Below are 72,089 nucleotides of genomic sequence, written 5' to 3' on the forward strand. Positions count from 1 at the left end.
AATATAACATAAAAGGAAAAAGAAAAAAAGTGTGAGGTGATATCGTGCCTAAAAGTAATCCCTAATTTTATAAAATTGTCTCTAAATGACTTAAAATAAATGAAGATAGAAACATTATTTTACCAAATGTCACTTTGAGATATAATGGATATAATGTTAAACTAAACAAGTTTATCGATAAATGTAAACAAATGAAAAATGAGTATGTATAGTATCATGTTGTTTCTTCCTAGACCTCCTGTAAGTTTGAAATGATGGCCTATGAATAGAGGCACATTTAGTAAAAGGGAGTTTGTTTTCAGCCATTTCAAAAGGTTTTTGATCAAACTTGAATATCTTTCAAGAACCTTGTTCTAGATACCAATTATAAGTTTGAAATGGTGATTTAAGCCAAGAAGGGGGGGGGTTGAATTGGTTGTTTAAAACTTTTTCAAAAGCATAAAACCCCTTTTAATTGAATCAAATAGACTGTGAAATTCAAATGCAAAAGTTGCAGAACAACACACTTTCAATCGGTCAAAAAATAAAATAGCAGACTAATTTGTTCTTGAGCTATGAAACAGTTGATGAAAATTTCAAATCAATCGGCTAAAATCCTAGGAATTTATGCAGAATGCAAAATTCACATATTTAACTCAAACAGTAAACTTTTGCATACAAGGCTTGTTCCAATCAATGTTATCAATATTTCTAACAGGTATACAACATTAGATTACACAAGAACGCATTAAAGCACAACAAAGAGTGAATTACTTGGTTTTCTTGAGTTGTTAGAGTGATTCAAAGTGAGTGAGATCAAGGAAAGAGAATTGCACAATTGTTTTTATATTGGCTCACTCAATCATAGAGCTACATCCAGTTTACCAGGACAACCTGAGCCTGGTTTCTACTATATTCAAAAGTTTTACAAATCACACACCAAGATTACACTTTTGAACAAAGAAACTCATAAGATTTTTGACTCATACAAAAATCTAGACTAACACCCTACAAGAATCACACTTACATACCTGAAATCACATCAGGAAAACAACTAGAGGGACAAGAACAACAAAGCCTGATGGTGACTCTCCCTAGCAAACCATACATGTGTTCTTCAACTAATCCCTAGCCAAAATGCATCCAAGATCAACCAAGATCTTCAATCAATATGTTGTTGTTGTGTATTGTAGAGAGAGAGTTTTCCAATGATGAATGAAAAGATTTCACACTCAAAAACTCAAAAACTTAACTCTGCTCTCGAAAACACAGCATACATAGTCTGGTTTAAGTGAAATCAGTTGGTTGAATTTTTCGTACAGTTAGTTGATTTCACTTGACTTGAGTTAAATTAGTCGATTAAAAAATAATTCAACTAATTCAATACATTCATACCCGAAGCTATATACTGCAAGCCTTTTAACTTGTTAAAACTCATTTTAACAAATTAAAAGAAACACACTAAGACTAACAAGACATCTAACCTATATCATATAGCCTACCAACATGATATAACACCTAATCATTACATTTAACACATTATTTCCATATTTAATACACTAGAAACATAATCTTCAAGTTGATCTTCATCAAACACATGTGATCTTCATACACTTGGTTTTATCAAATCTTTGCTTCAACCTTACTTATGCCCACTTGCTTATGCCCACACCTCCAACAATTACTTCAGCAACCCCAGATTTTTCTAAACCACCTAAAATATCCTTTTAATGTTAACCCGCTTACCCGTAAAAGTGAAGGAATTGGATGTCGAAATCCTAAACTTATATAACTGAATGTGAATATCATATATATATATATATATATATATATATATATATATATATATATATATATATATATATATATATATATATATATTAATATTTTAAGTGGGTCAAAATTAAAAGAATATTTTTGGTATTTTCTTTTAAATTTGGGGGAACTGACCAAATTGTTGGAGGTGCAGGAAGAAAAAAGCCTAGTATTACTATTTATAAAACAAAACACTCGTCCATTTCAAGGAATAATAAAAGTATCAAACCCAACTTAAATAACTTGTCGAATCTCTAGTGATAGTAGTTTCCATAATCAAAATCATATCTATCACTTTCTGCATAAAAAAGGTACTAGAGATAATAACTTTCTGCACCCCATCAAATTTCTTCTTCCACCAACAAAGTACTTTCCGAAACTGTTTTCCAATAGAAGGAGGGAACGTTTGCTTTCCGGAATTATTTATTATATTTCAGAAAATAAATTCCAGAAATAATGGGTGTAGGATATGATTCAGGAAGTAATTGCCCGTACTAGAAACAACAAATTATAAACAGAAATTACCCATGAAAGCATGATGAAACCTTTTTGACAACCAAATACACCACGAGCCTTTTTGACAAAAAGGAGGATGAAACCTTTTTAGGATGTAAATCTACTTCCAAAAACTTTAAATAATGTGCTTTTGGACGTAGGTTTTCATTCATATAATAATTGGTACAACATTTGTCAACCCAATTGATCTGAACATAAATTAAAAATATGATTTAGGAATCCCAAGATCTATTTGATATAAGTGTCGCATTATCCTCTATCTTGTGCAAATAATTAGGAATCCCAAGCAAATCAACTATTGAAACATTTGCGCTATTTAAAATTAACCCTTTCAACATTACTAACCTGCCAATGAAGTTACCGATTAATGAATAACATAAATAGATTATCGAATAAATGATAAATTTATAAAAAAGAAAAATATACAAATCCAGATTAAAAAAAGGTGATCACTATAAAATAAAGTCTTGTGTATTAATCATTAGTCCCACAAAGCAATGTTGTAGATACATGTACCCTTATCATATCACATGTAATAGACTAGTAGACCACAACAACAGATGCTTAGGTGGCATTCCAACCTATGGCCATAATGCTTTTTTAACTTATTGACCGATGTGGGTCCATAAAGCTTGTATTAGCATCGGATCACAGTTTAATTTAATTTTCTGTCATGTGCTTAATTATGCTATCCTAGACTCTAGTCACAAGACAAAAACAATTGACAACTGATGAATTGTTTTTCAAGGAAAATTCCCACGAAAAGTTCAACACCAATGAAAATTCATATAAAAAATTTTCTTCCTTATTTATACTTTATATTAAACTTGCGAATAGAACTTGAACTCGTTAAATTCCTAACAATCTACTAATATCATTCTCAGCTTACAAATCAATAATGATTACTACATGGGTTGCTTTTTCATTATCATGCAATCTTGTTAAATCAATAGTTAAAAAATAAGGCAATTCGAAGTTCCTTAAAGAAAAGTAATATGCTACATTCTGCTTGCCCTTTCAATAAATAAATGCACTAACATACAAAATTCAATAAAGAATCATGAAGAGAAAAAATCAAGATCCTACACAAACTTTAGTTCCAGAAGTGGCTATCTCAAACTATGAAGCTAATACCCAATGGGGGCACATCAATGGTGATAGAAAGCAATTGAATTGCTTGATAACAGCTCCAGCCAGGTCTGTACATTTAGTTTGAGGAGTGAAAAATATATGCCACTTCCATCATTCATGAAAAAAAACACATGCTACCATCCCTCTGCAAAAGTATGCCAAAAGAACCATCAGTTCAAATTAAGATCAATAACATAATAGATTTGGATAGTATTTGAGAATTTAATGAACATATATTGTAAATGTAAAATTTTTACATTGTCAACCAATAAGAAATAATTTTTTACATCATCTTAAATGTTAATTATTATTAAAAAGAGAAAAGTTAAATAAACAAATTTGTGGGTTCCACATCCTACTTCATGATTCTCTTTCATGATTTTGTAGTTTTCAATGATTTTTTTACTTATGGGAGGTGTGTTAGAAAGAGTGTGTTTTTAGCACTCCTCTAAAGTATACAAACTTATTATACATAATAGTTTTTGATTGAATGATAGCACAAAAAAACAATTATACTGACAGAACAAATATTTTTCATTCCTTCCAAAGACATTTTAAAAGCAGCAAAATAAACTAATTTTGTGTTTTTCTTCTTCCTCACCTATACTAGAGTCAATGCAAAATGATAATCACCTAACACTTTTCAATTTACAAGTTGACAAACTATCAAGCAAGTTTAACTTGTAATTAAATCTCTTAACATCAAAATAGCTTTTAGCATTAAAATAGATTTTAACATCTAGAAAAGCCATGCCAAACAATATGCAAGTCTTCAATTATGCTAAGCTATACAAGGATATGTGTTAGTAAGGGAACAGTTTCAATACCACTTTCAACTTGAATCTATGGACTCTCATCATCTGAACTACTGTCAATCATCCTCCTTTCAGCAATTGCTGGAAAGAGCCGCTGTCGAAGATCAGGTGGTGGACGTGCTTCGGAGGAAGACGGTTCTTGTTTTACTTGTTTTACTGTTTTTGTTAGCTTCTTCTGTGTGTCTATCAACTCCTTGCATATTTTATCCAGCATTAGTAAGAAGTCTCGTACTACTATGAACAGCCTTAAGCCTTCATTCTTCCCAGCATTCCCATGAAAGTAATCACCAGTGTTCTTCACCAAAGCCATGATCTTTTTCTCCTCTTCCAGCAGTTTCTTAACATCAGCCTCAGCATTCTGCACAAAACTTTTCACCGTCTCACAAAACCCCCTATCTTCCTCCACATTCTTCATGTTTTTGTTTATCAAGTCTCGTGTGTTTACGAGACCTTCGCCGAGTTTGACAGTGGTTCCTGTTAAGCTGTCAGCATCTATAACTGCTGCTTTCTTTACATTCTCAAGTTCACTGCTTAAGTGTGAAACCACCTGAAGGCCAATTTCATGGTAGTGATCTTCTGTTTCTTGAATATTATCCTGAAGGTCATCTGATTTAATACTAGATAAACTCTGGCTATCTTTGGACTTTCTGACAGCTTTTATGCCCTCAGAACGGATAATCTCTAGAACAACAAAGTGTAAGAGAGTAGTTTTCCCATCTGTTCCTTTTACATCGGATAGTTTCAGAAGTGTATCAAGTTTAAATGCTTGAGCACCACCACGGAAAGTTCCATCATTCATTCGGTTGCCAGTTTTCAGAACAGCTTCAAGAAGCTTCAGAAACAGCCGGCTACTTCTTAGTTCCTTACAAGCAACCTGACACAATTGCAAGAAGAATAAGATTATTTCTCCAAGGTAGCAGGAAGAAAATAAAGTAAACAAATATGAGCAGGGATTCCAAAACGAATATAGGATTTCAATTACAGAACATTCACGTGTTTTTATTGTGTATAAATGGTTTAAAATTAATTAACATAGCATAAAACTAAACTAACCAGGCAGTGTTCGATAGCATTTTTAAAACTAAACAGATCACTAACTGCAATCAAGCTCATAGAATTTACTTGTATTCCATGTATATTTCTTAACATGGATATGTATGCAAAATGAAACAGAGTAACAAAGTAATCATGCAGTGATTTTACAGATGAAATAAATACTTCACATTTAAATAATTTGGCATTACTTATGCAACAAACAACATACTCAGCCAAGTATTTACCAGTTTTCTGTGATACCATTGATGTTCTATGATTGGCACTAGCCATATTAGAGTGATATAGGTATAGCACATACTCAGGTAATTCTAAAATCTCAGTTGGAATCAGTTCAACTAAAAATTTAAATCACCATGATTCATGAGATGGAAAGAGCATAAGCAAAGCAACTACATGTATGAAGTATACCTCCAAAATGGAAAAAGACTCCATAGTAGTTCCAAGCTCCTCTTTAAATGAGCCCATGAAAAGCAGAGCTTCCATTCTTTTGAATGCAAATGGAATGTCAACCAGGGTTTTGAGGAAACTGTCAGCAGGGCTAAGTTGAGATAGATCACCATCAAAAAGTCTGAGCTTAAGTTCTTCATCTGATGTTGGTGCCATCTTTAGCAAAGTTTGAAGGAATTCTGGGGGTAGCTCATGTCCTGTTCAGCCAAAATGAATTTGCAAAGTCTTTCATACAAGTGCAGAACAGTCCAACTAAACAACTTTTCTCTCAGAATTCTATATCTATATCTATATGATACACAAATACAATATGTGTATCGTATACAATACATATCCAATATGGCAATACATTTATTTTGAAAATAACAATATACAATATGTGACATATACGCATTTAAAAAGGTATGAAAAATTCTTAAAACAAAATACATATATAATTGCAATTGTGCGAATCCAAATTAAAATAAAAATTCTTAGACACTGTCAAAACAAAATTATAAATTATTGTCATCATAAAAGTATTAGTTTTTTAAAAGATTGTATACTTCATCAATAAGTACCTATAAAGCATCCTAGAGTATTAGATGTTGGATATGTATTGGATACATGACACAGATTAGAGTATCTGTGCTTCAACAATAAATTTCATCATGATTTATGACACAAGGTTCAAAGGCACTAATCCATTTGATCAGTAAAATATAGTATCAAGCATAGGCAGGACTACCACAATCTATCTTCCCTAGTACTCAACATTATGATAATCAAATAATTGTAGAACAATATTCAAACCTATCAACAATATAACAATCTATCCCCTCCTCAACAGTAAGGACATGGTGGTAGTTTGAAAGAGTCCATAAAAATACTTCAAGTCTTCTACATTTTAGGACAACTATGGGTGCACAAATATGTATGACCTAGATAATGCGTTTCACAAGAAGAATCAATATTACTATTACAGTTATAAGCAAGTTTAGAGGAAAATTGAAGGAGCAAGAAAGCACCTTCACAAAGTGCATCACGAACTTCTTCCATTGTCACATTCAATGCTCGCAACAGAATCAATAAATTTTGCGCTTTCTTTTTGTCAATGATATGGACAAACTGAGGTGAAGGGTCTTGAGAGGAAGACTCTTTCTGTCTTTGACCATTGTTCTTATCCACAGTATTATAGCCAAAAAGCGTCTCTATCATTTCTTCATTAAACCTGTAAAATTTCTGTCATCTGAGCACATTCATGATAAATTATCTTTGATAAACAAAAGAGACTTGGTATTTATTCCTTACTGGAATGATCCTGATTTGATTTGATTCCAAACCATTGATTGATCTGGGTTTGCTTGAACCTTATCCCAGAAGAAAGGCTTTAGCTTGGCTTTGGGAGCATCAGCTTCACTTGCAACGTTAGCCTTTGATCCACTAGCCAAAGGCCGGGGCACCTTTGAGCCAAATGGAGGAGGTCGAGGAGGAGCTACACCATTCACAGGAGGTGGTGGTGGTGGCCGAGGACCAGGTTTGGCACCACCTGGTGCCGGGGGTGGTGGAGGAGGAGGACCAGGTTTGATACCGGCTGGTGCCGGGGGTGGTGGAAGAGGAGGACCAGGTATGGAAACAGCTAGTGCTGGAGGTGGTGGAGGAGGACCTGGTCTGGAACCAGCTAGTGCTGGAGGTGGTGGTAGAGGTGGGCTAGGTTTGGCACCCATTGGTGGTTGAGGTGGTGGAATACTACTAATAACAGCAACAGTAGTGGTAGATGCTGGAGGAGCAGCAGCATCCGAAGGCCTAAATGAAGGTGGCTCAGGAGGAAGAGGGTTTAATCTTCCTGGAGGAGGTTTTAGGGGAGGCATTCCAGAAGGAATGATTCCCATCCTCCCGGGAGGAGGTTTCAGTTCAAATGGTGACCCTGTGGCAGCATTATGAGCTCCTATTGATTGACTTTCTTGCACTGTGTACTTATTGTCTACTAAGCTATTATTAGATGACTGAAACCCAGGTTTCTGCACTTTCATCGAATTCCCAAAAGAGAAACTGGAAGGACCTGTAGGATAAGTCCATTTTGTCAAGACTAGTACAACATATTATAACAAGGTACAAAGGAATGGTAACATGATACATACCAACAGAGTAATCACTCATGCTCAAGCTGAGAAGAGGCCTATCATCATTTAGTCTAACATGGCCAGTCCTACGATGCCGCCTCCAGCATAAAAAGAGCAGTGATGCAGCTATAAATGTCACTACTGCAGTTATAACTACCGCAAGAACAACTGTTTTCTTATTACTGTGACTATCTTCCTGTTTGTCAGTTTCCGAAGATGGAGGAGCAGAAATATCTGAAGCTGCTGGTGGCGTCAATTTTGGAAAAAAAGATGGTGCAGAAGAAGGTTGCAGTGGTCCAGGAAGATGATGTACTGGAGAATGAGGTGATGGTACTGGACTGGGATCAGATGATGGTGCTGGACTGGGTTCAGAAGATGGTGCTGAACTGGGTTCAGGAAATGGTGTTAAACTAGGTGCAGGGCCTGGACTAGGTGGGTCTGATATGCGCTGAAGCAAAATACGACCAAAATTTCTTGTAGGAGCACTGGATCTGGAAAAAGGTGGTCCCATATAAGCGACATGCCAAATATCGGAATCATCTTCTTTTCCTGAAACAGGTAATGGGGGATTATCTTTTCTCAAACAGTGAAGAATGTCCTCCTTGAATTCAGAACAGTAAGCATTGATAAAATTTTTGGTCTCTTCTCGTGCTAAGGGTTGAATCTCTGAGCTGATTATATTGGTGCCGCCAGATAATTCCCTTGAAAGACACAAATCATGATTCCCAACATCTTTCACTAAATGAAATAAATCTTCCCTGCAATATTTCCATAAGACTTTTGCCTGCAGTCATGAAAGTTAACATCTTTTAGAGTCTATCCATTTAAACTTAGCAATCTTGAAAACAACTTTTAGAGTTCTATGTTCCCAAATCTAATAAATAAATGAAGTCCCTATAATACAGAGTCAGATGACGATTAGTAACAATTACAAAACAAAAATTTGAAACATAACTCGGAAGGAATGCTGAAGCAATCACGTGAAGGGAATAGAATTTCAGAGCAAGCTGGCTGAGATAGAAGCATAGATGCATTTATACATTCTATAATTGTTCTTGATCAAGTTTCTGTGTTTCTCATGTAAACACAGCACGCGCAAAAAGAGTATTTAGCAGATGATTTATCTCTCAAAATTAGTATTTATATACTATGGCAATCACCCAACATACTAAAACTAAAGATCTCTGGTTAAGGATGGAACAACCTCTTCTGGCTCTAGGCCCAAATATCATTCAGAACATCATAAGAAAAAAATGTGATTTAGGTCCCTTCATTTTCTGTCAAAATTTACGATAGTCCCAAAATGATGATTCCAATTATAAATAAGCAAGGACCAATATCAACAACTTAAAGTATAAGGACTAAGACCAATTTTGACCAAACCTTGAGGGAATCAAGGATTTAGGTAACCATGTTAGCTACCTCTATGAGAAGCCAAAATATATTCCATATTAACCAGAGACTACCATTTTCTTAGGAGCAAAGAATTATGCCGCAAAAGCACAAAAAGCTATAACATATCTGGGCTTAACAGCTTACAGCATTATTGGTATTGGGATTGGGATTGCCAAATGAAAGAAATGTAAAAAGAGAATCAGATAAGAATGAGAAAGTGAAACAAAGCATTCACACCAACCCTTAAACAAAAGGCAAACACCTGACTCAAGGTAAGAAACCAAAATTTCTGAGCTCAAATACCATGATCAGTTGATCACCAATTGGATTTGCGTTATTTGAACAAAAAAATCAAACTAAATACGTAAAAGAAACCTACAAAATCCGAACACAGGGAGCCTTACCGTGTGTTCATCGAACAACCCGTATGCTGGATCAAGTAACTTTCTAACAAAATCATCTTCTGTTTCCTTCTTCTCCAAAGGACTGACTGCTGCTACAAGAAGAAGAACTAAAAGAACACCTAAGCTAGCCTTTACGTTAACCATATGTTTTTGAATTCCCATTCAAGTGTTTGATATGCTTTTCATATCACCAAAGGACAAAATCCCCCTCCAATCGCTTCATCACCGACAAACACCCCCAAGAAAAAAAAAGAACCTTCTTTTCATAATCCACCTCCAAACCACTTCAATTCTTCAACAGAACCCCACTCGGTACCTTACAAAGGTGAATCCCCCAAGACCAACCAAGAGTTGCAGCAAAAAGACAAAACTTCAAGATCAAACAAAAAGAACAAAAGCTAACCCCAAAAATACTTGCCCCTCTCCAAAGCTTCAAACTTTTATCGATTCAGATCAAGTCCAGCCAAACCCCACCACATGCATCAATCAGAAAACAACTCCAAACAAAAACAAAATCATGGGTAGGTGTCGAAGCATCAAAATCACCCTCCAAGTGAAAACACAAACTGGAGCTCCAAATAAAGATTCAAGAAAAGGATATTTGCTTCTTGCAGGATCCAAGCTCAAAAAGGACGGCTTTTGGCGTTGTTGACCATGAAATGTTGCTGATTGCGACAACTTCTTATTTTTCCCGTGTGCAGAAAGTGTGTCATAAATGGTAAAAAGATGAGCAAAAGCAAAGACTTATAGTAAAAAGAAGGAATGTATTGAGAGAGTTGGTGTTAAGGAAAAGGAAGTTTCTTGGCGCCAGACAGAAGAACCCTACGCGTGAAGAACCGTCTTGGAGAAAAGATTCTGGATGGTGGATTCAGTCATTGCAAGGCAGCCACTTTCAAAATGTCTTCCACTCAGTTTTCTTATTCCAGCATTGATTAAAAAGGAAATCTATATAAAATTTCAAAATTAATATATATTAAATTTATTAAATTTATTACATTTATTACATTTGAAATTTGAAAAACAGCAACAGGAAAGAGTGGTGTGTGTCTCTGTTAATGTTGCTTTTTGTTAATTGTGAAGGGTTGACTAGAATAATTAAACTTAAATATATTAATCTACTATTTGAGAGAAAATATAAATTTATTTCATATAATATTTTGACATCTGGTTATATTTTTGTAGTTGTTTCATTTATTTTTTTATTGTTTTATGTTTCGTAGTTGTTTATTTTTATTTTTTCACACTTGGTTGTCTATTCTTTCCTTTGAGCTCTAATTATCTTTAAAAAAAAAAGTTGGATATATGTCTCAAAATACTTAATGTGAATTTCCAAAATCATTATTGTCTACTATTATTGAAAACAAATAGATAATTATAGGTTCTAAAGTAACAAGCCTAAGGGTTAAGTTGTTTTTTTTTTTAATCATTGATTTGGTCCCAAATTTTTTGAGTTGGTTCAATTTGGTCTTCGAGTTTTTGAAAGGTTCAATTTAGTATCCTTATTTTTTTAAAGTGGATCAATTTAATCCTTTCGTTATATTCTAGTTCATGTCGTTTGTATAGTAGTGAATTGTCACTATGCAATAGAAATGTGAGTGAAGTTGTTAATTGGGTTGGTTTATTTGTTAGGTGTAGTTAACATCATCATTTTAGTCTTTATGTCGATGTTTCCTTGAGCAAGTGTGTATTTAGTGTAGTATTAAGATTAGTTGTTTAATTTGTTGCACAGTAACAGCTTACCAGTATACAATTGGCATTAACTGAAATATGGAAGGTACTAAACTAAATCACTTTAAAAAATAAGGATACCAAATTAAATATTCCAAAAAATAAGGGACCAAATTGAATAAACTCAAAAAATTAGGGGACCAAATCAATAATTATACCTTTTTTTACTAGAAAAATTAGATTTTTTATTTTATTGTGATATTTATATTATTTTTTTCAAATATTCAAGCAAGTCAAAATAGTATTTGGATTTTTGTATAAAGATTGTATATTTATGAGTTTATTTAAATGTTTGTGGTAATTTTATAATACCTTCTTATATATTTTCTCTATTTTAAATATAAATAGATAATTACAGGTTGTAAAGTACATTATTTGACAAGCATTATGCTTAAGTTTTTTTTTTTTATTGAAACATTAGATTTTTCTCATTTTATCATGATATATTAATTTTGTTTTTTCAAATATTTAAGCAAGTCAAGATAGAAGTTGTGCCTTTGTATAAGGTTTGTATGTTTATGAGTTTATTTACATTTTTGTAGTAATGTTTACATAGTTGTCTATATATTTTCTCTATTTTAAATATAAATAGATAATTGCATGTTGTAAAGTACATTATTTGACAAGCGTAAGGGTTAAAGGTTTTTTTTTTTCATTGGAAAAATTACATTTTTCTCATTTTATCAATGATATATTTAAATTGATTTTCAAATATTCAATCAGGTCAAAACAATATTTGTGCCTTTGTATAAGGTTGTATGTGTTGGAAGTCCCACCAATATGATGAGGAAAATTTTAGAAAAACAAATTCAAGAACATAATTAGAGATTTGAAAATGATCAAGAAAAAGAATTTCAAAATCAAAGCTTGCATTTGTGTATCTTTGCGATGGCTCGTTTGACAATTCTTAGCATCATTTTCCTGCTTCCCATCATTTGTGAAGGTTCATGTTCTTTGAGAGATTTGTCTATTACCCAAAAGCCCACTTCTAATATGGTATCAGAGTCATTGTTTAAAAATAAAGCCTATCCTAGCGAGATTTCTTAGACATTCTTTTCCATCCGTTATCGGGCCGCTAATGGACCACCCATTAATTTCTAGTCCCACGCACGAGATGTATATACCTCGGTGTGACGGGGTGTGTTGGAAGTCCCATATCAACTAGAGATAAGACAATTTCATAGTATATAAGTGAGGTGCAAACCTCACCTTACAAGCCGGTTTTGTGGGGTTGAGTTAGACTTTAAACCCACTTTTAACAGTATGTTTATGTGTTTATATACATTTTTTGGTAATGTTTACAATAATTGCTTATATATTTTCTCTATTTTAAATATAAGTTCAATAATGTACTTACATTGGACCTGTTACATTATGGCTATTCACAAGTCACATAAGTCTATTTTTAGAAGATAATCTTATTGTAAATTTATTGTCAAATCTTTGTTTTGGCATTAACTTCTTCTAGTCATTCTTCTTCTAACTAAATATGAAACTTTTGAAGATTTTATCATATAAGATCCTTTCCAGTTTATTAATGGCCTTGTACATGTTCCAACCATTATAGAAATAATTATTTTCCCGTGAGAATTGATTGGCATCAAAATGTTTATTGTTATTATTCAATATTGAGAAAAACTATATATGGTTAATCTCCCATGTGCCTAAAATACATATAGAGTGAATGTATTTATAATAAAGAGTGATACAAGTGTTCTTATAGGACCAAGTTGTACTCCACGAGTGTTGAATTGCTTTAGTGTTCGGATGCTGGCTTTGTGTCTCCTTACTCTGATGAAACTCCGATAACGACGCAGGTGTAACTATAAAAGACACTTTGATACTTGAGTTAGTACTGGTGATGTCAGGGATTCAGAGAATATTTTAATGTGTAATCAATGCTTAGAACAATGTGCTATTTATACCATTTTTACATGTGGGTCCTACCAAGAATGGGCCTTAGGCCCAAAATACCGTATACTTTTAAGGGGAGTTCAAAGTATCCAATACTTAATAAACCATAAGAGAAGTTTGATAATTTCTCCAATACACATTATTTTTTCAACTCAATCGTAGAGATATACAAATATTTCATATCTTTTTCATTGTTTGTCTCAATATGATATCTTTTTTAGACAAATATCCTTGAACTTTAATAAGTTTCTATTCAACTTCTTGGTAGAAGTATAATAGCTCTTTCAGAATCTTCAAATATATTTGTAGTACTATAAATAATACTAACATTGATGTCTCACATTACCAAACCAAAGAAAAATTTATTACTCTTGAGAATTGTGTAAGTTGTTGCACTCCTTATCATTGGTGCTAGTGCCAACATTTATTCTTCATATAAACATAAATATCAATATGAGAAAATCGTTTTTTTAATACTCTCATAACAAATGAGGTGATCCATGCTTCCATTTGGTTTAGCAAAGAAAATAATAATATCAAGATGAATAGCATCCATATGGTCATAATCAGAATCACCATCTTCATAAGTAAAGTGTGTTTCTATGTTCTTCTCATTATTTGTAAGATGCTTTAATGTAAGACAAGTACAACTCAAATTGCCTTTACTATCATAATGATAATATATATATTTTCATCTTATTTGTCAATATTTTCACATTTTTCTTTTCCCTTTTTAACATTATTGTGCCACTTCTGGTAACAAAATGTGTCTTTGAAATTTCCTTTATAACCATGTCCATAGTCAATATCACGATCATGAAAATATAAATCAAATGTTGCTACATTCACTTATGGGAATGAAGTAGAACCAATGGAACATGTTTCATGATTTTCTATCAAAAACTCATTGTTTTGTTCAGCCATATAAAGGTATGAAATAAATTTATAATATTTATTACCGCATTCACTTTATGGAATGAAGCAAATTGGACAAATCTCATGATTTTTCATCAAAAGCTTCATTGTTTTGTTTACTCGTATAAAGACATGAAATAAATTCATAATATTTGTGAAATCTCTTTTCACAATTGTCACAAGAACAAATTACTTACTTAGATGTTTTATTTCTTTCTTTAGTGGTATTCCAAGCCCCATTGCATCTAAATGTATTTCAACATTTAAAGTCCAATATAAGTAATTCTTTCTTTTTAATAACAAGGGTGACAAATTCAAAATTTGCAAGATTTAACATATTTAGAATTAGTACATAAAATAATAATAAGAATAATAATAATAATAATAATAATAATAATAAAATAATAATAATAATAATTTGAGATGAAGATTGATAAAATAAACTATATGAAAAAAATAATAATATAAAATAAAATTATAAATAAAGAAATGATAAGAAAGAACTTGAAATAAAACACATAGAATATTATCGTAGTTGGTCGGAGCACGAAGAAATGAAAAAAGAATAAAGAGTGAAAGAAATGGGAAAAGTTTTCTTTCTGTCTTATGTCTATGAATAGTATTGAGTAATGATACATTGACACCCCAAACTTACCACTTTCATGACCACCTTACGTGGCAACAAAAATTAGATTTAAAATTTTTTATTTTTAATTGAAAAATTAAATTGGCATCAGGAAGCTTCATTCTCCGCACACGCGCGTGTAGTCACAGCCAGTTGCCACATTTCCCACACAGCAGTCCGCGCATTTCTTTTTTCGTTTTTGAAAACTCTTTCAGTGCTCCACCGCACCGCTCCACCGCTTCTCAATTTCTCCAAAGCGCCCTCAAACCCTCTGCGCGCCTTCTTCCCGCACACACACAGACCCCTCTCCTGGCCTTCTGCCCGCACACACACAGCCCCAAATAACCCTTCTCGCACCACACACACACCTCTTCTCCACCTTTTCCCACCTACCGGTCCAGAAACCCCAAAAGCCCTCCCAGCGAGAAACCCTAACTCAAATCCCTCTCCCTCTCCCGCTCCTCACACACCAGCGCAAACATTTTTCTTTTTTGAAAATGACTCTCTTGCACCGCTCCACCGCTCCATTTCCCTTCCCCGCACAACACAAACACGAAATCGGCATCCCACAACCATCGTCCCGCCCAGCCACACACCTCTGGTGGACGTGATCCCGCAACCGCCGCCGTCCATAACCCTTCTCGCAACACACACAGTTCTGCTCCACCACTTGAAATCCCTTACCGCTCCACAAATACCCTCCTGCACCCGAACCTCGTTCCGGCGTCATTGTCCTAACCCTAAAACCCCTTTGTTCGAGAAACCCTAACCCTAGAAACCGCAGCTTTCTTCTTCCTTGGTCAATCCCGGAACCCCTGTAACAGTCCGAATTTCCCAATTTGATAACCTAACCTATATTTTCACCCAATTTCAACATTCTGCATCGGTTAGGCTCACTTGCACACTCCATTGACGTTAACTATTGACCACCACTGCTCCCAGCGGTTATCCTCACCTGCCATTTTCTTATTCACTCACTCACGCACTCATGTTCATCAAGACATCAACCTGCACTCTATCTTTCCCTCACTTTCAATGAGTAGAAGAAGTCCAGCCCAATGGCAACGACTGAAGCCGCAGTCCAGCAGTGAACGTCATCATTCCATCGTACTCTCTAACCACCACAGTGAAGCACACATTTTCGAGCGATTGTCCTATCTCTCTCGCGGGCTTAGCACGTTCGAGGAGCAAGCTCCATTTTGTTGCAACTTGACGAGCGTTTTGCATTACCCTCTCTTCCACTAATCCAAGTAATTGTTCATGGCTTTTTAAATTGTGTATTTTTGTTTAATCGCGAAATATTGTTTGGTTGGGGTGTTTGTTGTTTATTAATTGCAATTCGTTATATAAACTATTTACCCCAGTAGGAGATTTTGGATACCTATGGCAGAAGAAGAAGAGGGTGTGTCAAGGAAGGTAAATGTTTGCGATTATTGGATTTATGTTGTGCATTTACATTTATATTTTTCATATTCTTTTAAGCTTTATAAGTGTCAGATGAAAAAAAAGAAGTCGACTCCGCAAGTGGGTGATCTTTTGGAGAGAAAATCCCAATTCAATTTGGCTTTGTAGAAAATCCCAAATCTTTATGGTATTGGTGTGCATTGTTGGGGTCGAACCTTTTAGTTAGAGGTGCAATTTTGTGTTGTTACGTAATTCCAAAGCCTGTCAATTATCATTTGTGAAAAATGTGTTTGGTGGGTTACAACATAATTGGTCTTGGGTTCGTGGATAAATATAAAATTGTTGCAGGCTAGTTTTTCACAAAATGAGCTTACAACTTGTTTACAAGAAGTGGGATGGGGTGTGGTTTTGGTGTGCCCAGTTAGGGTCCCACCTTTTTGTAAGTGGGACAAGTGTGTTTTTTTATATAGTTCCAAAATTTGCGAATTGTAATTTGTGCAGAAGTTGTTTGGTGGGTTACATGTTGATTGCTCTTTTGTTGCAATTTAATTTTAAAATTGTTGCAGCCTACTATTGTAGTTCCAAAATTTGCGAAATATAGTTTGTGCAAAACCTCTTTGGTGGGTAACATCTTGATTGGTCCTTGGTTGCAAGGTAAGTTTTAAATTGTTGTATGGTAGTCTTTCCCCAAATGAAGTTACACCTGGTTTAGAAGAAGTGAGATGGGGTCTGGTCTTGGTGTGCATTGTTGGGGTCCAACCATTTTGCAAGTGGTAGAATTTTATGCTGTTTTGCAAATCCAAAATGTGTGAACTTTAATTTCTGCATAATATGTGTCGTGGGTTACACCTTAATTGGTGTTAGGTTGGAAGATAAATTTTAAAATGTTGGATAGTTTGTTTTCCCCAAATGAAGTAACACCCTCTTTTAAAGAAATGGGATTGGGTCTGCTATTTTAGCAAGGGATAAAATTGTGTGTTCAGTTGCACTTCCATAATCCGTCAATTTTAGATTGTGCAAAAACTCTTGTTTGGGTTATACCTTAATTGTTCTTTGGTTGCAAGATAAGTTTAAAAAAGTTGCAGGTCACTACTTTGCTTGAGTGGCAAGAGAAGTCGTAAGGAGAAGTTGTGAACTATTCATTTACCATTTTTGCTATTGTAGTTCATTAAGTTCATTTATTGATGTTTTCTAACATGTTTTTTTAACAATTTCATTTCTTTTTTAGGTTGTGGTTCGCAACCGTTGTAAAACAGACTACATTGTTAAAGTTAATGGATTATTGAGACCAAGCCATCGCTCTCGAATTGGAGGCACTCCATTTAGGTGGTGTGTTGACATGGTGAAACCGTTGGATATCAATGGAGTTTTGTTGAAACACACACTTAGTCGGTGGGTCCCTGAACATGAAAGCATATGTATCAGGCAACATTTGGTACGGTTGTCTGTTTTAGATGTTTGTGTTTGTTTGGGTCTGAATGCTGTTGGGGTTGATGTAGAATTTAATAGTGTTGTGTGCGGGGTGATAAAGTCATTATTTGAACATGAACCAATAACAATAGATGACATTGTTAATAGGATATACTTTTATTTACAAAGTGGCGATGACAATGACATTGACAATGTAGACAATGTTTGTCGTTTGTACTTGTTGTTGTGTTTTGCTCTTTTGTATTTCCCTAGGACTTCTAGAACTGTCACAAACATGCCATTTAGATTGTTGGATAACCTTGACAACTTGAATCAATACAACTGGTCAAGGTCTGTCCATAGTTTTTTGGTTGAAGGTTTCAATCGTGCTTACCACACTTTAAGGCAAGATCAAAACACGTCAGTCATAAATGTAGCTGGGTCCGTGGCTATTTTTCAGGTATCTATTATTTAAGCCAATTTTGATTTTGTTTGCCTAGTGTTAGTGAAGTAAACGATTAATTAGTTCCTGCATATATTTTTTTCAGCTTTTGGTTTGTCGACTACTTTCTGTGGGGTCTTACGAAGGTGACGTTAGTTTCCCAAGAATTTTGAGTTGGCCATCGTTGGTGATTAGGACTCACGGAATAAAATCCGCATTTGAATCTAACAAGGTATTGTATTGCATTCGTTTTATTTTAGTTGATTAAGTTGTATTCTATGTAGCAATAAAGTTTAAAGGTTGGACATCATTATGTAGGTTGTTCTTGAATGGGAATTAACTGAAGACGAAAAAAACATTGATGTTGTTCGTAAAGCCTTAAATGTAGGTGCACATGGCATCCCAAAAAAAGGAGTAGATGACATGTCCTTTACTAAATTTAAGCAATGGTGCAAAAGGAAGCTGAAAAGAAATTATAGAGTTGTTCAACAACTAAAAGATCAGCTTAGCAATATGGAAGAAGAGTACGCTTGTGGAGGTCAAGAACCCGACCCATCTTCCTTTGAGGAACCCGAACCCTCTCCCTTTCATAAAGGTCATCGCTTTGATGTTGAGGAGCCCCAATCTCGTCCTTTTGACCACCCATCTTCGTCCCATCAACCTCAACCCTCTTTATTTGATAAAGGTCATGCCTTTGATGTTGAGGAGCCACAATCACGTGATTTTGAGGACCCATCTTCCTTTCATCAAGCTGAACCTTCTTACCATGATATAGGTGATGGCTGTGATGTTGAGGAGGCACAAGCACGTCATTTTAATAAGCACGACCAAGGTACTCCCGAATACAATTCTCATGGTATGGAAATTATTCCCTATGTGGAACCAGGAAAATGTTCTTTGGATGTTGACTTAAGTGAATTGTATCGCATTCTTGTCTCACAAGATGGGAGGTTCGTTACTATTGCAGATATAAATTTCATTATTTCATTTCAACTGTTATATAGTTAATTATAAATTTGTCCCTTTTCAGGCAAACGGTGGTTGACATAAATCACCAGATATTAACCATAGTTGAGTGTTGTGGATTTCGTCCTCGAGGAAAACTTTCGAACATGGTAAAGCCCTTTATTGTTGTAATATTATAAATTTCTTATTTTGATTAATGAAATGACATTGTTGGTTTTAAATGTTGTCAGGCCATTTTGTTTGCTTGCAACAACTTCATGTATAGACAAAGAAAATTGAATTGGGTGATCAAGAGAGTTGTGTTTGGTACTTTGTATACGGTATTATAATTTTAATTGTTTTTAAAGTTTTTATATTTCATGTATGTTGTTCATGATGGTTTATGGAAATGTTATTATGATATTTTTAATAAAGATCGTAGTTGTTGAAGATAGTAGAAAGGTCAAGGCAAAGAGACGTGAATGGGTTTTAGGGGACTACAACAATTTCCTTACACGTGGACTAGTTTCAGTACACGATATACTGTCAGCAGATTTTGTAAGTATGAATATTTGTAAATTTATTTATTAAGTACCAAATATGGATGTTGTATGACTTTTCTGTTTTGTTCTTGGAAGGTCTTTGCTCCTATAATCCATAAGCAACATTGGTGGTGTTATGCAATCAACTGTCGCACACGCCAATTTTTTGTGCTTGACTCTCTTGGGAGTAAACGACAAGGACGTAAAAGGATAGACAATGTAATCATAAGTCACTTCTTAAAATAGAGGGTTCTGTTACAAAATTTATGTATTCGTTTGTAAAATGTGTGTTCATATTTTGTGTTTGCATTTTTGATCGTAAGTCACTTCTTAAAATAGAGGGTTCTGTTACAAAATTTATGTATTCGTTTGTAAAATGTGTGTTCATATTTTGTGTTTGCATTTTTGAAGGCGCGTAACATGGGGATTTTATTTGGTTTACTTGAAAATCGTTCTGATGCTGATAAACCAAAATTTGAGGTCCTTACCCAAGATCTTCCACTACAACCAAATTTGTAAGTGCCAAATTTTTCCTTACATTTGAGTGAATATTAGTTTATTTACCTGATATTCTGACTTAACAAATGTTTACATATTTCGAGATATGATTGTGGCATGTTGGTGTTGAGATATATTGAGTTGTAGGATGGTGAAACCAAATTTGGTGACAAATACTTCCCCGCCTACACTTCTGTAAGTGACATTTTTTGGATTTCGTTATGCTGTAATGGTTTTTAGTGGTAATATTTTATAATAACTTCATTCCATGTTGCAGGATGAACTTCAAGAACTCAGACAACATTACATATGTGATTGGTTTATGGACGACGACAATATCCACCGCAATTACTGGCTTGAAGTCTTTGATGTATATAAAAGTAAATAGCTTTTGTTGACATGATTTGTAAAATCTGATACGAAGATGACAATGCTGATTGCAAAATTTGACTTTAGATTACATATGTATGATGGAGGGAAATAGTTATCCTCTGTTACTTTTGATACTTTTGGACAAAATTCTGTTGCAAAATTTGAGATGTGGGATACAAGTTCAACTTTGTTAACTTTGAGCTTAGATTTCAGGTTGCATGTCAGACTCAATTACGAGTACTTTTTACACCTTTTTATGGTGATTTGAATATATGTTGCTTTCATACTAGCTGTTTTGTAAATGGAAGTTCAGTTATAAAATTTAGCAGGTCTGTTTTCCCAGGAATGACAACAAATATGGTCAAATGTAATTTGGATGTAGATGTCCCTGTTCTGCACATGTACCGTTACCCCTTTTATGGAAGGGTGGTTAATTGGTCCATTAACTTATACGTGGGTTAGTACTTAATTGTCTTCCAATTACATAGTATTTTTAAGATTGTTGCAGGTTAATAAATGTGTGCAATTTAATTCCACAAATAATGTAATGGTAAAATGATTGTAGACAACGTTTTCCGACATGCAATGAAGTTCGTACGCATGTTGGTGTGACGCCTTTTCAATGACATCCATCATGACAAATTTATAATCACATGCATTTACTTTAAGAAAACATCCTCCAGTGGATGATGCAAATGATGCATTCAGTACATAATGACATTGTCAATCTACAAAGCACAAATATAAGATATCCTTAATTACATGATCAAGTTGTCGAATCCACCATTCCTTAATTACATGATCAACTTGTCCAATCCACCATTCCCCTGATACCACCAAAATTACAATCAGGTTACATCCAAAACAAATAACAACCCATGGCCACGTGTGAATGTTTGTTGAAGCCATTTAATTTGCAAGGGCCCATGTGCTAAAAAAAAAACACCAAACGAACTTCATTCCTGAAAAAAAATATTTCATAACTGTTGGATGAATGTGGATACATAATTATCCATTCAAACCTAAAAGAAGAACAAGAAGCGCATGCAAAATATATTTCTATATACCTAATAATTGGATCCCTGTGACACAATTTGTGTTTCATGTGTGCTATTTTCAATTGAAGTCAACAGGGAAACAAATCCACTGCATTGGACTTCTTCAACCTGACAAAATAAATTATACTTCAATTCATACACCCCACATGATGTCAATAACGAAAAAGTTGAAGGGTTAGTACGACATGACGTTGTTCACTTTGAATTACCTGCGTTGGATTACTTTGCATAATGACTTCTGATTGGTTACTACATGGCATTAAATATGTATCCAAAGGTAAAATGGCAATACTGGTTATGTGAAATAAATTAGAAATCCATCTAAATTTTGTTCTTTAATTTGTTCAGGACCCTTCAACTACAGCAAAGGCAAGCGTCCACAGAAAAGCTGTCATGGATCCTGAGTTTGGTTCCATATTGCTGTTGGAGCATCGTTGATTTTGAAAAATGTATTATCACCGCCTTATGCGTTTGTACTGAATTTGGGTTTTCATAATTTTTATGAAGTACAGATCTAAATTCTTAAAAATGATTCATCAGGTATTTTGTTTCGGTCACAACCCATGGGTGCCTCCTTACCTGAACATCACTGTTTGCAATATTGTGAAGGTTAATATTTTATATTACATTTATATTATTACTTTTTAATGATTTTTATATTTAAATTACAGGGTCATATTGAATTCATAATTGATAGGTTATTAAGAATGACATTAGTCCACCAACTGACCATGAAGTTGAAGCTTCTATGCCCGTTGTGCGAAACTACCCAGGAGAATATCTTGATGTTGACGACATTTTGAAGAAGCTGGTCCCTCCACCTAAAGTTGTTATAACTGGTTACCATGAAGACACTTCTGTTGCTGGATCATCAAGTCTCCCATGTTCTAATGCTACTATTTCTCTTGGTGCGGACTCACCACATGGAAATTATGATGCAAATCCCGATGGGGCTACAACATTTGATGTTGAATGCCCTGATGCTTAAGCTACGGATTTCAGTGACCATTTTGTCATCCCTCCATTAGTAAGTAGTATTGGTGTAGTGCTTTCATGTCTCTGCTGAACACTTACTCCACGTTTTGAAAAGACTTTTTGTTAAATGTTTGTGGTATTGCTTATCATTCCATGAGTGAATGTGTTTTGTTAATGGAGAAGGATACTATTTTAGTAATCATTGATTGACCCCATGATGTGCACACCATTAAAACACACCACATTATTTTCTATTGCAGCGAAGTATTGATTTTAATTGTCGGAAGTGTTGGGTGACCCTTACTGACATCTAACATGTTACCCAAGCACGTTTAAACTGTAATCACGCAAATAGTTTGTGGACAAATATGTTGTAACATTAGTTAATAAAATAATAATCCTAGGGCATTGGTGGACCCCACATTGTTCCCCCCTTTGAAGCCAGACAATATGTCATTTTTTCTAATGAATACATTTGTTATAAGTGAATAAAAGCATTGTTGTACCTTTTCAAAATTTAGCATGCGACTCAGTGAAATGTAAGCTGTAACCCAGGATAGAAGTTTTGGACAAATTAGTTGTATGAATTTTGAATAAAATAATAATCCCAGGGCATTGGTGGACCCCATTTTGTTCACCCCTTTGAAGACAATATGTCATTTTTTCTAGTGAATACATTTGTTATAAGTGAATAAAAGCATAGGTGGACCTTTTCGAAAATTGATCATGCGACTTAGTGAAATGTAAACTGTCACCTAGGATAGACTTTTTGGACAACTTACTTGTAGGAATTTTGAATAAAATAATAATCCCAGGGCATTGGTGGACCCCACATTGTTCCCCCCTTTGAAGCCAGACAATATGTAATTTCTTCTAGTGAATACATTTGTTATAATTGAATAAAGGCATTGGTGGACCTTTTCGAAATTTATCATGCGACTCAGTGAAATGTAAGCTGTAACCCAGGATAGACTTTTTGGACAAATTAGTTGTAGGAATTTTGAATAAAATAATAATCTCAGGGCATTGGTGGGCCCCATTTTGTTCCCCCCTTTGAAGGCAGACAACCTTTAATTTGTTCTACTCAATGCATATGTTATAAGTGAATAAAAACATTGGTGGACCCTTTTGAAATTTATCATGCGACTCAGTGAAATGTAAGCTGTAACCAAGGATAGACTTTTTGGACGAATTATTTGTAAGAATTTTGGACAAATTATTTGTAAGAATTTTGAATAAAATAATAATCCCAGGGCATTGGTGGACCCCACATTGTTCCCCCCTTTGAAGCCAAACAATATGTCAATTTTTCTACTCATTGCATATGTTATAAGTGAATAAAAGCATTGGTGGACCTTTTTGGAATTTATCATGCGACTCAGTGAAATGTAAGATGTAACCCAAGATACACTTTTTGGACAAATTATTTGTAAGAATTTTGAATAAAATAATAATCCCAGGACATTTGTGGACCCCACATTGTTTCCCCCTTTGAAACCAGACAATATGTAATTTATTTTACTCATTGCATATGTTATAAGTGAATAAAAGCATTGGTGGACCTTTTTGGAATTTATCATGTGACTCAGTGAAAAATAAGCTGTAACCCAAGATAGACTTTTTGGACAAACTATTTGTAGGAACTTTGAATAAAATAATAATCCCAGGGCATTGGTGGACCCCACATTGTTCCCCCTTTGAAGGCAGACAATATTTAATTTTTACTACTGAATACATATGTTATAAGTGAATAAAAACATTCATGGACCTTGCTGAAATTTGACATGCAACCCAATGAAATGTAAGCTGTAACCCAAGATATATTTTGTGGATAAATTTGTTCTGACATATTTCAATAAAATAATCATGCCACCTGATTACTAGGCCCCAGTTGGTTCCCCCTTTGGAGACAGACAATATTTAATTTCTTTTCATAAATGTGTACTTGATAATTGACAACAAATATTGGTGCACCTTCTTCAAAACTAACGTCAAACCCAAACTCAAGTAATATGTAACGCAGTCCATAATTGTTGGACAAATTACTTGTAAGGTGTTTTAATAAATTTATTATCCAAGGGCCTTGCTGGACTCCACATTTTTTTTATTTTGCTTCCATAAATGTAATGTAAACTAATTGACAACAAAGATTGGTGGACCATATTCAAAATGAACCACACACTCACGGCCATGTAAAGTGTAACCTATCAAACAAATTTTGGACACACACATTCTAACAGATTTAAATAGTTTCAGTGAAGCAGCATTTGTCACACACAAATGTATACTGAAATCAACACAAACAAATGAAATTGTCATTCAGTACGAACCTGTCATTACCAATAACAAAAAATATCATTTTGTAAACAATAATAATTCCAAACTATTTCTTCAACCTCCTTATCCCATAACTCGCAAACGGAGTTCGAATAGAACGACTTTTGTAACGTGTGCGGGGTTGATGCTTCATTCGCGCATACATATTGCTTTCCTCCATTTCGTCACACATGTCATTGCTTTTATGAATTTCATCATCTTCCTCAACAGACTTGCCTCCCAAATCAAAACTATGATCATGTGTTTGAGAAGCACAACCATTTGTGTCATAACATGGATCATATTCCGTAGGCGGTTTTTTCCTCCTCTCCTTCATCTTTGTTTTTAGAAGATCAATTGATTGCTTAAGTTCCTCAATAACGGCTTCTTGTTCTAAAATTTCACGCATAAGCTCTTCCTTGTCTTGTGAAGAACACCCTCTTTCACTTCTTCTTTCAACCTTGCCAAATCCACACCCATATTCATGAAAACCTTCTTGGACAACTACATGTTTAAGCTCTTCTTCTGACACGGCAACGTCATGCAAAACCTGCCCTCATGAACAACATACAACCAAACCAAAAATAAATCATTCAATAAATTGATTGACTAATAAACACAATAAAATTATAAATTATAAACAAAGATCAAACTAACCGCTTTTTTCTTCAAACTACGACTAACTACGAAATCCCCAACTTTAACATCCATCCAATGCAATATTCGTGGAAATCGGCTGCTGGGAGTTCCTCCCTTTCTCTTCCAAATCAACAAATGCTCAAAAGCCCATAACTGTAACAAAATTTTAACAGCATTAACTAATAATTCAAGATCATAATTAATAAAACAATCCATTAACGAATAATTTATTATACCTGTAACAAATAAACACAACCATCCACATGAAAGTATTTCGCATTTCCTTCGTCGCTCAACAACAATGAAGCAGTGCATAGACTCTCAACCAAGTACTCATACACAAGACTACCCCAATTATATTTTCCAACACTTCCAAAGTCATCCACAATGCTGAACAATATCGGAAAAATTCTACCCCTGCGACTAGACAATAGAAACTCACATATTCTTATCAAAACATACAATCTACAAAAATCAACTACACTTAAATCTCCATGATGTTGCATTAAGAATTCATAAACCATTTTGACATCAACGTTTTCATCATCAAAGTGTTTCCTACACTGACTCTCAACAAAACCCTCATCCAAATCAATTTTAGTTCCAACAACCCGTAACCCTAAACCTAAGCATACATCTAATAAAGAAAATCTAACAATTTCTTTATTAAGTACAAAACCTCCTCTCCTTTCAACCCACACATAAACCAACTCATTCAGAAGATTTCTACTTATCTTCAGAGACTCTTTCAACTTCGGCATCCAAGCAAAGGGTGTTTGTTCTAGACAAATAATTTGTTGTTCTGTTAAGCTCTTATTCAAAGAACCAAGAAAATGCGTCCGACATGATTGTCTAAAATAAATCTGCATCCACCAAAAAAAAAATCAAGTCATTATTTAATACATATATTGAACAACCTTGTATGCCAATTTCCAAACTCATACCTTCGTCTCAGTTGTACAACCATCGTCTTCACTACCATCAGTCATGATTCCCAATTGAGATCTTCAGTTCACAAAAATCAATATAAATCAAATCATTCATGTATTCAAGTGCAATTATCAAATATAACAAAAAAAAAACTAGTACTCAAATATTAACCAACTGTTAATTCAATCCACAAAACAATAATATGTATGTAGCCCCAACAAATTGCTCTGATCATTGCACCGATTGCACAAATGAATAACCAATTGCAAAAATAAATAGACTTCAACACAAACTAAGCGTGCCAAAAGCAAGTAGTTCAAAAGATAAACATGGTAACTAAGTAGCAGAAACCAACACTAATTGTACAACATAATTTTAACAAAACAAAACATCACAAATTGAACCACAGAAACAATAACATGGCATGAACAATGTTGACAGAATATGGACCTTGCTCCTGGATCGTGCTCAGCCCGCGAGAGACAGAGGAAGGCTCGAAAATGCGTGCTTCAGTGTGGTGGATAGAGAGTAGGGTCCAAGGATGAGGTTCAGTGGTCGACTGTGGCTTCAGGAACGTGCTCAGCCCGCGAGAGAGACAGGACAATCGCTCGAAAATGCGTGCTTCACTGTGATGGTTACAGAGTAGGGTGGAAGGATGCGTGCTTCACTGCTGGACTACGGCTTCGGCGGTTGCCATTGGGCTCGACTTCTTGTTGTGATTGAAAGTGAGGGAAACATAGAGGGGAGGTTGACGTCTTGATGAAGATGAGTGCGTTAGTGAGTGAACAAGAAAACGGCAGGTGAGGATAAGCGGTGGGAGCAACGGTGGTGAGCGTCGAAATTGGGGAAAAGTTTAGGTTAGGTTATGAAATTGGGAGTGTGGAGGGGTTCGGGGATTGAGCAACGACAACAGAAAAAGTTGTGTCCAAGTGTTGGTGGAGACGGAGCGGGAGAGGGAGAGGGATTCGGGTTAGGGTTTCTCGCTGGGAGGGGTTTTGGGGTTTCTGGACCGGTAGGTGGGAAAAGGTGGAGAAGAGGTGTGTGTGGTGCGGGAAGGGTTATTTGGGGCTGTGTGTGTGCGGGCAGAAGGCCAAGAGAGGGGTCTGTGTGTGTGCGGGAAGAAGGCGCGCAGAGGGTTTGAGGGCGCTTTGGAGAAATGGAGAAACGGTCGAGCGATCGAGCGGTGCGGTGGAGCACTGAAAGAGTTTTCAAAAACGAAAAAAGAAATGCGCGGACTGCTGTGTGGGAAATGTGGCAACTGGTTGTGACTACACGCGCGTGTGCGGAGAATGACGCTTCCTGATGCCAATTTAATTTTTCAATTAAAAATAAATAATTTTAAATCTAATCTCTGTTAGCACGTAAGATGGTCATGAAAGTGGTAAGTTTGAGGTGTCAATGTATCATTAGTCAATAGTATTACATGTAACTATATCAAATCTCAAATGAACGATGACAATAACACTCTCTGCCCTTCTTCAACTTCACGTACAGTACCATCACCTTCCTCATCAAACCCTAATCTTCATCTGCCATCAAACCCCCGGCGATCACCAGCGCCGGCCACCGTTGAAGACCTTCGCCGGGAACCATGGCAGCACCGTCCACACAGGTTCGCCAGCAACCTCGCCAACGCCAGCCGCGTCCGCGCCATCTTCGAATCGGGATTCCTCTCTCATTGCTGCCAGTCCTCGTCTCCTTTAATCGCCGATGACCTTCGATGTCTTCTCCGGCCACCATCGCGATGCCTTCACCTTCAACGCACCTCCGTCGCCGTTTTCGTCGCATTTCACTCGCCAATACCAAATGATCGTGAACTGCCACTACCATTGGGGGTTCCGATCGCCCCTTTCTCCTTCTTAAGGCGTTTCAAAACGAATCAGAGCCACAGGGCCACTTACTGCATCTGGGAATGGGCCTTGACGTCTCCTGACATTGCCGTAGCAGAGCACATAGCATCGCAAAACCTTAACAAAATCACTACTATTTGCGACTCTTCTTCTCCAAATACATTATTCTGATTTAATTCTGACTGATAAATCATCTAAATATGTTATTCTGTATTTCTGGGGACAGAGAATTGATTTTGGATTCGGATGAGGTAAGAACATGATGAAATCGTTTACGATTGAAAAGTGGAATCACGCAATAGATTCATATCAATCTGGAATCGAATTTGATTTTCTCTTCTGTGTTCCTTCTATGCTTTCTTACCATTCTATATGAATTATTTTTTTGAGTTTATGCAATTAGAGAATTCAGAAAAATGTAGTAATAAGAACCAATTGAACAGTCCAATTCGGAAAAACCATTCGAAACTAAAATTACAGAAGAAAATTATAGAAGAAGTAATTGAAAGATACTACAGAGGGAGCACAGAAAAATGTAGTAATAAGAACCAATTGAACAGTCCAATTCTTGAGTTATGCTCTCCCTTCTTGTCCTTCTTCCGATTCTTCACTCCTCACTTCTCCCTGATTCTTGACCTTCCTCCGATTCTTCAATCCTCACTTCTCCCTGATTCCTCTGATCCTTTCTCCCTGATTCCTCTGATCCTTTGAACTCCAGAAAACCCCGCTCCAATTCTTCAAAAACTCCAGACCCCAAGAACCCCTAAAACCCTTTTATAAAGTTCCCATCTGACTGAATTAATGGTTGAGTTAATTAATGCGTGTGTGAATGTTAGTTTGTTGGGGTGAATGTTCGAGGAGAAGAGATGTGTGTCCGAGTGAATCAGTGAGATGAATTTGAGTGAAGTGTGTTAGTGGGCCGTGTCCCAAGTGAGGTTAGTGAGGTGTGTGAGCTAGGTGAGTGACTTGTGAGGTAAAGAAGTGAGAGTGTGCAAATGGACTATTGTGTGAGTTTTTTATTAAAGAAAAAAAATTGTGAATATAAACAAAAGGGGTTCTATTTGAAAAAAAAAACATTTTTTAACCATAATAGGGCTTAATAAGATAGAAAAAAAAATTCTATTTTATTTATTTATTTATATTTTTTTATTCTTGATTAAGCTATCTAATTAACTTTTTTTTTCTCTTCATACACCTTATTTCACCTATTTTCACTCTTTTATTATTATTTACTATTTACTACCTTTTAATTTTTGAAAATCATTTTATTTGTCCAACGAAATTTTGACAAATTGTCTAGTTAAAGAGTCTAACATATTGAAATCCACTGGATGACTTGCTAAATCATTTATGAGCAGAGTTTTGAGAATGCTTTATGACTGCATAAATGTTTCTTGAATGTTCTAAAGTGTTCTTTGTGTAGCTTAAGTGTTCATACTTATAAATAAAAGACATAAGAATTATTCACCTAATGCTTGATCCTCCTATATATGGTGCAACTTTTGGACAATTTCTTGTGACTGAGAAGAAGTATGGTTGCAAGCATAATTAATAAAAATAAAGGAATGTTAAAGATGGAGAATAGAAGATGGCGGTGGAGACCGTCCTGTTAGGTGACACTTGTAGACAGTGGCATTTGTGGCTCTTGGCGCCTGGCAGTACGTGTCACCCGCCAGGCGGTTTGGAAGCGAATTTTGCTTGGCGACTTAGGAGCAGCGCCAAGCGATAATGCAGAGGTCAGACTTGTGTTTTGCTTGCTTTAGATGTGTGTGGTCTACAAGGCTTTTGTGATATCTTGAAGGTCGGCTTGCTGGTTTCCTTGAGTTGTGCCTTGGAATGTATCCCTTGAGTTGTGGCTCAGAATGTATCCCTTGTGTTGTGGCTCGGGATAGGGGTTAAGCACGTGGCATTCCTTGAGTTTGGCTCGGAATGACATCTCTTGAGTTGTGGCTCGGGATGGTGGCTGAACACGAGGAACTCTTGAGTTGTGGCTTGGGTTGACGAGTGTTGTCAGTGTGAGTGTGCGTGTTATGGCACGTACGAATGGGTCTAGTTAGATTGCCCCCCTTAGTATTAAGCTGACGAGTTTGGTAGTCTTGGGACGTTACAAATGTTATTTGTATTGGGAACTCCACTTGGCGTTACAGAGTGTGGTCCGTAGCATGGTTTCTCGTACGTGCTCTACCAGTTGTGGCTGGTAGGTGTGGCAACAAGACATCTCGAGGTACTCATTAGAAGACGTAGAACACGGGTAACATGGTGATGGCCATGTTGTGTGAAATCAAAGGATAGAAATTCCTTTGGTGTATTTGTATGGTTTATATGATGTATATATATATGTAAATATTTATATATGTTTATGTAGTTGTAAGCTCACCCCTATCTGCTTGTGTTTGGTGATGATCGTGTATGCGGTACACGGGAACAGATGATGTTGCAAGTGGATCTAGTGAGGCATAGAGCTGGAGCGGGGCTAGCTTGGGAAATTTTATTCAGAGTTTTATTTCTCCTTTATGAATTTAAGAAGATCGTAATCGTTTGGATTATTAGAATTTACATTGTATTATGAGTTTTTTTATAAATTTTGGATTTAAGGTATTTTATGATGAATTAAATGTTTTAAATTTTCCTAGGGAAAGTCAGTATAATAAATGATGCTTAATGCGTATTTCTATTTTATTTTATTTAAATCCGTAATATCCGATCGGAATGTTACACTGTACACTAGACGTAAATTTACGTCAATAATTTTTGACAGGAAGGTTGGCTAGAGATTTATTGTAAAAACACTAGCTCTGTTCAGTTGAGAATGAGAATACTGGAATATTTTTTGATTTTATGGATTTTTCTCATTACACACATAAGGGGGGAGCCGTATGAGATGAAAATCTCACGTACAGTTCTGGAGCGGAGATTCTTTGAACCGAATGACGACCGTAACGGATGTCAGCTCAATCTGAAGGAAATTATGCAGAAGCTTTACATAATTATTATGAGGCTATGCGACTGGAAATTGATCCCTGTGATCGAAGTTATATACTTTATAACATAGGCCTTATTCACACAAGTAATGAAGAACATACTAAAGCTTTGGAATATTATTTTCGGGCGCTCGAACGAAACCCATTTTTACCCCAAGCTTTTAATAATATGGTCGTGATCTGTCATTACGTGCGACTATCTCCAATATAGAAAGAAAAAAGAAAAGAACAAGCAAATCCACAGTTGTTAATGCACCGTTAGACGTAAATTTACGTTTGTTAATGCATAGTCAGACGTAAATTTGGCAGTTTATTCTTTAATATTTGTTTTGTTTTAGCATAAAACCAACACCTGAAATTCAGAAAAGGTCTAGAACAAGTTTTATCTCTTAACTTACGAAATTAATAATACAATTACCAAAGTCAAAGTACATATAACTAATTAATAAAAACAAGGCTTAAATACACATTTGGTCCCTATTTTTGTCAAAATTATTCAATCTGGTCCCTATTTTGGTTGTTTGTTCAATTTAGTCCTCGTTTTGGTAAAATCGCATTCAATTAAGTCCTTTTGGCAGACGGAGTTAAAATTTTTAACGACACAGTGACACGGTGTAACTGTTTGGCCTACGTGTCAGTTTTCTGAATACATGCTGGCACAGTGTATCGTTAAAAATAAATTGGGGTGAAAAGTTAAATAAAGTAAAAAGTTAAAACAATTAAAAAAATTTACAAATGGTAAGTTGAGAAACAAGGTAAACGTCGAGCACCCAAGTTTAGACAATCAAATGTGATTTTATTGCAGCGAAAAGTGATAACGAAAGGGGATTAATCATTTGAGTGAAGAGGGAACGAAGGAGATCGTGGAGAACATTCGAGAGATGGCCTAGGGTTAGTCAGAAAATTAGGGTTTTTGCGACTGGAGAGTTCATCAGTTAGGGTTCGCATTCAAGTTTGGAGCGTGATTGCGATTGAAGGTTCTTCGACATTGTGGTTGGAGAATGCGATTGGAGATTCGCATTGAAGTTTGGATCGTCAACCAGGTGCAGGTTAGTACTATTGACTCGTCTTGGAGTTGTATTTTTCGTTTATGGTGGGTTTGCGTTGGGTTTGCAGTGGGTTTTATATCTTTGTGTTTGAGTGTTTAAAAAGTTGAACTTTTTGGGTTGATTTCTGTACTGCCTCTTAATTTGTGGTTGATTTGCGGTGGATTTTACAGCTTTATGGTTTATTGTGTATTGTGTTGTTGCTTTCGATAGTGGGTAGGGTAATATTATATGTGTTCGGTGGTCCCCTTGTGTTCCCCTTTGTTAATTCATGTTTGAGGTGTGTGGTCCCCTGTTTAATTGATAGCATATAATTTTTTGTTTTTAGATGCGTGACGGGAGATTCAAGGTTGTGGTCCACCATGGTGGACATTTTGTTCAAAATGGTGGGCTTTTATATGTGGGTGGATTGATTGATCAGTGGTCATGTGACCCAGACACATGGGGGTATTTTGAGGTGTTAGACACACTTAAGTTAATGGGGTATTTAGAAGTTAAAGAATTATGGTATGTTGTAGATAGACGGTTGCAGTTGTTGTATGATGATAATGAGTCAATTAATATGGTAAATGTTGCTAAGCGTACTGGGGAAGTGCACTTGTTTGTGGTTCATATTGTGTCAGAAGCAATAGTTGTAGATGATGATATAGATGATAATTTGGAATATGCGATTGTTCAAGTTAATGCTGAGTTGGGACATGGTGGAGGTTTGAGTGAGGATGAAGGTGGAAATGGAGGTGAGGGTAAAGCTGATTTGGGAGGTGATGCTGAAGCTGATTTGGGAGCTGCAGTAAGTGAGGATGAAGGTGAAAATCTAGGTCACGATGAAGCTGATTTGGGAGCTGCAGTAAGTGAGGATGAAGGTGAAGTGGGAGGTGCAACAGGTTTGGATGAAGGTGGAAATGGAGGTGAAGCTGCAGCTGAAGTGGGAGGTGCAGCAGGTTTGGATGAAGATGGAAATGGAGGTGAGGTTGAAGTTGATTTGGGAGGTCAGGCTGAAGGTAATTTGGGTGGTGCAGCAGGTTTGGATGAGGTGGATATTGAGGCTTGTACGCCAATTTTAGGAAAAAATTTGGTAGGAAGAAATTGAAGAATTTAATGTGGCGGGCTGCTGTGAGTACATATCCCCAAGCTTGGGAAAGAGAAATGAGAAATATCAAAGAAGCCAATCTTGAGGCTTACAAATACCTCATAGCCATTCCACCAAGGTTTGTGTTTATCATCCATAATCACAATATTGTTACACATTATGGTGTTGCTAACCTTTGTGTGACACTTTCATTTTCAAATTTTGGTCCAGATCTAGGTTCACAAGTCAAGCCATCTGTGACACTCTAGTAAACAACATGAGTGAAGCCTTCAACAGTGTCATAATTGATGCAAGGACTAAACCAATAGTATCAATGCTAGAGGACATCAGAATTTATTTGATGAAGAGGTGGGCCAAAAACCGGAAGAAGGTGAAAGCTTTTAAAAGTTCAATCTGCCCAAGGATTACAACTAGGCTGCGAGAAGAATCAGCCTTAACAAAGAACTGGATTCCAAGGTATTTAAATAAGCATTTTGACACAATTATTATTTATCATTTATTGAATTTGCTAACCTGTTATGCTTTGATAGTTGGGCAGGAGAAAAGATTTTTGAAGTCAAGCACATTTCACTTATTGGAGAGAAGTACAAAGTCAACATTGACACACACCAATGCACGTGCAGGAATGCACTTGTTGCAATGAGGTTTTTAAATTTAAATGCAGAGGAGTTCATACCACACTGGTTCAGAATTTGCACTTATGAAGAAACATACCACTCCATAATCTATCCAGTGAATGGGCAGCTGCTGTGGGAGAGGACTTCCTACAATGATGTCCAACCCCCCCTCAAAAGGAGATTACCTGGTAGGCCAAAGAAAAAGAGGAGATTGGAGCAGTGGGAATTAAAGAAAAACGATACTGAGTTAAGGAAAGGTGGCCATCAAAAGAGATGTAGGGTATGTCGTGAAGTGGGACATAATAGAAGTAATTGTCCACAACTCCCTCAGCAACCACAGCCTACAGAGCAACCACCACCATCATCAAGTCAGCAGTCCACACAACCAACACAGCCTACACAACAACCACCACCATCAAGTCAGCAGTCCACACAACCAACACAGCCTACACAACAACCACCACCATCAAGTCAGCAGACCACACAACCAACACAACCTTCACAGCAGGCACATGAAGTCTCACAACAGACTGGGCAACCAAGCTGCAGGCAGAAATTGCAGATTCGAAGACCACCAACTTGAACAACTTTTGTTGTGCTTTAATTAGGCCTACTTAAGAGATAACTTTTGATGTATTTAGGCCTGTTTTGATAGTAATTTTGTAGTAATTGGTACTATGTTTGTTAACTTTGTTTGTCCAGCACACTTTTGTTGAACATCTGAATTCCATGACTTCAGCACATTTTGATTGCACTTGAATGAATATTGGCCTCCAAGATTGGAGTTGTGATTGGAATTTGGACTTGTGTGATTGGCAGGTTGTGTATGTTCAATATGGACTCAATTATATGTTGGTTTATTTTCCACTTCTATTTGGCAGGTTGTGTTATAAAACAGAGACTCTATTCAACAGTTTAAACATAAAACAGGGACCAAATTAAACATTTTAAACTAAAAAAAGGGACCAAATTGAACATTTTAAACTTAAAATAGGGACCAAATTGAACATTTTAAACTTAAAATAGGGACCAGATTGCACATTTTAAACTATCGTATGAACTTAAAATAAGGACTTAAATTGCACATTACTAGACCCTGCTTCATTACAAACAAACACAACATTCACAAGTTACAACACTGCTTTTTTACATTCATAACTTCAACACCAACAAAACATCATCATCACCAACAAATCATCATCCTTAACTACAGACATTGAATCTTAAACATTATTGGCAGCATGACTACAAAGATTACAACAACAACAATAACTAATCGTAACAAAAATTGATTCGTTTTCTTTATAGCCCTCACAGAAATCTTCAGTTCTGAAATCTTCATCCTTTGTTGGGCTATAATACCATCTCTTTCATCACAAAATTCTTCATCACACCACTTGAAGTAGTTACACCACACATTATCACTGGAAGCAACACTCTTGAACTTAGAACAACCCCAAAATTGTCTGCCATTATTCTTCAAAGTTCTTGCCACTCGAAGCACTGCAACTTCTCCACATTTGCAAATGGGGATTAAACCCATACCCTTGGAACCACGAATATGAGACCCACCGTAACTTTGTTGCCCCCAACTGTTACAGCAAGAGGAGGAAGACAAATGGTGACGAGACATACCTCTCAAACGCCAATTTCGAATCACACACTGGATGGAGTGAAACAGCTGGATTGGCCACAGCTTTTGCTTCACACTTCTCAAACCCTAATTTCTTCCCCAAATCAATTTCCCTAAATTTTAAACTTCCAACGGCCATATAAGTTTACTGTGCCAACGTCACTGACCAAAAACTGACACGTAGGCCAAACAGTTACACCGTGTCACTGTGCCGTTAAAAATTTTAACTCCGTCTGCCAAAAGGACTTAATTGAATGCGATTTTACCAAAACGAGGACTAAATTGAACAAACAACCAAAATAGGGACCAGATTGAATAATTTTGACAAAAATAGGGACCAAATGTGTATAAAAACAATTACAAAGTGAAAGTAAAAAACTCCTAAAAACATAATCTTCTTGCAATTGTTTGAGAAAATAAGATGACCACTCTTTCCTTATCTCCAACATGTCATCCTTTGTCAATGGTGAGGCATCATTGAAGTCCTAAAACAATAATTGAATGTTAGCATGTGTGAAGTTCTACAAAGCATACAAATGATGATATGTTATAAGTGTTTACAAATATACCTTTAATCCAATGCATCACATAATATCCGCATTCAAAAGAACTATTTTTCCTGTTACACTAAAATAGCAAAGAGGGAAATTATTTTCATATATAACTTGTATAGATATTAGTTATCTTATAGATATGATTCCTAACCTTGGAGTTATAAATTGAACATTGTTTGATCTCCTATTCAGTAACTGGTTTGATGTTGCCATAATTGTTATATACTAATTGGATGTTATGATACTTATAACATTACCCTTGTAGAAAATCCTTCATGTCATGACTGGGTTTCTTATGAATGGAGCAAAACCAAACAATTAGGTACTCATCAGGAATCATCACTATTAACTGCCAGTGATACAAGCATCTAAAATGTTCTTTGTATAACTTAAGTGTTCATAACTAGTTTATGAGAGATACAAGAATGATTTCGCCTAATGCTCAATAGCCCTGCCCTATATATGATGCAACTTTTGGACAATTTCTTGTGATCGAGAAGAAGTAAGGTTACAAGCATAATGAAAAAAAAATGGTTCTTAAAGATGGAGAAGAGAAGATGATAAAAAATAAGTCATTTAGGTAATGTATTCCTTAAATCTTATAGTCAAGGTATTGTTTAATGCTTGTATCTTCTAGTACCTCGCTGATAGGTCATTATTTTCCCTTTATTCCATTACCTTTTTGTGTTCATCTTGATGGTTGATTGATGCTTAATTGTCTATTTTAGTGCATTTTCATCCATTGGGTTTTATTTGCCCATTATTCTAAATTTTGATTAATTAGTCTAATTTTTGTTTCTAATTATTTTTAGGTATTTTATGAAGCAATTTTGGAGCTTGGACACTGTAACACCCCAATTTTGGGATGTCACGGATAGTTAGAAAACGAACGCATTTGACGAAAAAGAATTATCATTGAAAATATACTAATAAAAAAAACTTTTCATTTAATTTAAATTACATAATTCCAAACGTCACTTTGTCAAAAACTTCCAATAACATTTGCGGATAAAAGAAAATTACATAATTTTTAGAATCTGATTTAAAACAACTAAATATATTATAAAAACTCCCGAGTTCACCCCAACCTCTCGTCAATCTACTCCAAGCCAAGATTATCTGCAATATCATTTGCTCCCGTATAACACACACGTTATACGATCATTGCACATATAACAAACACACAAACAAACAAATAGGGTAAGCTAACCATAAACAATGATATTTATAAAAGAAATTCATAAATAAAACATGTCCAATAATACTAAACGTTGCATTCTAGTAACACCGAAACATTATGATCACAATCCATCCTTGGTTTGAACACACAAACTCCAAATCCAAGCAATCATACTAAACCAATCATAGCCTCACATTCATCTAAAATCTTCAAGCACAGTGATCATAATCAAAATTTGGTTTTCCGCGGCCTCTCACCCCACAACAACATCTAGTTTCCTAGAACAAATGGTTCGATATGTCCCGCAATCGCAGCCAGACTGTCTCCCTTATTCCTCAAGGAATTATGAGTAAAAACGTCGATGCATCGCACATCGGGCACTATACTCGCAACGAGCCAAAATAAGGTGAAAACATCTTTATCCTCCCCACTGCTTCACACAGGCGAGAGGGTACAACACTCGAACCAATCCTCTACCACTGCTTCACACAGGCGAAGATGACCCCTTTCCACTACTTCACACATGCGAAAGAGTCTTCACTGGGTTCCTAGGTACGAAAAACCTCACACAACATTTAATTCCACCAAGAGCTCTTCAAGCAAGGCAAACACTTCCAACATATAACACATGAGAATTACCGATTGCCAACAACACAGCACCAAATCATGCATACCAATAGTTCCATAACAAATACACACCACCACATCATGCTTGAAATATAAAGTTCCATCACATAAACCCGTCAACTTATCAAATAATACATTCAAGCAATGAACTCTACAAGTGGTTTCCAAATGTCGCAACTGAGATTGTGGCGGGACGGCGAAAATGATTTAAAAAGGTGCAGAGGAGTCGCCACCATAGTTTATTATGGAAAACTACAGGAAAACCTTAAAAAAGAATGGTCTTCGAAACCAAATTTGGATTCGGGAGTCGGTTACGTGTGGGGAAGGTATTAGCACCCCACAACACCCGTCTTAAGACGGTTCCTTCTTTAATTAAGTGTGCAAGATAGAATTCAATGTTTAAAATATTTGTTATTCCCCAAAAAATCAAACAAAATAAAAACACCTACAAAAATATTAAAGATTAAAACAAAATTATTTTTTTATATTTTTGGCCCGACGAGGATTGTACCTCGCTCCTACGTATTTTCATTTGGAAAATCAGGGATAACGTAGTTCTTTGTAAAAAATTTGTTGTTTGATATTACTATTTTTTTTTAATTTTCTAGATTTTTATGTATATGTATATTTTATTAATATCAAGAGAACCCGAGATTCTACATGATAAAGATTTAGTTATCAAGCAAATCCGAGATTTGACATGATATTCAAGATGATTTTATAATTTTTATTTTTTATTATAACTAATTTTAAAAAACAGAATTAAAAACCTACGCAAGGGTGTTTTGATTATCAAGCAAGTCCGAGACTTGACATGATATTCAATACTTATATAAAAGAAATAATATAATTATTTATTTATTATTATTATTATTATTATTATTATTATTATTATTATTTTTAGAGAATTAAAGCCTAAAAAAAACACATTTTTAATTACCAAGATAAAAATAGAGGGAAAGAGAAAGGCTGAGCACATCGATGACAAACCCAAAATCATCTAACATGAGAACCCCAAACACATTTGATCATACAACAATTCAAATAATCATATATTTGATGTTATAAGAGAATCATGAATAACAGACTAGGAGCAAAAGAAAATTTACCTTAAGGTGACCCCCTTGTGTGTGTGCTCTGTAATAAAAAAGGAGAGGGGTTTTTCGAATTTTTTCTCTGTGTCTTGCATTAGAGAAATTTTGTGCTTATATAGGCCTCTTGGGGTATCCTTGAGATCCTAGTATTTAATTATAATAAAATATATGGGGAAGGAATTGGTCTTATTAAATCATTGCATAATATCCACGGTATTGATTATAATTATTAACGAAATATTGTCTGTAATTACTAGAATCATATTCTCTGTCACAAAAAGATCGTGATCAAATCATAACATATTATTCATATAATTGATTCTAATTATTACTAGGAATATTTTCTTCTAAAGATTAAAATCGTACCATTCTCTAAAAGCATTATATCAGAAATATTTGTTTCTAATTAAAATAATACCTTCCCAGTCTGACAACGCAAAGAGACACATAAGTGTAAATGCACGATATTTATTCAAATTATTATAAAAAAATATTTCTCCTAATATTATACGCTTCTCTAAAAACAGAAATTATGAAACGTCCTTTTCTGACATGTCATGTGAAGAGTGTAAATAGCAAACAGTGGGGGTAAAAATATGTAAAACATTTGGGCTCATGAAAAGACTGTGATAATTAACAATAAATTAGATTCTCCTTCTCTTGTTTTTTTCCCTTTTTTTTTTCCTTTTTCCCATGGTAGAATTAAAGTTTAAAAACCTACCATCAATCAAAACATATTTTTTATTTTATTTTATTATTTATTATTATTATTATATTATATATTAATTTTTTATTATTATTTTTAACCAAAGAAATACATTTACCTGGATAAAATTGGGTGTTGACAGTTGCCCCTCTTTACTTAGATTTGACTAGATAGTATGAATGTGAAATTTTCAAATTATCATAGTTAAAGATAAGTAAAGATAAAAACACTAATTTTGTTCGGGTTTCAAAAATGAAAAAAAGAGAACTCGACCATTGCCTCGCAGAGGGCCAATATAACTAAAGGAAAACCTGGGCTCGATCATTGTCTCACATAGGGCCGAGATACCAAAAGAAAACCTGGGCTCAACCATTGCCTCGTAGAGAGCCGAGATACCAAAAGAAACCTGGGCTCGACCATTGCCTCGTAGAGGGCTGAGATACCAAAAGAAAACCTGGGCTCGACCATTGCCTCACAGAGGACCGAGATACCAAAAGAAAACCCGGGCTCGACCATTGCCTCGCAGAGGGCCGAGATACCAAAAGAAAACCTGGGCTCGACCATTGTCTCGTAGAGGGATGAGATACCAAAAGAAACCTGGGCTCGACCATTGCCTCGAAGAGGGCCGAGATACCAAAAGAAAACCTAGGCTCGACCATTGCCTCGAAGAGGGTCGAGATACCAAAAGAAACCTAGGCTCGACCATTGCCTCGCAGAGGGTCGAGATTGAAATCAAAGTTTGTAACCATTTTGTGAAGAGGGTTCTAATATGAAATCAACATGTGAAATTCGAAATGAATTTTGTGAGAAACAAAACACATGAATGAAAGAGACTCATTTTTGTTCTTGATAGATTATATGAACACTGTATGCTAGAACTCTAAATAGGAAGAAAAATGACACCCAAAAAGTTGCCCCAGGTTAGAAACATGAAGAATAAGATATGACTTAGATGGATTGGTTTGGGAATCTTGTTTAACGTAAAAAAACGTGTATAAAAATCGATGGCAATGTGAATACTTTAACTAACACAAAAACAAGGTGAGACTAGGCTTGAGGGTTAGACAAAGCTAGGCTTGAGAGATATGCAAAACTGAACTTGGAAGTCAGATAAACTAGGCTTAAGGGGGCTAGTGTGAAACTAGGCTTGAGGGTTAGACAAAGCTAGGCTTAGGGCCAATGTGAAACTAGGCTTGGGCCAGACAAACTGGGCTTGCGTGCTAGACATAGCAAGGTTTAGGGGCCAATGCAAAACTGGGCTTGGGGCCTAGACAAAGCTAGGCTTAAAGGGGCCAGTACGAAACTGGGCTTGGGCCAAATAAACTAGGCTTAGGGGCTAGACAAAGCTAGGCTTAGGGACCAATACGAAATTGGGCTTGGGCCAGATAAACTGGGCTTAGGGGCTAGACAAAGCTAGGCTTAGGGGCCAGTGCGAAACTGGGCTTAGGCCAAATAAACTGGGCTAGGGGGCTAGAAAAAGCTAGGCTTAGGGGCTAGTGCGAAACTGGGCTTAGGCCAGATAAACTGGGCTTAGGGGGCTAGACAAAGCTAGGCTTAGGGGCCAGTGCAAAATTGGGCTTGGGCTAGATAAACTAGGCTTAGGGGCTAGACAAAGCTAGGCTTAGGGAACAATGCGAAACTGGGCTTGGGCCAGATAAACTGGGCTTGGGGGCTAGACAAAGCTAGGCTTAGGGGCCAGTGCGAAATTGGGCTTGGGCCAGATAAATTGGGCTTAGGGGGCTAGACAAAGCTAGGCTTAGGGGCTAGTGCGAAACTGGGCTTGGGCCAGATAAACTGGTCTTGAGGGGCTAAACCAAGCTAGGCTTAGGGGTCAGTGCGAAACTGGGCTTGGGCCAGATAAATTGGGCTTGAGGGGCTAGACAAAGCTAGGGTTAGGGGCCAGTGCAAAACTGGCCTTGAAGGGCAGTACGAAACTGGGCTTGGGGATATGTAGGCTATTCATATGAATGAAAAGGACCATCAATACGAGAAATATTAAAGAAGTAAAATTTTGTATCTTTCTTTTTTCTTCGTTTTGAAACAGAAGGATTTGACAACCGTTCATGTAAATGAAGAGGGTTTTGATCCCAAAAGTGACAAGAATTTTTCATTTCATGAAAAAGAACTATGATGTATGTACATGATGCATGATGATTAAGACATATGTTATGAATTTTTCTTTTTGAGATTTTAGATGATTGTGCATGCATGAATATGCTAACATAATATGATATTTGCATGAATATGCTAACATAACATGATATGTGCATGAATATGCTAATAGGATATATGCATGAATATGCTAATATGATATATGCATGAATATGTTGGCATGTATGTGACTTTTTTTTTCTTTTTGAACCAAATACTACATAAAACCTAATTTTTCTAACACATGTTTGGATTTTTTTTTGATAATTGACGTCATGTGTATGAATGCATGTAAATGCTAACATATGTTATGAATTTCCTTTTTATGAGTGCATGAATATGTTGATGCTTATTATGACTTTTTTTTCTAACGTTTACATGATATGTGTATAAAAATGTTTGTGCATATTTTGTATTTATTTTTAACATTGATTAGGATGTGTGATAATGCTATTATGTTTATTTCAAGCATGCATGGTGAATGATAATGTTGGCATAACTTATTGATTTTCTTTTTGAACACTAACAATATTAGTTTATGATGCACATGTTATGATGTTTTTTTTACATGAACAAAGTTGAAACTTTGATGTATGAATGCATGATGAAAGTTCCTTTCTTTGTTAATTTTTTTTCTTTTCACAAATATAAATGATGTATGTATGATTAGGTATGAATCTATGCATGAAGCATGCCCTCATGTATTTTTCACTTTTTACATTGTATGAAACTTATTTCAATTGATTCCCAATTGGTTGTTATTTTTAGATTTATGGAATCCTTCTATTTTGATTTTTTTCTTTGAAAAAAATTCTTCGGTCTAATCAGTTTATTGAGAAACTCTTTTCTGTATCATTGCTTTTTGAACACTATTTGAGTGACATACATGAAATTGTCAAATTCCTTGGAAGGGATTAGATGAGGTAATTGACTAAGGAGTTGCCCCATTTTGGTAGTTAAGAGTTAACTTCAAGACATGAGGTGTGTTTGGGCTTGTCCTAGTTATTGATGAAAAAAGATGGTGACTTCAATGTATGAACAACAAGTGAAACGTCTCCCCAATTTATTTCAAGGTGAGAATAATGAGTAATGGTAGGAGAAAGGTAGATCAAAGTGTTCCTACAGAGAACAAACAAGATAAGTTAGGCACAAGCGTCACCTTATCCATATAGTCCGCTATCTCCTCAGTTGGCCTCTTCCCGGTTGGTACATGTCGGTTTGGACCCAGGAGGGGTTACTTGCAGAAGGGACTCCGAAGCTCAAGTGAGTCAAAACTCTCAAAAAGGTCAAATTTGTGATTAATGAATGCGTACCTTTAATTACTAGGGTCCACGCGTGTTGATATGCTAGCGGAACTGGCTAGGTGTGATACACCAGTCCCCTAGCCTTTAAGTGTGATGAACAATGTTAAGGCTAAAAAGTGGTAACTGTTTGAAGGTAGGTGAAGGGGTGTCAGGGGTCAAATTAGAAAGTTCTGGCATCGTCATTTTTAAGAGTCACGTCTCTTGTAATGATGGTGTCAATGGGTATGAGTTGTTGTTTTGGCGGGAAGGGGTTTTCGCCGTTTGGGATTCTGGCCTATAAATATGGATTTCAAAACAAGTGAGGGGTTACTTGATTCATTTGCGAGAGTTTTGTATTTAGAGGTCTTGTGTGCATTTTATTGTCCGACTAGTTTCCAATTTCAGCCGACATCTTTCCGTAAACACGAAAAAAAGGTATGTCTAGTAGCGATAATATATCGTTGTCCACATCTAGTAGTGAGAGTATGGGGTCGGAGAGGAGTAGAGGTAGGCAAGTTGATGAAGAGGGTACTAGTTCTGGAGGTATGGTAAATGGGATCCCCATGGAGACGGTGAGGGAGGTTCGAGAAGATCCCCCTGAGGAGTTGGCCGAGAGTGACTGGCCTGCCAAAGGCGGTTATGGGTGGGTGGCTGCCGACGTCCACAATCAATCATCTTTGTTCTGGTGGTCTCACTTATTGAACTCCTGGTTAAACTGTACGCCTGTCATCTCAAAGGGTGTAAGCGGGGATATCGTTTCCCTGGAGAGAGTTAGCGCTATTGACCGTGTATGTCACGGGCAGGAGGGGGCTACGGAGAAGTTCTTCTACATGTATATGTGTCATTTTTCTCAGCTACATGTGCGGCTACCGTTAGATGGTTTTACTATGGGTGTATTGTGCACACTGAATGTGGCACCTACACAGTTGCACCCGAATAGTTGGGCCTACTTGCAAGCCTTTCGCGTCTTGTGCTAATCTCTATACTTGGAGCCTTCTCCTTATGCTTTCTTGTATTTCTATGACACCAGACCCCGCCAGCCGACTACTTGGCTGTCTCTGATAAGTCGCCCTAGTATCAGCAGACTGGATGCATTTTCCCAGTCTTTCAAGCACTTTAAGGATGGGTACTTCAAAGTTGTGGTGAAGGAAGAAGGCAAACCTTATTTCTTGAACGCTGATGGGAGTACAAAATTCCCATTTAGCTGGACGGGTACCCCTTCTCGGTACAAGGATATGGGGATGGATGAGTTATTGGCGGGGGATAAGGAGGTGGTGGAGATCTTAATGAAGTTTGTTGATAAGTTGCCCACTAAGGGCTTAGTTAGAGTTTATAATTCGGTGCATCCGACTATAGATATTGAAGGTATCTGTTTGTTACTTAAACTGTGTTAATGATTCTAAGTTATTTTAATCCGGGGTTTAATATATCATTGTAGGGCACATGGCACAATCTGGGAAGAAGAACTTGGTGCTCTTTCAGTCACTGAGGAAGGAGATGGCCGCTAAGGCTAAGGCAACGGGAAAAGTTGACGTTCCTAATTTGTAAGAGTCTGTGGTGGAAGTACATGTTCATGGTGGGACGAAAAGGAAAGCCGAGTTGCCGCCTCGCCCCGGCAAGGGGAAGGACGTGAAGAAAGTGAGGGCGGTCTTGCTCGGGGCGGGGTCGGCCAGTGGGGAGAAAGGGCTGGAGTCTGGTTTAATTGAGTTGCCGAAAATATCTATGAGGAAGGATATTGCGATCAACCTTCCAGATACCATTATAAATTCTATTTATAGCATGGAGGCGGACCATATTGTGAGGACGATGGTGGAGTTTGGAAGCAAAGCCTTGATATTAAGCCGCCGTGTGGGGTCTTTATATCGGAGGGAGTTGAAGGAGGGAGGTCGGAAAAAGGTGGAGGAGTTACAGGGAAAAGTCGACAAGTTTGAGGAAGAGAGAGCTGCGTGGAAGAAGGAAAGGGAGGGTTGAGAGGAAGAGAGAAAAAGGTTGGCAACTTGGAGGGTTCGCTGTTTGGACTCAGAGGGAAAGTTAAAGAAGAAAATAGAAGAGTTGGAGCAAGATTATGACGAGTTAAAAGACAAGTATGATGGTGCTATAATTGAGCTTGATGACTTGAAGAACTGCATCATACAAGAGCACATCAACGACTTTGAGAAGGGATTACGTCGAGCAGCCTTTTTCCATCAGGAGGTCGACATTAAGGACTCAAAGTTTGATGTGAACAAGGATGTTATTGATGGAAAGCTCGTCAAGGAAGATGAGAGCAGTCCAGATGAGGAGGAGGAGAAGGAGGCGGCTGAAGAGGCGAAGGAGGTGGGCGATGCTGAGGAGGTGGCTCCTGATGCGACAGAATAGGACTTTAATCTTTATTGATTTGAAAATATTATTGAGCCTATGTCTGTAATAGCTGATACATTATGTTATGTTGGTACACTTTGCGTTTATGCTTAATGTGATTGATGTTCTGTATGTTATTGTGTATGTCGGGTTTTGATGACATGTGGTTTATGTGTGACGCGATCGATTGTATGTTAGGGGTGTTCGACCCAATCCGCTTACTTGTGGTAAGGATGAGGAACTTAAACGAATTAAGCACAAGTTAAGGGTGTTCGACCCAGGCCGCTTACTTGTGCTAAGGGTGGGGAACTTAAACGAATTAAGCACAAGTTAAGGGTGTTCGACCCAGGCCGCTTACTTGTGGTAAGGGTGGGGAACTTAAACGAATTAAACATAAGTTAAGGGTGTTCGACCCAGGCCGCTTACTTGTGGTAAGGGTGGGGAACTTAAATGAATTAAGCACAAGTTAAGGGTGTTCGACCCAGGCCGCTTACTTGTGGTAAGGGTGGGGAACTTAAATGAATTAAGCACAAGTTAAGGGTGTTCAACCCAGGCCGCTTACTTGTGGTAAGGGTGGAGAACTTAAACGAATTAAGCACAAGTTAAGGGTGTTCGACCCAGGCCGCTTACTTGTGGTAAGGGTGGAGAACTTAAACGAATTAAGCACAAGTTAAGGGTGTTCGAACCAGGCCGCTTACTTGTGGTAAGGGTGGGGAAATTAAACGAATTAAGCACAAGTTAAGGGTGTTCGAACCAGGTCGCTTACTTGTGGTAAGGGTGGGGAACTTAAACGAATTAAGCACAAGTTAAGGGTGTTCGATCCAAGCCGCTTACTTGAGGTAAGGGTGGGGAACTTAAACGAATTAAGCACAAGTTAAGGGTATTCGACCCACGCTGCTTACTTGTGGTAAGGGTGGGGAACTTAAACGAATATGAAAGTAAAAACGTAGGAAAGTTGTATAGTTGAAAACCCTTCGTTTTATTTATTGAATATGGGATGCCTCGTTAAAACCTCCCTGGCCAAAACCCTCCTTAGGGAAAAAAGACCAGGTGAGGAAAAAGAGTACACCCAGGGTTACAAGTGTTCAGCTTATTGCAGCATACATTTAATTGAAATAGAGTTTGAGGTGGGATGCATTCCAAGTTTTAGGTATTTCTTCCCCGGATAAATGTTCAAGGTGATAAGCTCCTCCTCCTACGTCTTCACGTATGCGGTATGGGCCGTCCCAGTTGGCGGAGAATTTGCCATCCTTCTTTCTTGCACTGCTGGCCATTCTCCATATTAAGTCCCCGATTACGAACGATCATGGACATAGGTTTGTGTTATACTTTCTGGCAACACTACGTTTGGCAGCTAAATTGCGTATCTGGGCTTTTTCTCTGAGTTCGGGTAGGAGGTCGAGATGAGTGGCCATGTTTTGATGGTTGTGGGTTGGGTCGTATAGTTCTCAGCGCAGGGATGGTTCGCCAATTTCAATTGGTATCATGGCGTCTGCACCGTAAACTAGGCTGAAAGGGGATTCGTTTGTTGTTGATTGAGGGGTGCACTTGTAAGCCCATAGCACTTCTACTAACTCTTCGCGCCATCGACCTTTGGCGCTATCTAATCGTTTGCGCAGTTCCATTAAGATAACCTTGTTGGCCGCCTCTGCTTGTCCATTAGTTTGTGGGTGTTCTACAGAACTTGTGATGTGTTTGATGTCCAGGCCAATGTAGAATTTGGCTAGCTTCTTATCTATAAATTGTCGGCCATTGTCGATGATGATGGTGTGTGAGACGCCATATCTGCATACAATATCCTTCCAAACAAACTGTTGAACCTGATGGGCCGTGATAGTGGTTAGTGGTTTGGCTTCTATCCATTTGGTGAATAAGTCGACGGCTACAATCAGAAATTTCACTTGTCCCTTGCCGGGTGAGAAGGGGCAAAGGATGTCCATTCCCTATTTTGCGAAGGGCCATGGGGATATTATGTGATGGAGTTGTTCTTGCTTCTGGTGGATGAGGTTGCCATGTTTTTGGCATGGTTTGCACTTTCTGACATAGTCCTGGTAGTCTGCTTCTATGGTCGGTCAGAAGTACCTGGCTCTAAGTACTCTAGTGGCCATGGTGCATGCACCAGAATGGTAGCCGCAAATGCCTCTGTGTAGCTTTTTAATAATATACTGTGCTTGCTCTGCCGTGACACATTTGAGAAGGGGTTGGCTGTACCCGCGTTTGTAAAGGTCATCGCCTATCATGGTATACCTGGCTGCCTTAGCCAGCCAAGTTTTGTCCGCATCCTGTGGGGGGTTGCCGATTTTTAGGTATTGGATATAGGGGGTGGTCCAGTTATGGCTTTGGGGAGGAGCGGTGTTGTCTGTTGGGGCGTGGGTTAGGTTTTGACAAGTATGTGTTATGGAGGGTGTAGATAGTGTTTGCTGCAACAGGGATCGGTGGCGAATTTATAATTTGGTGCTGGCTTATTTGGAGAGGATGTCAGCTCTGATGTTGTCGGTTCTTGGGATGTGTTCGATGCGGGCTCGCTCAAAGGCGGATTGAATGATTGTTCGGACCAGATGATAATATTGTAGAAGGATGGGGTCTTTAATCTGGAATTCGTCATTTAGGTGTCCTACAGTAATAATAATAATGAACAACAACAACAACAACAACAACAACAACAACAACAACAACAACAACAACAACAACAACAACAACAACAACAACAACACAACAACAACAACAACAACAACAACAACAACAAACAACAACAACAACAACAACAACAACAACAACAACAAACAACAACAACAACAACAACAACAACAACAACAACAACAACAACAACAACAACAACAACAACAACAACAACAACAACAACAACAACAACAACAAAAAAAAAAACAACAACAACAACAACAACAACAACAACAACAATAATAATAGTAACTATTTTTTTGAAATAATTACTTGGATGTAACGATAAATCAATAACAAAAGGAATAAAAAAGTGTAAGTAATTGGAACATGATCATGTAGTAAATAATTAACAACAACTATTTTTTTTACTTATTTTATTTTATATAAAAATAACATTGATACATATCAATTTTTTTGGGTAACAGAATCAATATTTGTATTACAGTAGAGAAGTGAAAAAAAACATTGATATATTTATGTTATAATTATGATATTTTATAGAAAAAAACCATGTTAATTAAGTCATCGAATAATGAATATTTTGAACTTTATAAACAAGTTTTATAATAGTATAAAAAAATAATTAATATGTCATGTTCTCTTGATTTATCGTTATGATTATTTGTAAAAATAAAAATTTTGGTAACTGATGAATATTTAAAAATTAATTAATATGTTTTAAATGATAAAATATTACTTTAATATAAGATAATACTTTTACATAGAAGAGAAAATATTTTACTCAGATTTAATTGTAACCTAATTTATTATTTGTATAAATGTTATATTATTTTTTATATTAAAATTTAGTTGTAAAATTCATGATTAAAAAAATATGGATTAATAATATTTAATAATATAACATGTTAAAAAAGTCATTTTTAATAAAAAATATTATTATATCATTTATAGAAATAATAATGGGTTTTAAACCATAGAGGACCAATATTACTCAGTTTTGAAAAAAAGTATGACTAAATTGGATGAAAGAGAAATATTTTTTGTTTAAAATTCACACTTTAAATTTCAATTACTATCTTTACAAACATTTGATAAATTAGGTAAAACCTTTGATTGTACTACTATAAAATAATGAGATGAGTAAATCTACTATGATTGTATTATAAAAGATCTATAAAATAAATTAAAAAAATAAAATATTCTTAGATACATAAATCCATTAACTCACCAATTCGTAATAATTTAAATTAAATAACAAAATTTTTAACTCATTAAAAAAAAAAGCTAAATTGACCTTACTCAATTTTAATTTTACCGCGTAGTAAACCAATCCATATAATCTCGGTTGGGTCACTTTGAGACTCTACACACAAATACAATGTGCAATTACAAATTTTAAACATAAATAAATTAGATAATGTTTTCAACTTACTTTATTTCATATTCAAAATAACCTTGCTAAATATATACATATTTTTTTTGTTTTAACATAATCGATGTTTGTATTACGGGATACTCGGTTAGACCAATGTTAGATTGAAAATGACAAAATGAAGAAATTAAACCATTTTGTTAAATTAATGTTTACTAACAACAATATATTATACAATATTATAAAAAAAAATAACTAATATGTGTCCGTTTTGATTTATAGAAGTACAAAATAAATATATTTATGTTATAGTATGACTTTTTATAAAAATAAAAATCATGTTGACTAATAAACTAAATAAGGAATATTTTGAACTTAATAAATATGTTTTATAATAGTATAAAAAACAATTAACGTGTCCCTCCATGTTCTCTTGATTTACAGTTATGATTATTTGTAAAAATAAAACTGTGTTAATTAATTCATTAACTGAATATTTCAAAATTAATTAATATGTTTTAAATAAAAAAATATTATTTTAATATAAGTTAACAGAGTTACATAGAAGAATAATATATTTTCGTGATGTATTTAAAACATTCTTTTTTTATTCTAACAAATATAGATCAGATTAAAAATAAAAAATAGTTGTCACTTACACCACATATGACCCAATTCTCAGTTATAACAGTGACATAATACTATAAATACATGCATAAGGTGAATTCTAAAATAAAAGAAGAAAGATATACTTAAGAAGGACTTTAATAGTTGTAGGATGGCTCTAGTGAAGGTTGCTTTGATAGCAGTTGTTTTTGCTTTGATAGCTTGCAACGGTAAGGTGTTTCAGTGTGATTTTATTTTATTTTTTCATTTGATAAATAATTTTTATAGCATGTGAGTAATAGCATGTGTTTTTGCAGGGTTTGTATTATGTGTGGAACCACAATGTAAGAATGATAATGATTGCAAGGGAAAGGTACCTTTCTGTAGAGTTAAAGCTATTTGTGTTGGCACAACTTGTGAGTGTTCGATGAGCAAACAACAGAAGCCAGCAAAATGTAAAACTACTGCTGATTGCCCATTTTATTGTATTCCACCATGTGAGAAACGATTCTGTGATGTAAGCACTGGTTCATGCAAATGTTTGTGTAACAAACATTGAGGATTTTATTGGAAGTTCAAAATCGTGAGAAATGAGTTTAAATAAATTATACGATTTTAGAGTTTGTATTCAGTTAATACTTTTTTTTAGGTTTTCTTTACACGTTTAGAATTTAATTGTTGGAAAATCAGATCTTTAACTGAACCATATTGATGCAGGTTGGGATTTAATCGGGACAAACACCTAAATTTTGACCTTCTCAAATAAAGGAAAAAAAAATATATAAATAATTAATATAATTGGGGCAAACATTAGGGATTGCAAACACACACGCTCACGAGCAACTACAAGACAAAAAGAAAATAACAAGAATTCAAAGGATTTACATGATTTAGTCAAAATGACCTATGTCCGCGGTGGCTTCACTAGATGATATTTTTGATTGATAAATTAGATTTACAATTACATAAGTATTTATAGAAATAGAGCAAGTAAATGGTTTAGGCCCAATAAACCCTTTAGACTCCACATACTCAACAATCTCTCACATGAAGGCTAATCACATCAACTCTGATAAACGTTTGGCAAGTGAACCAATCGTTAACGTAGTAATAAAATATCATCCTCTAGGATTAACTCGTTGAATACTAGATTCCTAATTAACGTAATTTTGAGCAAATGAGATTCAATAGAATTGCAAGCATAAAATTACAACAAAAACTTCAATCAATATAAGAACTGTCAAAGGATTGATTTCATACCATTTCCTCTAACAAAAAGAAAATTAATTCTGCATAATGAAAAGAAAAACTAAAACTAACGGAAAAAGAGAATGACGAAGATGAAGAAGAAGACGAAAACTTTTCGTGAACGATCCCCCCTTTATCTTTTCCACGTTCTCTCCCTTTGTTGAGGTGAGTTTCTCTCTCCTCTAACCGTTTTGCCCCTCTTTCTCTTTCTTTTATTTTCTTTTTCCTTTAAATCCTTGTCAGCCTTAAAACGGTCATTTCCTATTCATAAAACGGTCAAACTTAAAATGCCATTATTTTGGTGCTTTCTCCTACCCATACAAACTCTTGGTCAACTTACAAACTATTGTGGGTTGCACAATTGTCTCATGGTGGAAGTCAGGTGGATCAAGTCACAATCTAAGTGGGATGTAGGACAATTGCTGAGGGGGAGATTGTTGTATGCGGCATTAATTGTCCCGTGGCAGAGGTCAAGTGGGTCTAGTCACAATCGAATCGTGGCATTCGGGCTGCTACACTCTTAAGTAAAAAGAGTTGCGCCCTGACTATTAGCTATAAATTTTGGCCTACTTATGTTAACATCTAACTGTTCTAGTTGTAGATTCCCTACCACCACAATGCTCAACACAACTTTAATTGTATTCATTTTAACTATAGAAGAGAAAATTTCATTATAATCAATACCACTTTTCTTTTGAAATCCTTTCACCATTAACCTTGCATTGTATCTCTTGCTACCATCATGTTCTTCCTTGACCCTAAACACCCACTTGTTCTACAATGCCCTCGTTCTTGTTGGTAGGTCAAAACGCAATCCAATCGTGGCCATTTGGAAACCCTCTAGTTGTACTATGTAAGAATGTTGTGTTAACATCTAATTGTTCTAGTTGTAGATTCTCTACAACCACAATGCTCAGCACAAGTTTAATTGTATTCATTTTAACTATAGAAGAAAAAAATATCATTATAATCAATACCACTTTTCTTTTGAAAATCCTTTAACCACTAACCTTGCATTGTATCTCTTGCTATCATCATGTTCTTCCTTGACCCTAAACACCTACTTGTTCTACAACGCCCCCATTGTTGTTGCTAGGTCGAACCGCAATCCAATCATTTCCACTTAGAAACCTCTAGTTGTACTATGTAAGAACGTTGTCTTAACATCTAACTATTCTAGTTGTAGATTCTCTACAACCACAATCATCAACACAAGTTTAATTGTATTCATTTTAACTATAGAAGAGAAAATTTCATTATAATCAATACCACTTTTCTTTTGAAATCCTTTCACCATTAACCCTGCATTGTATCTGTTGCTACCCTCATGTTCTTTCTTGAGCTAAACACCACTTGTTCTATCGCATGTACTTACTATAAAATCAAAGTATATAAATCAAATAACTAGGATAGCTGAAAAAAATAAAGAGCAAGTCAGTATTAAAAAGAAATAAGAATAACATAAGAAGAAATATGAAATAAAAAAAATCACCTCATAGGGGGTAATCTATTTAAAAGTCCAATTACTACATTTAGTTACTCTTTTCCGTGGCGAAGGCAAAGTGGGCCATACTGTAATCGAATCGTGGCCACTTGGAAACCCTCTAGTTGTACTATGTAAGAACGTTGTCTTAACATCTAACTGTTCTAGTTGTAGATTCTCTACAACCACAATGCTTAACACAAGTTTAATTGTTTTCATTTTAACAATAGAACAGAAAATTTAATTATAATCAATACCACTTTTCTTTTGAAATCCTTTCACCATTAACCTTGCATTGTATCTCTTGCTACCATCATGTTCTTCCTTGACCCTAAACACCCACTTGTTCTACAATGCCCTCGTTCTTGTTGGTAGGTCAAAAGGCAATCCAATCGTGGCCACTTGGAAACCCTTTAGTTGTACTATGTAAGAACGTTGTCTTAACATCTAAATGTTATAGTTGTAGATTCTCTACAAGCAGAATGCTCAACACAAGTTTAATTGTTTTTATTTTAACAATAGAACAGAAAATTTAATTATAATCAATACCACTTTTCTTTTGAAATCCTTTCACCATTAACCTTGCATTGTATCTCTTGCTACCATCATGTTCTTCCTTGACCCTAAACACCCACTTGTTCTACAATGCCCTCGTTCTTGTTGGTAGGTCAAAAGGCAATCCAATCGTGGCCACTTGGAAACCCTTTAGTTGTACTATGTAAGAACGTTGTCTTAACATCTAACTGTTATAGTTGTAGATTCTCTACAAGCAGAATGCTCAACACAAGTTTAATTGTATTCGTTTTAACTATAGAAGAGAAAATTTTATTATAATCAATACCACTTTTCTTTTGAAATCCTTTAACCACTAACCTTGCATTGTATCTCTTGCTACCATCATGTTCTTCCTTGACCCTAAATACCCACTTGTTTTATCTCATGTATTTACTAGAAAAACAAAGTATATAAATCAAATAATTAGGATTAGTAACTGAAAAAAATAAAGAGCGAGTCAGTATTAAAAAGAAATAAGAATAAAATAAGAAGAAATATGAAATAAAAAAAATGACCTCATAGGGGGTAATCAATTTAAAAGTCCAATTACTATATTTATTTACTCTTTTTCGTGGCGAAGGCAAAGTGGGTCGAATCGCAATCCAATCGTGGCCACTTGGAAACCCTCTAGTTGTACTATGTAAGAACGTTGTCTTAACATCTAACTGTTCTAGTTGTAACACCCCAATTTTAGGATGTCACGGAACGTTAGAAATTTTTTACATTTAGCGAAAAACAATTTAACATTGAAAATGTACTTAATAAAAACTTTTAATTTAATTTAAATTACATAATTCAAATTGTCACTTTGTCAAAAACTTTCAATAACATTTGCGATCAAAAGAAAATTACATAATTTTTAGTATCTGATTTAAAACAACTAAATAAATTATAAAATCTCCCGGGTTCACCCCAGCCTCTCGTCGATCTACTCCATGCCAAAAGCATCTGCTTTATCATCTACTCCCGTATAACACACACGTTATACGATCATTGAACAGGAAACAAACACATAAACAAACAAATAGAGGTAAGCTAACCATAAACAATGATATATAAAAGAAATTCCTAAATAAAACATGCACAATAATACGCAACATCGCATTCAAGTGACACTTAAACAAAATGCCATAAATCCTGCTAAACCAAGCATAACATCACATTCATCTCAATTCTTCACATATAGTAATTATAATCAATCTTTGGTTTTCCGCGACCTCTCACCCCACAACAACATCTAGTTTCCTAGAACAGATGGTTCGATGTGTCCCGCTTAATGCAGCCATATTGTCTCCTTTATCCCTCAAGGAATTATGAGTAAAAACGTCGATGCATCGCACATCAGGCACTATACTCGCAACGAGCCGAAATAAGGAGAAACAACTTTCCCCTCCTCACTGCTTCACACATGCGAGAGGGTACAACACTCGAACCAATCCTCTACCACTTCTTCACACAGGCGAAGAGGACCCCTTTCCACTGTTTCACACAGGCGAAAGAGTCTTCACTGGGTTCCTAGGTACGGAAAAACCTCACAATATTTAATTCTACAAGAGTTCTCAACAAGGCAAAACACTCTCAACATGGAACAGATGAGAATTTATATATTGCCAACGAAATACACACCACCTCATCATGCATGTAAAATAAAGTTCCATCAAAGCCCATCAACTTACCAACAATATATTCAAGCAACGAACTCAACGAATGACATTCATTCAAACACATGCATAACATCATACTCAAGTAATTACCCTCAAACCACCACTTAAACTCCATACCATGCAACCCATGAAAACCAAGAAAAAGAAATAGCATTGACATTGCAACTATGGCTATATAACTCGCATTCAACAAAATAACCATCAAATTATATAAGCCAAAAAGTAAAGCCAACAACACACTTATCTCATCAATGGTCACCAACACACTAAAATATAAGACAATTAATAAAACCCAATAAAAAGCACTAAACCATAAATATGAGAATTTAAAGAGAACTAAAAGTGTCATACATTATTTTGAACATACAATATGAATTTATAAAAGCCACAAGTGGGTCACACATATCCAAGAAAATAAACAAAAACTATAAAGGAATGTACTAACATTAAGCTAAAGGTGTGACCCATTCAAATATCAAAGAATGGAACAAAAGCATGTGGTCCCACATTTTTTCAAACCTTGTTAGGTGAAAAGAGAGAAAATTAAGGAAAGAGAAATTGTATTTTCATGTGGTCCCCTAGACCCAAGGGACAATCAATCTCATTAAGTTATTACTCACGCAACCTAAAACACATAAATATTCCCAAGAACTCAAATGAACCCCTAGACCAACCAAAACCCACAAACATAGCTGAACCGATAAAGTAAGGCAAAAATTGCATGAGTTGCCTAACGAGCCTTCAAAGTCGACAGGCAGTTTCTGGAAAAATTCCATAAACGTGAAAATGTACATGCTCTAAAAATTCCTCCTATGACATTCCACAAATGAGTCCCCACTAGATCTCAGAGAAATAAATAATTGATTATCTAATTTCAAACACTTTAAATTTGAAAATTAAATAATTTTAAATTAAAAGGAAAAATGAAAAATCTTTCAAACATTGCGATGAACGTGGATCGAACACGTGACCTTCAGATCTTCAGTCTGACGCTCTCCCAACTGAGCTATCCTCGCAACTTGTTAAAAAATTGAATGATTGTACTAAAATGAACCCAAAAATGAATGTTTTATGTTCACCATGCTTCGAACCCATACCACCCAATATTATAACATTATGCCAAATGTTCATCCATCCACATAAAATAAATCAAAAAATTAAAATGTCACAATAATGACACGCAAAGGACTTAAACCGAAGTCCTTTCATCAAGGTCAAGTAACCTCAACCACTTGAGCTAGTATTATTCTTTGTCAAAACTCCAGCGTTGAATATTATAAAGATCTCATTACCCACATTTATATTAAATAAATATTTATTTATTTATTTAATTTTTTCGGGTCTTACAAATTTCACTATTCAATATAATTCTTTTCCATTACTCTTGTGTTCTATTCTTGTTTTAACATCATGATAATTATTGATTGCATATTTTTGAGTTTCTAATTATTGGACACAATATTAGAACCTAGACTAAAGTAGATAACTAATTGATTGTGCATCTAGACATAAAGTACATCATTGGTCATTCATAACATCATAATTTTGATCATTAATGCAAACTCATAATAAGAAAAGGTCTAAGACATTAGGGTTCTTATTAAAGTATAGACTTGTCACTAAGACATTAGGGCTTGTTGCATAAGGTGTGAAGGCTAGAGTAGGAATTAGAAGAATATTGGTTGGATTTTTGCTTTGAATTGGATCATGAAACCCTATCCTAGTGAAGCATTTATCATATATTGTTGCACACCATATATTTGATTAAAATATAAAAATAAAAAAAGAGTTTTATTTTTGTTTTTGTGAATTAGTTGTCTAATTGAGTTTGAATTTGAAAAGTTGCCCAATGTTTCACAAGTCTCTTAAGAAACGATACTTGTACTTTCCACTTTATTACTGTACGATTTTGTACACTTGCCAACTTCATAACAACTTTTTGGCGGTGTTGACGGGACTTGTGTTCAAACATAAGGTAATTTGGGGTTTTTGCTTTGAATTGGATCATGAAACCCTATCCTAGTTAAGCCTATATCATATATTGTTGCACACCATATATTTGACTAAAATATAAAAGTACAAAAGATTTTTTAGTTTTGTGAATTTGTTGTCTAATTGAGTTATGAAATTCAAAAGTCGCCAAGTGTTTCACAAGTCTCTTAGGAAACGATACTTGGAGTTTTCACTTTATTAATGTACAATTTTGTACACTTGCTTCTATTTTTTGTTTTTTTTCTTTGTTTCTATACTTTCATTATTTCTTTGTTATTTTTATGTTTATTTCCAATTCTCAAAATTTTTTATATAAAAATTGGGATAACTTGTTTGTTCAAGTATCTTTTGTGTTCTTGTGAGTGCAAGGTATTGATGAAAATGAAGAAATGATACAAAGAACCATATGGTATTGGTTCAACAGGCGAGCCACCAAAAGGAAAAAAAAAACATCACAATGAATATCAGGCGTTGAGCTAAAAGGACGTTAAACAAGCGATTGCTAGGAGGTAACCCAGTATTTTTAGCAAATTTTTCCTTACAATATATTTTTAATTTGTTTATGAACATGTTTAATTATTAAATTCTCTTTGAACTTGTTCTAATCATGTCCTCAAAATATATGAATTGAATGTTTGGATGACCATCTAAGTAAGAATTTGTTTAAGCAATGATTTACTTGTCTCATAATTTTGCATATAGTTGAGATAACTTGTGGTATACATTGATTGATAGATAGTTTGATATGTTTATATTTAGTCAGTCCTTGATCAGTGTGAGTGAGAGTATGACTAGAGTTTTTGGATATTTGAGTATGGAAACGCTTGAGTGTTGAAAACAGATAAGTGTTGTGAGCTTAAGAATATAGAGTTGTAAGGAAAGCAGTTATTGCCATGAAATTAATTGTTTTCTTGATTCTTGTTAATATAATCACATAATTGGTTAGAAAGGATAAAAGCATTTGTTTATCATGTTTAAACTACTTAGCCAAATAGTCAACCCTAATATATATTAATTGTCTATTGTTACCCATTTTGAGCCTATTTGTTTCATTCTTTTACCCTTAATATTTAAAGAAAATATATCTTGTCCCGCACTGTAGTCAAAGAGAATAAGTACATAAAGTTATGTAATCATATCAGTGTCGGGTAGGGTATAAACACCCTACCAGGGTATGAGATTGAATAAGTTTAGGGTAGGCTTTTGTGAAAATCCTACCTCATGAAAAAGGAAAGAGAAAGAAGAGAAAAGACAACAGATCCCATGTGATAAAAAGAGGTTGTTATGAGAAGTATATGAAAATTTTTGGGAAAATTATTTGTAGAGAATTCTAAGATACCAAAAATTATTTACATTTAGTTGTTCTCTTCGGCTCAGGGGTGTTTTTGAATTCTTGAAAAACCATATTTCTTCTAGCTAACCCATTATAGCCTTTGAAAGACCTTTTGGTTTGACCAAATGTGTGTGTTGTGTAACTTAGATGACGTGAAAAAGTTGATGAAATGGTTTTATAACATGTTGATTATGAGTGATCATTTATAAACAGTTTTGTGCAGAGTGAAACACTAATTTTTGTGAGCTTTTTTATTAAAGAGTCTGGTTATTATCTCTTATACTATTTTTAGGATTGAACTGATTAAACAAGCTCACTCATTCTATCTTAAGTTTTAAATCCACAAGTGAAATTTTGTTCTATTGCATGATTAGGATTGATTGAGAAGTCACTTGTTCTTATGATATTCTAATGGTTAACCTGAATTTTTCTTACTTTATAGTTTCAAGCTTTCATGAGGACATGAAAAAGTTTAAAGTTTGGAGTATTTTGATAAATGGCATTATCATGCTTTTATTTTCTTTATTTTTTATCTTTTACCGTTATTTTATAATTATCTTTTTAGATATTTTAGGTTTTATTTAATAAAATTGGAAAAGATAAGTATTTGGTTTATATTTTGCAAATTAGGAGACAATCCCTGAAGATTTCTAGAATATTATCAAGATTATTGGATAAAAGGAAATCTCTGAAGATTACATAATATTTTCAAGATTAATATTCAAGTGGAGATTTCAAAGATTGAGAAAAATATCAACATAATTTGATTATCAAACTTATCAACAAGAAGAAAAATTGATAAAAATTGGTTACTCCAATTCAAAATCAAGTAAAAATCTTAAGCCGTAAGTTCTAAAAAACTATAAATAAGGGGTTTCACAAAGGTCAACAACAACCCTTCAGGTAGAAAAGAAATCCCTTTGGGGGAGAGAGAAAGAAAGTAGAGGCACATTCTGAAGGTTGGAGGCATTCATCTTCATCGTTACTCTAGTATTCAGAATGTTAAGGAGTAGCTAACTCCCTCATTCACAGGGTTGGGTGTAATGTATTCTTAATTCTCTATGAATTCCACTTTCAATATAATTAATTTCCATCACTCTTGTCTTCTACTATTATTTTAACTTCATGATAATTATTGATTGTATATTTGTGGGTTTCTAATTATTGGACACGATATTAGAACCTTGACATAGAATACACCATTGATCATTCATAACATCATAATTTTGATGATTAATGCGAACTCATAATAAGGAAAGGTATAAGACGTTATGGTTCTTATTAAAGTTTGCTAAGACATTAGGGCTTGTTACATAAGGCGTGAATGATAGAGTAGGAATTAGAGAAATATTGTTTGGTGTTTTTGCTTTGAATTGAATTAGAAGAACATTATCAATCACATATTGTTGCACACCATTTGTTTGATTAAAATATAAAAATACAAAAAGATATTGCTTTGATCCCTCCACTAAAGAGTCTCGCATTGGGAATTTACGTTTTACTCAATTATTTTGTATGACTTTTGTTTCTATGTGCAGTGGAGATTATTTCTCACCGTTATGCATCATTACATCATTGTTTCAGCCTTTCTATATTGATTTGCGGAGTTGCCTTGTGCATTTTCCTCATGAACATTCATATTCATTCATTCATATTCTAGTTTTTTGCATATAGTTCTGTAATTCCATTTTAAGTAGGTTTATTTTGTTAAATTCGTGCACTAGGAACATCTCACATCATTAGGTTGCATGTAGGTTAAGTGCATTGCTCAATTGATATACATCATTCACTTTGACATTTCCATAAACACCATGCATGCACTCTAGTTCCATTAGGTTTTTCATCAGACACTTTGCATACATACATTTCCACATCATTTTCAGTTAATTTTAGCATTTGTTTTGGTAATTTTTAGTTAGATTTCCTCCAATTACACAAAACACACTTGAGAATCACTCGAAATCACTTTGCCTTTCTATAGATTGATCTTTGGTTACCTAGTATACACTAAGTGGGGAAATCAATTTTAAGCTAAAATATTCTTAAGTGGATTAACACACTAACCCACCAACTTGTGGTGAATCGAGTTGGATTACAAAATTTTTAATTCATTAAAAAGTAAACTAAATTGAGCTAACTCACTTTTAGTTCAACCCTTGGTAAATCAAACCGTATGATTTAGGTCGGGTCTCTTTGATATTCTACACACAAATACATGTATAATTATAAATTTTAAACATAAATAAAATAGATAATTTTTTAAACTTATTTTATTTCATATGAAAATAAAACTGATACATATCAATTTTTTTGGTAACATAATCAATATTTGTATTACAGTAGAGCAATGATTACAATGAAAATGACAAAAACAGTAAGAAATTAAACCACTTTGTTAAATTAATTTTTAGTAAGTAGAATATATTATAATATTATAAAAGAATAATATGTGTCCGTTTTGATTTATAGAAATACAAAATAAATATATTTATGTTATAATTATGATTTTTTATAGAAAAAAAACCATGCTAATTAATTCATTAAATAATGAATATTTTAAACTTTGTAAATATGTTTTATAATAGTATAAAAAGTATAACTAATATGTTCATGTTCCCTTGATTTATAGTTATGATTATTTGTAAAATAAAAATTTTGTTAATTAATTCATTAATGAATATTTCAAAATTAATTAATATGTTTTAAATGATAAAATATTACTTTAATATAAGATAATAGTGTTACATAGAAGAAAAAATATTTTACTCAGAGATGTAATTATATGAATGTTATATTATTTTTTATATTAAAATTTAGTGGTAAAAGTTATGATTAACAAACCAAGGGTTAATAATATTAAAACTTATAATATGTTAAAAAGTAATTTTTAATAAAAAATGTTATTATATTTATACAAATAATAAATTTGGTCTTAAATCGGAGATAGACAACATTGTTCAGGTTTGAAAAGGAGTAGGAATAAATTGAATCAAAGAGACATATTATTTGTCAAGTTATGTAGTTCAATATCTTTATAAAAATATTTGATAAAATATGTCAAAACTTTGATTCTACTACTATAAAATAATGAGAAGATTAAATCCACTTTTATTATACTATTAAAAATACATAAAATAAATTAAAAAACTACAAATATTCTTAATTGGGTTAACTTATTAACCCACCAACTCGTGATTACTAGAATCAGATTATAAAATTTTTAACTCACTAAAAAAAGTCAAATTGAGCTTACTCAATTTTAGTTCTACCAATAGTAAACCGACCCAAATAATTTGGATTGGGTCACTTTGAGACTCTACACACAAATACAATATGCAATTACAAATTTGAAACATAAATAAATTAAATAATTTTTTTAACTTACTTTATTTCATATTCAAAAATAACCTTGCTAGATATTTTTTTTTAACAGAATCAATGTTTGTATTAGGGAATAGTGGGATAGAGCAATGTTACATTGAATATTATAAAAAAATAATTAATATAGAAGTACAAAATAAATATATTTATATTATAATGACTTTTTATAAAAATAAAAACCATGTTGACTAATCAATTAAATAATGAATATTTTGAACTTAATAAACATGTTTTACAATAGTATAAGAAACAATTAATGTATCCGTCCATGTTCTCTTGATTTATAGTTATGATTATTTGTAAAAATAAAACTGTGTTAATTAATTCAATAAGTGAATATTTCAAAATTAATTAATATGTTTTAAATGAAAAAAATATATTATTTTAATATAAGATAGAAAAGTTACATAGAAGAATAATATATTTTAGTGATATATTTAAAACATTCTTTTTTTATTCCAACAAAGATAGATCATATAAAAAAAATTAGTTGTCACTTACACCAGATATGACCCCATTCTTAGTTATAACAGTGATATAATGCTATAAATACATGCATAAGTTGAATTATGAAATAAAAGAAGAAGGATATATACTTAAGAAGGACCTTGAGAAGTAGCAAAACAAAACAAGGAAAAATATGGCTCTAGTGAAGGTTGCTTTGATAGCAGTTGTTTTTGCTTTGATAGCTTGCAACGGTAAGGTGTTTCAGTGTGATTTTATTTTATTTTTTCATTTGATAAATAATTTTTATAGCATGTGAGTAATAGCATGTGTTTTTGCAGGGTTTGTATTATGTGTGGAACCACAATGTAAGAATGATAATGATTGCAAGGGAAAGGTACCTTTCTGTAGAGTTAAAGCTATTTGTGTTGGCACAACTTGTGAGTGTTCGATGAGCAAACAACAGAAGCCAGCAAAATGTAAAACTACTGCTGATTGCCCATTTTATTGTATTCCACCATGTGAGAAACGATTCTGTGATGTAAGCACTGGTTCATGCAAATGTTTGTGTAACAAACATTGAGGATTTTATTGGAAGTTCAAAATCGTGAGAAATGAGTTTAAATAAATTATACGATTTTAGAGTTTGTATTCAGTTAATACTTTTTTTTAGGTTTTCTTTACAGGTTTAGAATTTAATTGTTGGAAAATCAGATCTTTAACTGAACCATATTGATGCGGGTTGGGATTTAATCGGGACAAACACCTAAATTTTGACCTTCTCAAATAAAGGAAAAAAATATATAAATAATTAATATAATTGGGGCAAACATTAGGGATTGCAAACACACACGCTCACGAGCAACTACAAGACAAAAAGAAAATAACAAGAATTTAAAGGATTTACATGATTTAGTCAAAATGACCTATGTCCGCGGTGGCTTCACTAGATGATATTTTTGATTGATAAATTAGATTTACAATTACATAAGTATTTATAGAAATAGAGCAAGTAAATGGTTTAGGCCCAATAAACCCTTTAGACTCCACATACTCAACAATCTCTCACATGAAGGCTAATCACATCAACTCTGATAAACGTTTGGCAAGTGAACCAATCGTTAACGTAGTAATAAAATATCATCCTCTAGGATTAACTCGTTGAATACTAGATTCCTAATTAACGTAATTTTGAGCAAATGAGATTCAATAGAATTGCAAGCATAAAATTACAACAAAAACTTCAATCAATATAAGAACTGTCAAAGGATTGATTTCATACCATTTCCTCTAACAAAAAGAAAATTAATTCTGCATAATGAAAAGAAAAACTAAAACTAACGGAAAAAGAGAATGACGAAGATGAAGAAGAAGACGAAAACTTTTCGTGAACGATCCCCCCTTTATCTTTTCCACGTTCTCTCCCTTTGTTGAGGTGAGTTTCTCTCTCCTCTAACCGTTTTGCCCCTCTTTCTCTTTCTTTTATTTTCTTTTTCCTTTAAATCCTTGTCAGCCAACGTCATATTTAGATTTCTCGCTGAAAAATCATATATTGTGGAAAAATTCACAGGCCACCTGTGGAACTTGTTGTTTTGCATTTGATCTTTTGAATCAAAATCCACAGGTCGTGGAAAAATCCACCAAGCACTTGTGGAACACGCTATTTTGAATCCTGCACTTTTGAAGCCAAATCTACAATCGTGAAAAATCCATCAGGCACCTATGGAACATGTTGTTTTGAATCTAACTAACTCTATACTTGTTTACACAAACAATGAACAAACCCAAATGTATGATTCGAAACAAGATAATGCATGGTGAAATTAGTCCAATAATGAACAAATGAATAAAAATGGCTTAAACTAATGCATAAATACACATATATTTTATCTGCTCATCAAATTCTCCCAAGCTTAGACTTTTGCTTGTCCTCAAGCAAATAAAATGTAATGAAACAAAATAGTAAATGCGAACAGATTGATGAGTTAACATCTAATCCCAAATCCAAATTCACCCAATGATATTCTAGAAGCACACATTCCGCATTTGTTGGGTCCCTAAGTGTAACTGAGTAAATGATATAAGGCACAAGACATTAAGGAAGATAATCTTTGAACTTTAATTTCTCTTAATCAAAGATTTCTACTTAGGTTTCTAGCCTAGAAGACACTTACTTGCCAACTAAGCATGGATCTTCCACTCAAATGCTTTGCACTTGCCACACTTGGTCTCAAAGGAATGCCTCTTTTCCTAATAACACTTAGCCTCAAAGGGATGTCCATTTCAGTTATTGTCATTATTACTATTATTCTCCCATTTTTTTTCTTTTTTCTATTTTTTATGTGAAATTGACATACATTTCTCTAGTAACCAAATGAGTGAGTGTCACCTTAGAAACTTAAAAAGAAACTTTTAAGTCTATCACTAAAAAATATTCCCTTAAATGTCAAGTGTCAAAACTTCATATGTAGTGTGTGAAGTTTCCCAACAATTATCCCTAATGTGCTTCACCAAAAATCATTGAATAAACTTAGACTTGAATCAAGATTATGAGTATGTTATGCAAATGCAACAACAAAATGACATGCAAACAAAATGACATGCAATTGACCCTTCCAAGCTTAAATGTTTATGTTCTTCTGAACATAGAGAAAATAACTAAGAATAGAAGGGATAGAACTCACAAAATTACTGGTGGTGGAAGCGGTGGATTGTTGTCGATGCTGAAAGTAGCTTTGCTTGTGAAGTGACGAGGATTCTGCTTTAAAATTGGCAAAGTCTGCTACCCATGGCAAAGCATTAATGACTAGCAACTTCTCATCTAGAAACACCTCTAAAATAGATTCAACATCCTGGTCATCCTCATCAAACTTCAGTCTTGAAAAGTGATGAATTATCAAATGTCGCTTCCCTTTCTTATCTCGGATTTCCATGTCAAATTCTTGCATTAAGAGAATCCAATGGACTAATCGTGGCTTGGAATCCTTGGATGTCTCTTCTCCTCCAACTTCACTCTTGTTTAGGTTTATTCTTCTTGTAGAACTGAATAATGGCTTGAGAACTTCTACTTGATGTGCACACTATATCACCTCTTCATCACCCACTTCTTCAGTCAACTCCTTTGCTTGCATTCTGGATAACAAAGTTCGCTCTAGTGAACTTTTCCTCACATGATTATCCATTTTGTCTAACATAGGAGACTCAACTATTTCGGCCAAAAAATACTCCTTCTTGTTCACCTTGTGCTTTACTGCTTCATTTATGGAGAAGCTGACTTTGTCATCAGCTACATGACAAACAACATAATGTACTTAAGTTATATGCAATTATCATTGTGATCAAAATAGTAAGGTTAAATGAAATTTTTACAGTTTTCAATAGCAACACAACTCTAACTTTAAGATCTGGTCCAAATTCTGGTTGAAGTAGGACTTTCTTATGCACACTAGCCCATAGCGTGGCACTTGGGTCCTCAAATTTTTATTTTTTTAAAGACATTAATTAAACAAAGAAATATTAAAACAATTCATGTTGCTGTTCAGCGTTACCTTAATACATTAATTAAACAAAGAAATATTAAAACAATTTTGTACGATGAGAGGCATTGGTGGGTGTCCTACTATTTGAAAAATCAATTTTTGGCTAGAATGTCTACCACACCAAGAAGTGAAGGCATTAATGAATTTTTTAATTGATTCATAAATTCAAGCACTTCCTTGCAACAATTTGTCGTCCAATATGACAACGCACTTAGGTAGAAGGCTGAGAAGGAATTTGAAACGAACTTCCCTCTCTTTAGAATTAAGAAAGGAAACTATCTTTAATATAGTCATGAGTGTGTACCCTCATCACTATACCAAGATATTTTCTGTTCTTAATGCTTCCATTTTCACCACTCTGTGTAGTCTACAATCAATAATATGATTGATAGATCGCCTATCCATTTTTACAAGGTTTCGTAACCAAAACACGACAAGCTCACTCCCCAAAGCCCAAAAATCATTTGAAAACCATTGCTCTGATACCAAATGTAACATCCCGTTTGGATATTACTAATTTTAAATAATATAAAATAAAAGAAATAATGAAGTCACATCTATTTAAATGTCTTTCCCAAAACATGGGAAATTAAAAACATTTATTAAACTCATCTAATTAAACCACAATGTTCCAATAATCCATACTAGTTCATATTCCAGTAAAAATGCGGTTTACAAAAATCTAAAATTAAAATGATAGTAAACTTCCATAAAAAGCTTTCCCACGCTAGTCCCTCTCCGGCTTAATGTCTCACCAACATCACCTAGAACGTCATCTGCTCCCGTGTGACAAGTCACACGATCATCGCCACACACACACAAAAAGGGTGAGCTCATAAACAGTTAACATATAAATTAATAAAATCAAGATACACCCAACTACTTTATTCTAGTTAATTCTTGACCAAGACCTTATTACCCCAAGGTTTTTCAACTTGCAAGTCACACTAACAATGACCATGGACTCAGGATATATGATGTTTCCACCTGCCCGCTCGTAGTCCTGCCTCTACGAACCTCCCCGCTCGTAATCCAACTCTAAGGACCTCTCCACCCGTAGTCCAACACACGTGATCCACCAACTACGAATCTCGTCGCTCGTAGCAGCTCTCAAGTGTGAGCATGGAACATACGAACCTCCCTGCTCGTATCCCAACACGAGAGCACCAAGATATGAACCTCCCCGCTCATATCATCATGTGTTCACCACCAACCATGAACCTACCCGCTCATGACACAATCAGCATCTCCTGGTCCAAGTCTCACATCACAACATCAAAACAAAAATTAAGAAAAACACATTGTACTTTACAAGGTACATACTAAAATAAAATAATAATAATCATAATACAATAAAATAAGATAATAATAATAAGAAGAAGAAAAATGATAATAGTAATAATAATAAAAAATAAAAAAAATAATAATAATAGTTGTAAAATAAAATAACAATAATAATAATAAACATAGTAATAACAATAAAAATAAAAATAATAGAAATAATAATAATAATAATAATAATATAAATAACAATAATAATTATTATAATCTATAACAATATATAAAGGGGATTCCTTTTTTTGTGTCCACTTTTCATTTTCCAATTTTACCCTTAATTATTATTTTAAAAATTAATTATTTTATAATTATTTTTTCTTTAACCGCTTTTTTAAATAATTAATTATTTCATAATTATTTTTTCTTTAACCGTTTTTTTAAAATCTTTTTTATTTTGACCGTTATTCTAAAAACCTTTTTCTAATAGTTATTTTATTTAACAACTATTTTAAAATTTATTATATATGTTTTAAAAATAAATATTATTAATCTTAATACAAATAATAATAATAATAATAAAATAAGATAAAAAATAACAATAATAAGAAAAATAAAAATAATAAAAATATTAATATAAAATAAAATTAATAATAATAATAAAAAGAAGAAGAATTATAATGATAATAGCAATAATAATAATAGTAGTAAAATAAATTAATAATAATAATATTAAGGATAATAATAATAGTAGTAATAATAATAATAATAATGATAATAATAATAATAGAAATAATAATGGTGATAAGAATAATAATAATAATAATAATAATAATAATAATAATAATAATAATAATAATAATAATAATAATAATAATAAATGTGTTGTGTTTAGATGAAGAACTCCAAACATGCATCTTAGAAGTTGAATACAACTAAAGTCAATTAATTAAATACCAACCTAAACTAATAAAATCACCTATGCAGTCCCCATTTATAAACCACTTTCTATAACTATTCCCTTCCCCCTCTTATATAATATATTAAAAATTACTAATTATACCACATCATAATTTGTATAAAAAAACACTACCAAGGAAAATTACTAATTATTTTAAAACCTTAACTACAGCATATCAAAAGTTTAGTCACTACCAAAGCTTAATACCCAAAAGCTACAAGTCATATATAATATAAAATAAAAAAATGCCAACCCCACTTCTAACCTTCTTTATATATATATATATATATATATATATATATATATATATATATATATATATATATATATATATATATTAAAAAAACTATTTAGTATAATCGATGCTCTACACCAAAGTAGATAATTTGTTTCCTTTTTTTCTTTAATATTATATAAATTACTATATGAGGAATGTCGTAAAATATCCTTCTAATATATTATAACATACCATAACACCACATTTATCTACTTTATCATATAACTAAAAAAATGAAAGCTCTAGAATGCAACCCCATCACGCTACTAGAAAAGAAAAACATAAACCCTAACCTTTGCTTTGCATCATTCACCCACAAATCAAGAAAACCTCAATGCACTCATGCTATATTAGATTTTGTATCACTAAAATTCATCAATCACTTAACATTCAAACGAAAATTTGATGATATTATATCACCATTACAATCAAAATTTCTAAAATATAAAACAAATGCATCACATTTTTTTTATTGTAAACAATAATTCTATCAAACAAAACTTAAAATCTTCTTTCATAGGAAAAGATTAAACTAGTCAGCTCCCATTACCTAGATTCCTTGCTCCAATGTGCTTTGAGGATTCTTTCTTGCACCAAATAAATTGCCTTCACTTTGATCCTCTCCTAAAAAAACTCCCCCATGCTCTCTTTACTCACGTTCTGATGCTCCCTAGACACTCCTCAGCAGCCCACACGAATTGGTAATCTTAAAACCCCTTCTCTTCTCCCGATTGGTTTATTAACTCCGCCTTAACTAAGCGTAATGGCAAAGAAAACGAATATTAATTAAAATGAGTTTAATTTCCATTCAAAAGAGCTATTACCATATGGTTTCCCAACCCTTCCATCTGTTCCTCAAGGCGGCTAGGGTTTATGACTCTTTCCATTCATGCCAAAAAGGAGTTGGGCAAAAAGAAACCTATTTTGCCTAAGTCAAGGTTCAAACACACAACCACACAATTACCAAACAAATATACAACCATTCAAGAAATTCATGTTTCATGATAATTCCAATACACCTAGGATTATAGTATCACGCCCATGGACAAGCATATTATTAAAATAATAAAACAAGTAAATAAGTACCCTAATGGCATACATAGAACTCAAACCCAAGTCCTTTTAGCACATTCAAGTACTCTCAACCATTTGAGCTAGTACTACTCCTTATCATAATTCTTCGCATTAATTACTACAAAGATTCCTTTAATTGCATTTAAATTAAATAAATATTTCTTTATTTATTTAATTTTCTCGGGTCTTACACTCAGGTCATCCAATTGCAGCAACAAGTATGTTATGACAACCTTCTAGAGTGAATCCTACTTGGGAGCTCTGCTTAACCAACGAATCTTGCAATGTAACCAAAAAAAGTTATAAAAAAATCATATAATATAAAACACGAACGACTTATTTAGAGAAGAATTGTATCTTACAATTTTGTCAGAGATTTCTCGTGCAGATTCAGAAGTGTAGTTGCCCGATATGTGTAGATGGGCTAACTTCCACTTTTGATGGCGTGATGGTGGTGAAGGAGGCTTAATATCTTCGCCCTCGAAAGGTGGCACCTAGATTTTTTCTTTTCTGACATTATCTTCTTTTCAAGTTTTCTATACCCACCATAAGACAATTTGTACGGGTTTTTATTTTGAGCAGTTATGCTTTGAGCCTTTTTTTCTCTTTTCTTGTAACATACAAAACCCACTTTATGAATTAGTTCAAATTGTACAAAATTATCAATTGAGAAATTGATGATTTCAAATAAACATACATGTCATCCCTAAGATGTCCGAAGCTCAAGAAATGGACACCATGTGTATTCATTAATCCAAGTGTATTTCAACAATGAATTTTCATTCTTTTTAGATCCAAAGACATACCTAGACGTCAATTTGGTCTTAAAACCACGAAATTTCTCAGCCATCGATGATAAACATTTGTGTTTAAGCGTCACCACATTTGGAATATCAAATGTTAGCTGCAATATAGAAAATATCATCAATAATATTTAACATATTATCAACAAAATCAAACTATAAGGTTAATAACATGAATATTAGTTACCAATAAATTTTGCCATATCATTTCCCGATCAATTTCAGAGACATAATCAAAAGATAAATTAAGGATTGATATTCTCTCTCGTGCCAACATTCCTAAATAGCTTTTGAAGACGTTCGCATAACGACCTCTAGGAATTCCAATGTTGATGTCAATATCAACAGGTGTTTTCTGACCATTAGCTTTTCTAATTAAGAGTTGTCTAAACTTAGTGGGCTCCTCTGGTGGCTCTCTTAGTGGGTGCTTCATCCTCTGATGAACTATGATGTTCAACCATATATTTGTGAAATGAAAACATCACAAAACATTAATAAGCAATATATAAAATCACATATAAAATATTATTTAATAAAACAACTAAATTTTAACAAGAAAATGAAATTCATACATAAAGTTATTGATTGTTCATATGTATATTCCTTTATCGTGATCTTCTCGAATTGCATGTACATCATCAACTAGAGGGATTTCATCAACATTTATCGTTCTTCTAAATGGGTGGGTGACAACAATAATAAGATCACTAAGATTCTCTTCACTAGGATCAATTTGATTTTTTCCATGAAGAGCGACAAACCAACGTTCAAACTCAGGATCTTTAATATAGAAAACCTACGATGCTTGTTGTGCCATGATAAATGGCTCGTCTCGATTACCCACCTTTTGAAAATCAACTAGAGTCATTCCTGATTCATCCATTTTGTCACCACTCTTATTGTCAATCCACTTACATTTAAACAATGGAATAGTAAACATGGTATAATCAACCTCCCATATCTCTTGTATTAGACCATAGTATGTCATTGATCCAAATACAAGATTTTGATCTTTAGATGTAGAAAATTGTAGCGACTTAGCTTCAAGACTGACTCCACTATTTTGTATTGTGCTTTTATCATCTAGAGACTTCGTATAAAATGTGCAAATATTAATTTCATAACCTGTACAACAGATGACATCAAATTTCAACCCATTCGCTAACCACATTAAAGTCTAAGAACATTGTGGATCTTTCAAAACCTCAAATTTAAACCAAGGCATTAATGTTCTATTATGCTCCATCAAATGTCATTTCTCTGATTGTCTTGGATTGTTCTCTTTCGCAATGACTTTGTGTGCAGGTAAGTAAGGCATTACCTCATCTGTGTTATTCAATATGTATAGGTGTGCCTACAACAACTCTTCGCGATCTTTGCTAACCACACTCACACCTTGGATGTTGTTACTTATAGAACACCTGTTCAACCATGACCTCTAAGGAACTCATATCAGTTTTGCTTTTGCCATGTAATCTGAACAAAACTCGACACTTTCTTTAGCAATATACCTTTCGATCATTGAAACTTTTGGACAATATTGATTTTACACATACCGTTTCAAAATATTCATGTAATGTTCAATGAGATACATCCATCTTAAGTATACTGGTCCACAAAACTTGATTTCTCTTACCAAATGAACAAGTAAACGTACCATGATGTCAAAAAATAATGAGGGAAAAACATCTCTAGCTGACACAAGATGATAACAATATCGGCTTCAAGTTCATATAACTTTAAAGGATCAATGAATTTGCTACAAATTGAAAAGAAGTATGCATACAAATGTGTTATAGTTTATCTAACATTTTTGGGTAAAATTTCATGAATAGCTACAGGTGACAATTGTTGCATTAAGATGTGGCAATCGTGAGACTTTAGGCCAACAAGCTTCAAGTCTTGCATGGACAG

At 34.4% G+C, this 72,089-nt stretch overlaps 1 protein-coding gene, 1 long non-coding RNA gene and 1 other non-coding gene across 3 annotated transcripts; 1 reads left to right on the forward strand and 2 right to left on the reverse strand.

Moving 5' to 3' along the window:
- Positions 1-3,263: 3,263 nt before the first annotated feature.
- Positions 3,264-10,564, reverse strand: LOC114170708 (formin-like protein 5). The gene is made up of 7 exons (XM_028056247.1): positions 9,661-10,564; positions 7,880-8,645; positions 7,050-7,800; positions 6,767-6,969; positions 5,721-5,956; positions 4,269-5,130; positions 3,264-3,586 (listed from the first exon to the last, which is right to left on the reverse strand). The coding sequence occupies exons 1-6, from the start codon at positions 9,820-9,822 to the stop codon at positions 4,285-4,287; spliced, it is 2,964 nt and encodes a 987-aa protein (XP_027912048.1). The 5' UTR covers positions 9,823-10,564; the 3' UTR covers positions 3,264-3,586; positions 4,269-4,284.
- Positions 10,565-19,996: 9,432 nt separating this feature from the next.
- On the forward strand, positions 19,997-20,520 carry LOC114169008. Its single transcript, XR_003600809.1, has 3 exons — positions 19,997-20,100; positions 20,188-20,278; positions 20,361-20,520. It is a non-coding gene; the product is annotated as an uncharacterized LOC114169008 (long non-coding RNA).
- Positions 20,521-56,039: 35,519 nt separating this feature from the next.
- TRNAF-GAA lies at positions 56,040-56,112 on the reverse strand. The gene has a single exon. It is a non-coding gene; the product is annotated as a tRNA-Phe (tRNA).
- Between the last annotated feature and the right edge of the window lie 15,977 nt (positions 56,113-72,089).

Source organism: Vigna unguiculata, chromosome 11 (genome assembly GCF_004118075.2).
Source record: "Vigna unguiculata cultivar IT97K-499-35 chromosome 11, ASM411807v1, whole genome shotgun sequence".
Classification (NCBI taxonomy): domain Eukaryota; kingdom Viridiplantae; phylum Streptophyta; class Magnoliopsida; order Fabales; family Fabaceae; genus Vigna; species Vigna unguiculata.

What these genes read in the sequence shown, in the direction of transcription:
- LOC114170708 (XM_028056247.1), bottom strand. Translation starts at nt 9,822, where the DNA reads ATGGGAATTCAAAAACATATGGTTAACGTAAAGGCTAGCTTAGGTGTT. An exon ending in CATGAGTGATTACTCTGTTG is followed by an intron (nt 7,801 to 7,879) that starts GTATGTATCATG and finishes CTTATCCTACAG; the next exon opens with GTCCTTCCAGTTTCTCTTTT. An exon ending in TCGTGATGCACTTTGTGAAG is followed by an intron (nt 5,957 to 6,766) that starts GTGCTTTCTTGC and finishes TTGGCTGAACAG; the next exon opens with GACATGAGCTACCCCCAGAA.